The 72,089-nt window shown below is 37.8% G+C and overlaps 3 protein-coding genes across 3 annotated transcripts in view; 2 read left to right on the top strand and 1 right to left on the bottom strand.

Annotated features, from left to right (window-relative positions):
* Positions 1 to 8,817, top strand: part of LOC121976081 (protein VERNALIZATION INSENSITIVE 3-like) — a 9,223-nt gene extending 406 nt beyond the window's left edge. Inside the window, exons 1-4 of the mRNA XM_042528080.1 lie at positions 1 to 29; positions 800 to 1,478; positions 6,886 to 7,193; positions 7,275 to 8,817. The exon at positions 1 to 29 is cut by the window's left edge and continues 406 nt beyond it. Coding sequence (XP_042384014.1) covers positions 11 to 29; positions 800 to 1,478; positions 6,886 to 7,193; positions 7,275 to 8,494 — 2,226 coding nt within the window. The 5' untranslated portion in view covers positions 1 to 10 and the 3' untranslated portion in view covers positions 8,495 to 8,817. The remainder of the gene's footprint in view (positions 30 to 799; positions 1,479 to 6,885; positions 7,194 to 7,274) is intronic.
* Positions 8,818 to 28,405: 19,588 nt separating this feature from the next.
* Positions 28,406 to 44,559, top strand: LOC121976080 (putative glucose-6-phosphate 1-epimerase). Its single transcript, XM_042528079.1, has 9 exons — positions 28,406 to 28,627; positions 31,462 to 31,536; positions 36,622 to 36,678; positions 36,766 to 36,926; positions 37,064 to 37,198; positions 43,378 to 43,480; positions 43,555 to 43,654; positions 43,749 to 43,979; positions 44,255 to 44,559. Exons 1-8 carry the CDS (start codon positions 28,535 to 28,537, stop codon positions 43,958 to 43,960), a joined length of 936 nt encoding a protein of 311 aa, XP_042384013.1. The 5' UTR covers positions 28,406 to 28,534; the 3' UTR covers positions 43,961 to 43,979; positions 44,255 to 44,559.
* Positions 44,560 to 58,442: 13,883 nt separating this feature from the next.
* On the bottom strand, positions 58,443 to 59,732 carry LOC121976078 (probable xyloglucan endotransglucosylase/hydrolase protein 23). The gene is made up of 3 exons (XM_042528078.1): positions 59,365 to 59,732; positions 59,062 to 59,255; positions 58,443 to 58,983 (listed from the first exon to the last, which is right to left on the bottom strand). Exons 1-3 carry the CDS (start codon positions 59,650 to 59,652, stop codon positions 58,605 to 58,607), a joined length of 861 nt encoding a protein of 286 aa, XP_042384012.1. The 5' UTR covers positions 59,653 to 59,732; the 3' UTR covers positions 58,443 to 58,604.
* Between the last annotated feature and the right edge of the window lie 12,357 nt (positions 59,733 to 72,089).

The raw sequence follows: 72,089 nt of genomic DNA, 5'->3' as shown, positions 1-72,089 counted from the left end.
GCCGTTCGCCATGGATCCGCCTTTTTCTGGTAGATTTATCGCCTTTTTCTTCCATTTTTTTTTTTTCTTTCCCATTCTTTTCCTGTCTTTTATCTTGGCAATTGACATGTCGGGAGCACATGATCTGTTCGTTGCTGTGGATTTAGAACGGATCGCATTCGTGGTTTCTTTCTGCACAATTACTGGTTTCAGTGGCTTCCTCTTTTTAGTGTGGTTTTACTAGTTATTGGTTTAATAAAGTCGGGAAAGTCGAAGGGCTTAGTGGTTTTCTTCGAGTTCAGCATAAAAAATATCGGACTTTGATGGGATTTTAGGCGGTTTTCTCAGTGCGTGGATATCGTTGCTTCGTTGCATTTTGTGGGGCTTCTCCAGGTATCTCAGTTTGGGTAGCTGCAAATCATCTTCAAAATATCAATATTTCAAAAATATAAAAATATGAAAGCAGAAGTCCCATTCTTGGGTTGTTTTCATCTTTCTTTCATCATCAAAAAACCCTTGTAGTAATTGTATTTTCTTGATTTCTATGTACTCTGGTGATTAGCGGAGCGTTGTGTCCTCCACCCTTGCCCCAAGCCAAATAATGGTTTGCCATACGGAAATTTCAATTATCGTGAGATAAAAGCATTTACTAGCAGAAATGTATAATGTGGTTTTGTTCATGATTATTTTTTTTCTTTTCTGATTTATAGTTTCTTTATCATCTTAAATTTCTTCTCTTTAGGTGATCATATTACAGACATCATTTCTGATTTATCTAACCAAACTATGCCTAACCTTGTTTAGCGTCTCCACCCTGCAGGTTTTGTGCTTGACCCATCCAAATGCAGCAAATTGAGCATTGAGGAGAAGAGAGAGCTTGTTCGTGAATTATCAAAATGGCCAGAGAGTGCTCCTGAGAAGCTACAGACATGGACCCGTCATGACATTTCAGAAATCCTGTGTGCTGAGTTAGGAAAGGAGAGAAAGTATACTAGCTTAACTAAACAGAAGATGATAGACTACCTTCTTCGAGTAGTTTCTGAAACGAAATCTGGAGAAAATGCAAACAGAAGGGATTCATTGCAGGTGCCATCTACACCAAATCCTCAAACCACAGCTAAGAGACAAAGGAAGAGCGAAAATCCATCACGGTTACCAATTGTCACAAATTACCCCCAGATACATGATGTAGAAGAAGCTCTAGACAATCTAAGATGTTGTCAGAATTCTGCCTGCAGAGCTACTCTTAAAATGGAAGATTCATTCTGCAAGCGTTGCTCATGTTGTATATGTCACAAGTATGATGACAACAAGGACCCTAGTATTTGGCTGTTTTGTGGCTCTGAGACTCCTGCTCAGGGTGAATTTTGTGGCATGTCTTGTCATCTTGAGTGTGCCCTTAAGCATGAAAGAGCTGGTATGATGAATAGTGAGAAGTGCAAAAAGTTGGATGGGAGTTATTACTGTGTTCACTGCGGAAAATCTAATGACTTGCTTGGGTAATTCTTAATCACACTGTTTAATAGTTTCTTTAATTGTTCATCTTTACCAATACCTATTTAATTTCTGTGTAAACATTCTGAGTTATATCAGTGCTTAAACAAAATGTGACCGTATTATTAGCTGGTATTTTAGTGTTAGGGTGTGACCTAAAGGTCACGACTTCAAATCCTGTAAACATTCTCTTGCGAAAAGCAGGGTAAGATTGTGTACAATAGATCCTTTCCTGGGACCCTCATGGAGGGAGATTCGTGCACCGGCTGCCCTTTTATTTTAGTGTTAGAGCTCATGATTATATAATTTTCTTATAAGTTTGTTTGACATGAAATTTCTATTCACTCGGAGGTTGATTCATCTGATGTATTTGTTGCACTGTCTTTTCTTTTAGTATTAAACCAAATGTTTTGACAAATAACTAGTACTCATTTGCACAAAACAAAGAAAAAAAAAGAGAAATTAGTACTCAAGAAACAGTATCCTTTAATTATCTTCCAACTTGTATAGTTAATGATCCTCCAAACTTGTAATTTTTTATTTTTATTTTTATAGTTATACATTCATGAACTTGCAGATGGTAAATCCATCCAAGTATCTTGTGTGTAAATCCATATTCAGTGTGTTCTCTTTTGTTGTGTTGAAGGTTTTAAATTCTAGATCACACAGTTTCCTCTATGTGCATATGATAAATGATGAATCTCACCTACTGATAACCCTTCAACATGGATACACATGTTAACTTCCATATTCTACATGCATATTTTTATCCTCCTTATCAAGTTCTAAAAAAATGGTAACCAATATGATACCCTTTGATGCAATCCAGTTGCTCGTTTCTCTATCTGAGGTGGTCGAATAAGTTAAAAGTATATACCTATTTATTTCCCTATCTGTGGTTGTCGAATAAGTTAAAAGTATATACCTTTGTCAATCCTTTCTTCTAAAGAGGCTGGCTGACATTTATCTACTGGGCCTATTGGGTTATGATTTATGAAACATCTATTGAGTATTTATCTAGAGGATTTTGATAAATATATCATGGCTTGCTTATGGTGACTCTCCATCAAAGGATAGACTAGTTTTTGAGAATAACATAAACAATGTGGAACTAATAGATGCAGTTTAGTGATATGTTAGGATGCTGGTTGGAACTATTAGATATAGTTAAGTTAGGTTAGCATGATAAACTGCATCATCAATATATATATGCCTCAACTATTTTGAGGTTGGCTACATCAATCTTATCCTCCACTAAGCTCTATAAAAGGCTATATCACTAATAATATTCAAATTATATCAGTTTTTACTACATTGATTAATACATTTTTTTGGTCTCCCTCTATCTTTTAAATCTCTCACACTTAGATTTGACTCTTCTGCCACTCCCTTTGGCATTCTAATCTTTCTGAATATTTGTTACATGTATCAGAGGATTGAAAATGTAATGAAGAAAAAGGTTCTGGTTTTACCTAGTTCAAAAGGATATTCAGGGAGGTCGAAATGTGAAGAAAAAGATTTTTGTATATCTAATTCCAATTGATATTAAAAGAGGTCAAAATGTTATGAGGAAAGAGGTTTTTTTGTGTATCTAATTCAAAGGGATATCGCAGGAGGTCAAATTATAATTAGGAAAGAGATTTTTGTTTTTCTAACTCCAAATGATATTAAGAGAGGTCAAAATGTCATGAGGAAAGAGTTTTTTTTGTCTGTTTGGTTGTTTGTTTGTTTGTTTATCTAATTCAAAGGGACAGAGGTCAAATTGTAACGAGGAAAGAAATTTCTAGTTTATCTAATTCAAAGGGAGCCATTAGGTTTTGGATTCCAGACTATAGGCACCTAGTTGTAATCTATCCAGATAAAGAGCAGACCTCCAACAATTTAAAATGGTTATTTAAGATAAGTGACCAATATTGTTGGCATTTGGCAACAACTGTAAGAAAATGATAAAAGATATTGATTTGTAAAAGTAAAATTTATATATGAATTTATTTTGTCGGATGAGTTTATTTGGAGTAGGTACTAGATTCTAATGACAGGAGCAAGGAGTAGATGGAAGATTTATTATGACTGTGATGTAGGCATTCAGATGGTAACTTGAGATCTGACGTTTGCGTCTCACAAACCAGCTAGGAATCAACCCCAGACTTATCTGTGGCAACACCCCTTCATAAACCATCTACGCCAACCCGTGGGGACAAAATCTAACAATCTTGATTTGCTAGGTTAATTTTATATATGCTGATAAAGGTATTGTCTTGAAAAACCATATTTATGAGGATGAAAGGAATATGTAAATAGGCACAAGATGAGCTCAGAGTGCCATAGGAATTGAAGAGTGCAAGCTGTTGGGGTTGATGGAAAAGTTTTATGGTGAATGTATGCGGTCTTCTCAAGTTTGATTTGAAACATGCACATTCTAGACAGAAATTCGTAGAGTGGCTCATATCTGAATCTGCAAAATGATTGGTGGGAGAAGTCCTCTTATGCTTTGAGATGACTTTCAAATTGGCATTGACCTATAATAATCTTAAATGAATCAAATTTACCCTATCACCTCGAATGAAATAGATTATCATTGATACAATTTATCTTAATGTACTCAACTTTCGGAAAACTATGATATTAACCAACTAGTGAAAACTCAGTGAGATCAGCCATGACCTGGTAAGCATGCTATTATCATCTTCTTGCTAAGATGAATAAGCAAATTTTAAGTGGTTGCTGTTATAAACTTAAGTTGCTTATTCAAGAAAATACACAGTAAGGGACAAAGGGGATTCAACGTAGAATGGACTTCTATTGAATTCAAATGGAAAACAGTTTTTATTTTGTTACTTGGTAGAGCATAAATGAAGAGAAATGGACTCCAAATACTTTTTGATAGTATATCTAAGAGTAAAAACAATCTGATCTGTCATGGAAGAACCAATAAGATTATAGCTGTTGGATCAGAGACTTTTAACTAGGCTACCTAGTCAATGAGCTGTTAGATACAAGTGTTCTAGCTAAATGAACCTTTCAAGATTTGCAAGGGTAGTATACTGTAAATATTCTGAAGGTTGGCATCTATGTGTGCCTAAGCTGTGCTCCGAATTGATATGGTAGGTGAACCAAAGGCGAAGGCCATCTACCTCCAAAATTAGTTGGGCAAAGGGACACCTGGATTATAAAAAAAGGGTACCGTAGAAAGATGTGTGGTTGCAGTGCCATTTCCTAGATTATACAACAACAACCAAGTTGGGATATGTGGACAACACCCTGAGTCTGAAGCATTCCACCAGGTTCTATGTGCCAGGGTCAGTGAATTTTCTGAACTTCCTATCTAGTTTCTTAAATTTTCGGACCCTCCAACTCTCCCTCAGACTTGGGCTCTTTGGTGTAGCTAACTTCATAAAATGAACTTGTGCTTCTAAGCAAAGTCAATGATCTACTTGAGTTCCATATCAGTAAAGTGAGTAAATATTGTTTTGTATATTTTGGGTTTATCATTGAAAGAATCATAGAGGGACTCAATTTACCATGGACTAAGATGTTAGGGTTGAATTAATCTTTATTTGTAATGATTCAAATAAAGAGTTTTGTATACCATGTTCATTGGAGGTAAATCAAGTTTTTAGGAATTGGCTATTTTTATGTAATGCTTACAAAATGATAAAAAAACATGTTTTATCTCAATAGTATTTTTGTCCTCTCTTTTGTTCTCTTCTAAGAGCATCATTCTTCTCTTCTATGAAAGTATTCAATATCACCATTCTCTTATTCTCTAGAGAATACCTGAGATTATGCTCTCAACCCCAAAAATGTCTGTCATATTCAACTTTGGATTTGATTATGTTGATCTTGATTTGTAAAACAAACCATCTCATGTATATATTTCATTGGGCGTATTCAAGATCATTCTCACTAGAGAGTACCTGAGATTATGCTCAACCCCAAAAATGTCTCATCTTCAACTTTGGATTTGATTTTGTTGATCCGTAAAACAAACCATCTCATGTATATATTTCATTGGGCGAATATAGAAATCTTTTAGTGTAGTGGGGAGAAATCCTGCTGGATTGCATAACTTGTTCGAATTAATTTTCTCTCTATTTGTTCGATCTAGTGTAAAAATCTGTTTTGTGTGTTTCTTATTCCTCAAAGCACGTAGGAGGGTTATCAACTTTGCTTGATTGTTGACCAATAAGAGAAGTTTTGATCTCTAACAAGTAACAATAATTTCTCTTGAAACACTTAAAACGGGTATGCTTTTTCCTATAATACAAACAAATTGCATGACTACTTGGTGCAATTGGGGGCCTAAGGATGCTTGATCTTGAAATTCATGAAATATATTGGTTAAATGTTTGTGTACCATTCTGAATTCTTGTATGCCCGCCGTGCCGACCGAAACGAATAGTATTTACCGTTTCGGTATGAGACCGACACTAACATCGTGAGGTTGTTAAGGCTGTTGCAACCTCTCCGCAGCCCTCCTCGGAGGCGCAGAGGTTGTCACGGCCCTGGAGGGCCTTCCAGGGTCGTGGTTGTCACAATTTTTTTTTGGGGTCAAGGTTTTCTTAAAAATATGTATTTTTTAATTATAAATAAATGTTAATTATATATAATAGTTATAATTATTATTACTAATAGTTCTCAAATATTAAAAATCATTTAAATTTTTAAAATATTTTTAAAAATTAATAAAATATTTTATAAAATAATTAATTTTTTAATATATATTGAAAATTGAATGTAAATTTAAAATAATCTAAATATTTTTCAAAATATAATTCTTAAACATTTCAAATAAATTTTAAAAAATTAGAAGTTTATAAATACATTAAAAAATAATTTAAGACCTTCAATTAATTTTATAATTATCTTTGATATTTTCAAATTATTTTATAATTTTATATTTAGTTTTGAATTTTGAAATTTAATTATTTTTAAAAATAAATTTTATAAAAATTTAATAGGCATTATCTTATGAGAAAATATTGAAATATGAACTTAACACTTCAAAATATGACATCAATAGTGAGCATATTTAATAAAACTAATATACATTTATATTTAAAAATTAAAATAAGTACCAAAACTGTATCGGTGCGACATGATACAGTACCAAACCATATCATTTTGATCCGTGATCGAAACTCCAGTATGGCTTGGAATTTTAAACCATGATGCCCTACTCTTGTAAATTAGTGTGGACAACTTAAACATTTAGCATCTAATTTTTCTAGTGGAACCTCTCTTTATATCCATTGGTTTGACTCACACTATTGTTCTGCAGTCACAGTTTAGACACTATTATGGACAGAGGGGAACAACTTCAGATATGAAAATGTCTTGGGTTCACACTGAAACATATCACAATAGTGTGTTTATACTAGCTGTATAATTTTACTTTTTGCAATTGTGCAGATGCTTGAAGAAGCAGCTAGTGATTGCAAAATACGCACGTCGTGTTGACATACTGTGTTACAGGATTTCTCTTAGTCATAAACTTCTCAGCTCAACAGAAAAATATCTGAATTTGCATGAGATAGTTGACCAAGCACGGAAGAAATTGGAGTCTGAGATTGGACCAATTGATGATTTAGCAAATATGGCACGTGGAATTGTCAACCGACTTTCAGTAGGTGCTGAAGTTCAAAAACTATGTGCCAGTGCAGTAAACTTACTTGATTCCATGCACTTTGATACCCAATCAGCTCATTCTCAAGTTCATGGTAAGCTTCAAGTTTTTTGAGCATTATGCCTGCTATTTGGTTCTCCCACTAATTGTTTCCTTGAATGCTTGTTGTGTGCAGAAATGGTTTCGGTATCCCCTAGCATCATACGATTTGAACAAATATCACCCATATCCCTTACTGTGGTTTTTGATATAGAAAATGACTCACCTCTAACTCAAGAACTAGTTGGTTTTAATTTGTGGCTAAGACTAGCTGACACCCTAGAATACCCCGAGGAACCATCGTTTTCTCTGTGTAATCCAAAGAGGAGATTGTTGATAACAGAACTAGCTCCAAATACAGAATATATGTTTAAGGTAGTAGCTTTTAGCATTACGAATGACTTGGGCACATGGGAAGCTGGAGTAAAAACTGAAGGACATTCGCTGGACAACTCTGTCGTCTTAGCGCTGGAGACAGCTATTTCAAAACCAAATTGCCGGAGCCCAAAAGCAACAAGTAGTGGCTTGTCAAATCCATCTGAGGGAGATGAATCTAATACTAATGGTACAACATGTGCCGACTTGAATAAGTTGCCAGAAATGGATTATGAAGATTTTGAGAAGCCTGAGATTGTTGAGACAGAAAGATCATCGGACCATGATGGAAATGATAACCAACAGATGACTGAATGCAAAGGCATTATTTCTGCAGCAGAAGCCATTGAACCAGAGACAGCACCTGGGCACTCGGAGTCTGCCATAGATGAGGAACCAAACTCGACTATACGCACAGGCTCCACTAACTCCATGGAGAATAACCAGGCATCTGACGTCCCAAAATCAGAGAATGAATCCAACAATCCGGTTGCCAATGCCATCATGATCGTACCATTTGGAAAATTGGACTCCACTCTCCCTTCTACACTCTGCAGAGTGGAAACTGGACCAGATGGCTCTGGGAGGTGCAGTAAAGGGAAATCTAAGGTGGACATATTTGAGAATGGCTCGACGAAGCCGGACAAAGAGCCAGGGAGTTCATCAAAGAAAAGAAAATTTGATGCTGTAAATCTTAAAGATAGCTGTTCACTGGAAGGGACCTATGAGTACTGCGTGAAGGTGATTAGATGGCTGGAATGTGAAGGGCATATCGAAACAAACTTCCGTGTAAAATTCTTGACGTGGCTCAGCTTGCGGGCAACCCCCCAGGAGAGAAGAGTTGTTAGTGTATACGTTGATACTCTGATTGAAGATCTTCCAAGCCTTGCAGGTCAATTGGTGGACACCTTTTCGGAGGCAATCTACAGCAAGAGACCGCCGCCAATGCCAAATGGTTTCTGCATGAAGCTTTGGCATTGAGTAACAGAGTCCATTCTTCCTGATTCTGAGATAGTGATTTAGATGCAAATTGTTGCATTAATTCTTCAGCATATACTGATTCATGGATCAGCCAGTGGAGGCCAATCCACACTGTTGCTCATTGAAAAATACACCTTTTTTTTAATGTATTTACTAGTTACCGTTGACAGACTTTTCTTCTTTTTCGTCGTTATGACATTATGTGACACTGATCTTTATTTTAAGAAGCTCAAGGATCCATATTTATCTGTCGAAACAATCAGAAACAATGTCGTGTTTAATTAGACAGGCACATGGCCAAGCAATGGATTCATCTTTCAAAATGATTTTCTGGCATGCCTTATTATCATTTAAGTCGACTGCTTGATATCATTTAGACTTGCCTTGCTAATGTGATGTAGTAATAAAATACTTAATAAGATATAAAAGAATCAAATTTAAATTTCAAAGTGAGATAATATTTTGAAGGTTAACTTTTATGTTTGCATAAGTTGTGTTCAAATTTATCCGTTAAACAGACTAAAGGAAGATTGATTAACTCCAAAATTAATTAGGCAAAATCCATACATTTGAATTATTAATAATAAATAAATTATAGGTGATTTGTCCATGAGAGTACAAAACTAGTCCTAGAGACCTATAGTATCTAAATGTGGTCTTTGTTGTACGAGTAATTTGGATCAAAATATTTAATGGGTCTTCACTTCTTAAATTTGGTAATATGTAAGTATAAATAAGCTTCTAAAAGACTTAGATTGTAAATTTGATATTGATTTGTAATTCTAATAGTATATTGGCTATTGAGTAGTTTTGATCAAAAGTTGATCAAACACGAAATATACAAATAGCATAAATCCTAGAGAGCTCAACAGCTCATTTGGGACGTTATTGAAATTTGCAATCAGATACCGGTTGTCAAGTAATTTGTATCAAAGTACTTGATCACCTTACATTAGGCCTACCCCAGGCTGGGTCCGTACAGGCTCGGCTCGGGCATGTAACCGGGCCAACAGGCTAATTGTCCGTTGACTTGGATCGTCGAGTTGAATCGTAACCAGCCCGACATCTTGTCGGGTTGGGTATGGTTCAAGGTTCCCAAAAGTCGACGGACTGCCGGTTAAATGCTGGTTCAGCCCTTCGGTTAATTGTCGATTTAGTTCGCCGGTTCAATTTTTTGTGTATCCGTTGGAACCGGCGGTACCTAACCGTTAGAAACCGCCGGTTACTTAGCCGTTGGGGGTGTGAATATTTTTTAGGATATTTTTTTCAACAGTTAAGATTATTTGACCGTTTTTTTATCAATGACTATGTTTTAGTGTCTGTTACTATCCAAATTCTATAAATAGAGAGTTTATTTCATTATTTCTATATACATATTCTCTATTCTCATTCTCAATTTCACATTCCCTACACGTTTTCGACTCCAAGTTTTACATTTCCATGCACTTTTATTTCCAACTTTCAACTACAATAGAAGGAGGTCGTGGAGGTTCATCATCTCAGTCTTGGAAGGGAAAGGAAATAGTGAATCCGCACGAGGACCCCAACATTCAATCAATCGATGATAAGATCGAGCATCTTTCGACACTCAAACACAAGAAAATACCGATGCAATTACTTCTAAGGTTTAGGAAATTTCTACTCTAAAATCTTCTATTTTTACTAAATATTTTGAGAATGTCACTCTTTCGTCGAGAGAATTACAAGCACAATATAAGCATTGCAATGCTTTCTACAAATTTCAAGTCGACGGCAGCTATGAGTCATTGAGACAACACTTAGAAATGAAGCACCAACAGAATATGAACTCGACTATTTGTAAACATAATTATCTAGATTTTCTTCAACTAGCGTAGTACTAATTCCGATTTTTTTATATTCTAATAATAAATTAAGAGAATCATTAACTAAATTTATTTTCGTAGAATATCTTTCTTTTAGTTTTGGATCTAAATACACATATGACACTTTTTGTAAAAAATCTCTTATTCCATGTACTAAATGTGTTCTTAGGACTACACTTACTCGTATAATTAAAAAAATTAGTAAAACAATGGGAAAAAAAACTAATTGATTAATTTAGTAAATTAAATAATAAAGTTTATTTATATTTTGATTTTTGGAGTAATCATTGGTAAACACATTCTTATATGGGTGTGACTTGTCATTTGATCTATAATTCTTAGAACCTCCAAAAAGATTATTAGCCTATAGAGTTTTTGATGAATCACATACTACTCATAATATATAGTACGATTATTATGTTTAATTTTATAAAAATATGGATTAACTAACAAAATATTTTCAATATCATTAGATAATACTAATTTTAATATCACTTGTATAGAAAATCTAAAATTTATTTGTCAACCATTTATTGGTGGTTTATTTTTTTTCATATTTACTGTGTATGCTATGTTTTAAATTTATATGTAATGTTAGAATTTATTTATATGATATTTATAATCAATATTATATGAAATATGGAATACAAACTAATATTTCCTAAACACAATAAACTACTAGTTGTAATTTAAAATTTACAATACCACAACTTTTATTAAGAAAATGAATGAAACATCCACGAGAATTCTCAAGTTCCGCACTGGAACTTGAGAATTATTTTACGGCATCTTTTGATTTTATTGCAGTAGATAGTAAAAATTTTGATATCCTAAAGTGGTGGTCAAAGAAGGCTCAAAACTTTTTCATCCTCTCCATGATTGTCAAACAAATTTTAGCTTGTCCAATGTCAACTGTTGTTATGGAGCAGACATTCAATGTTGGCGGCAACATATTAGATGAATGATAATCAACTTTGTCTCCCGACTCATTGAAAGCTCAATCATTACTCAACGATTGGACCAGAGCCGAGAAAAGAATCTAAGGAATGCAAATTTCAGATGACAAAGTTGAAGATTTTATACCTAAGGAACAAATACAACGGAAATGAAAAATGGAAGTGAGTAACAATACCACTTACAAATATAAATGGGGTAAAAATATAAGAGAACTATGTGAGTTTAATTCCCCTATACTCTACGTGGTCACTATTGACTTGCTAGACCACCCATAAAACTTTGCTTCCTTTGATCTCTACGGGTCAATTAGGTCATATACATAAATGAGTCCTCTGAGAAGCCTATCTGCTAGCTAACAACCCAAGAAGCCTCCCGACTCAAAATCCCAATTGTTATCAATACAGCACGTGAATGTGTCAAAGGATCGTATATGTGTATATATATTTACATGATACATATTCTCCATATTGATGTGATTGATGGATGCGGTATAAGCATAATGATGTGATAGATTGATTAATTACAAGATAATATCTCATTAATGTGGAGATTGTAGGGACATTATAAAATAGGGTGCTTCTCAGTTGGCACAGGTATGCGCATGCACACCTACTCATCTTCTTCTACTTGTTGCTACTTGCTTTGCTCCACCATCATTTTCTAACTTGATCGTTGGAGTAGCTGCGTCAGGAACCCCCTAGCCCGCTTACTAACAATTTTCTTTTCTTCTTAGGAGTTCTTGGAGACAGTCAATATGCACGCCACATCACTGACAGTCCATCCCCATCGCTTCCCGACAGGATCACGTATAATTATGGTGTTTACATAAAAGGATCCACAAATAACAATAATACTCAATTTAATTATTATAGTAGACTTGAGAAAATCATTGAGATTGAGTATTCAGCTTTACCTTTAATAATGTGTGTATTTTTTAAATGTTCATAGTATGATCCAACTCCAAGAATATGTACCAAAATACATCATTTCTATAATTTAGTTGAGGTTAACACAAACAAAGATTTAACAGGTTTGAGTCTTTCATCTTTGTTGTATAAGCCGATCAAGTATTCTATCTTGAGTACTCAACGAAGAGAAGAAGACTTAGTGAATGATTAACAATGTGTCAAATAAAGCCTCAGTCAACCATAGAAATGTCAAACGCCATAACTATCCAAAACTATGATACATATCAAAATGAAGAAGTTGAGATACACTCAGTTGATTTAGAAATACAATCCACATCACAATTACTTATAGATATTAATGTCATTTACGAGGAAATGTATGATAGAGAGACGTCTAGAAGTGGGAAAGTTGATGTAGCAATGGAGTCTAGCGATGAAAACTTACAAAATGTTAATTTAGTTGACTCAGAATGACATTAGATGATTAAAAATTATTAACAATGTCATGGTATATTGTATGAATTTTCTTTTTTCTTTTTATTTTCCATCTCTCTAGTTAGAAGGAAATATTATTTCAAATGTGTATATCTTATATTTTGATTTTGCATATATAGTCATGCAGTTAGGACACAGAGCACATGGTGACTAGATTGTTTTGAGAGTTGTTGGTGACTGGTAAGTAATTATATATTTAGTAATTATTCTAGTACTTTATCTTCTTTTTTATTTATCACATATATTTCATACATCATATTTTTCCATGTAGATGTGTCTCAGATGGTCACCAGGTAGCATCCTACATATCAAAAAGGTTTAGAGAACGATTATTCCCAAGTGGTAATACATGACGGCTCATAGACCAGGACATGAAGAACTTTTATTATGGTAAATTTTTGGTAAATATTTTGAATAGAAATCATATTTGTAGTTAAAAATTAATATGATACTAATTCTCAAAATCTATTGTTATCAAAGAGGTATGTTTGGGAGGAGGCCCATGAGGCCGAGTTTAAAAAAATTTAGAATACTTAGTACTCTAAAATATACAGAGGCATGTTGTACAAGTGGAGGCAGAGGAGCACCAAACCATCCGAGGTCCATGATATAGTTTGGCAGTCTTGAAGAGTCATTTGGGCTACTTAGCATTAGGAGGGCAATTCAACGATTGTTCGAGGTAATCGCAATTTAGAGCCTGCTGGGCCGAACACTGAATCCACAAAGTATACTGTTGGATCTCATTCGATTGTGGAGCATGCCTCTGACTTGGTAAGCTTAAAATTAAGTTATATAAAAAATTTTTACATATGTTTTTATTAGTTTTAATGTACTTACATTCTCTGTACGTAGGCTGCTGAATTACATATACCTGCCACTTAGTGGAGGTATTTAGCAAAACTCATAAGAAGAAAGATGTGTTATTTGTCGATCAGTGTTTCTAAAAAATTAACATAAAATTATTAACTTTTGTGAATATATTTGTATACTTTATGTGGAGGTTAATAAAATTATTATTTTGACACATGAAGCAATATTCACTAGAGTTGCACATGCGTCTCAGCCTCGTGTAGAGGGAGAAGGCCACATCCTCTTTCCACCGAGATGCTAATAACATTTATTATGATGTCGTCGGTAGAAGGAAGATGACTTCCCTCTATGGGCTTAGCTCTCAGGCCAAAATTTCCTTTGACCGGATAAGGACTGTAGGGATCAAGGGTGTTCTAGTTCCTCCTCCATATCTAGTTAGGTAGAATCATTGTTGGAGCAAAATGAGGATTTGCTCACTTGATTATTGTCATTGACAATGGCTGAGAGGGACACATAAACATGGGAGATGTGCGAACGTCAGGCTCGAACTAAGTAGATAGTTTGCCATATGTAAGCATTTGTAGCAGCAATGTTCACTCCTGAGAAACAGATGTCACACCTGATAGATCGTTTGAAGCGATAGAGGGGGGGTGAATATCGCTCTTTTAAAACTATTCTTTTATTTCAAATCAAAGTCATGCACAGCGGAAAGTAAATAGAGACAATTTGTTTACTTCGTTCAGAGCCTAGCTCGACTCCTACTCGAAGGCTCGCGGTCCTTGACCGCACCGGTGAGCAAATCACTATAACTCTTCTTTCCGAAATTCTTCGGAAAGAAGCAGATCGTACAATGGAGCAAGATAGTAACACCCTACTATCTTACTTAAATGAATTACAAATGCAAGCTTAAAATAAATTTTTCCGACAACTAAAATGACGATATAGCTTAGGTCGGCACTTCCGGATGATGTAGCTTGCTGCACAGATGAGAACGAGTCACTTATAGAACAGGAATTTTTTATCAGAAAGTTGTTCCTGGCCTCTGTCTTCAAGCCTCAATTTATAGGTATGATGGATGTTCGGTCGACCGATCCCTCTGTTCGGTCAACCGAACCAGCTCCGATCCCTCCCAGTTGGAGTCTGACGTTGGCTCGATATTCTGCATTAACTGGACTTCAATGGTTCGGTCGACCGATCCCTCTATTCGGTCGACCGAACAGGCTCCTTCCCTGTTCATCGAGATTTGCCGTGATCTGCATTTACTGCGCCTTTAATATTGATGGTTCGGTCAACCGATCCTCGGGTTCGGTAGACCGATCAGTGTATTTTTCTTCTGCATCTAATCGTTGCTGATTAAACTGATCTATGCTGAGTCATCTTGGTTCGGTCGACCGATCTGACCAAACCTACAACACAGTATTAAGCAAAGTATCCCTGCAACACAAAGGTTAACACAATAATATATAATGCATGAGTATGACAGTTAGGACTGTCTTGATCTCAACTTGGAAACCTTCCCAGTTTCTTTAGTTGGATCAGCGACCTTTAGTTGGATCAGCGACCTTAGGTTGTTCCCTTTAGGAACTCGACCTCACTGTCACTCTTCCAGTTGCATACCTTAACTTACCTGTCAAACATGATCCTCCAGACATGTTTGGTCTTTTGTCTGCTCAGTGTCTGATCGCTTGATCCACTAAAACTTTTCCTGCAATACCATATTAGCCAATAGCAATAATAGTAATACAAAAACCAATGGTAAACCTAAACCTAGATTTATCGAGATCCGCTGGTCCGGTCGACTGCGCACGGTCGACCGGAAACCATCCGATCAACCTTGCTTGGAGTTTACTCCTCCAAGACTTCTCGTTACCTAAGGTTACCACCCCCTAGGGTTTTCTCAACCTGGCTTCACTCACCAAGACCTAAGGTTACCTCCACTAGGATTTTCTCCACTTGGCTTCACTCACCAAGACTCAGTATTCGACTACCCAGGGATCAAGTCCTCCAGACCTATCCACCTGGCTTCCACGACATACCGAGATTTCCCTTACCTAGCCTACAATTAGGACTCAGTATTCGGCTACCCAGGATCAAGTCCTCCAGACCTATCCACCTGGCTTCCACGATATACCGAGATTTCTCACATTGCCTAGCCTCCAACTAGGACTTCCCTTGCCTAGACTACAACTAGGACTTCCCTAGATCAAACTCCATACTAAAACATAATTAAGCATACTTAAACATATTTGTCTGACATTAAAACCTTGGAGGTCGATTGCACCAACAATCCACATCGTTTAGAGTCCCAGGAGACTGAAGATCCCGACAATGCCCCTACTGAGTAGATCATTTTGAGGTATGTTATCATTTATCTTATCTTTTACTTTTTCTCTACAAGTAAACAATATTGCTATTACTTTTCTTTTAAATTATATGTCTCTCTAATTGTATTATAATTTTCCATAATGATTTTCAGATATTGCATATTTCTATTGTTGTATCTAGACATCTACTAACTTGAAAGATATCAATTTTTAAAGAATGCCCTCTGGTTTTTTGTATATTAGTTTACAATAAGTAATTATGTCTTTTATAGTTTAACATCACATTTTTATTACTGTATTAATAACTTATCAAATGATATTTCATGCAGGATTGAAGATGATTTTATTCTTTATTTTGATTAGAATGTATTATATTAGATGATATAAATTTTATCTTGTATTTGATGACATAAACTTTGTCTTATATTGAATGATTTACTATATATTTTTTTATTAGATTTGGACATGTATTTGAATTTAATATTATGTATTTATCGTGTATTTTAGTTCATATGAATTGTTGTGTTATAATATTGTTGTGATGTGTTGTGAGTTTGTTGTGTTGTAATATTATTTTTGATATATTGTGAGTTTTGTTATAATGTATTATGAGTTTATTGTGAAAATCATCGTTTATAATGGTTGTAGTAGATTAGATTTGAATGTAAACAGGGGAAATGAGAAAAATTGGGAGGTGAGTTTACTCTGTAGGGAAGATTAGCGACAGAATATTAAATTTTTCGTCGCTAATTGTGACGGATAATTCACTATTCCATCATTAATTGTGATGGATAATTCAATATTTTGTTGCAATTAGCGATGGAAAATTTCGTATCCCGTCGCTAAATGCGACGAATAATTCAATATTTCATCATTATAATTAGCAACATATAATAAGTATCTATGGCTAGAATGTCAACGACAGGTAACTAAGCGACGATATGCATTCCGTTGTTAATCCATGACTACATACAAATAGCAACTGATTAACGATGGAATGATTCCGTCGCTAAATGATATATTTTTTAAGTGCTTCAAGCTCCATGTTTTATTGCAAAATTCTTCTCTACACTTATTTCTTACCTATCTATAAAAGTGTTTAGAGATTTTCATGCCTAAAAGATTAGTGAGCGAGAAATTTAGTGGATTGAGTCACTTTATGAGTTCATAAATCACGAGGTAGAAATCTCAAAGTTTGGAAGTATATTAAAAGAATCGAGTCCCTTATTGATTTACTTATTATTGCATTTGTTGCACTCGAGTTTTATTTTAAAATCGGATCTTTCTTATTGCATTATCCCTTTAATGTTCTGTATAATGGGCATCAGACTTAAGACTAGACAACACAGAGCCAGAAATTATTGTAATCTGTCCGATTAAAAATGGCCTCTGGATGAATCTTGGGCTAAAGGCCTATCTTTTAATTTGAAAATTCAAAATCATAAAATTAACCTAATATGCAGCTGGCCCCTCACACTATAGTCCGAGTAAACTGATAATGGTATTCACGTTAATTTCATCTCTTCAAAAAATATAAGACCTATATGACAGATACTCATTATATTAACATATTATTTTTATTAATATATACCATATTTATTTTAACATTATTTATGAGTCATACTTTACTCATTATTTATGAGTCATACTTTACTCATTATTTATGGATTTTATTGGCCTAAACCAATGCACACACATGCCTGAATGAAAATTTTCGCTTTAATTGAACATCGATGTTTTTTCAGTACTCAATCTAGTCCGGAACTATAGTGCTAGTAGTAAAACATTTAAATTATCATTCAAATATTCATAGTATATCCCCAACTATAACATATTTATATAAATTTTTTTCTTCAAATGCGATACGCAACCAAAGGATGCTGAGCTCTTGGATGGCTCATCGTGCGTGCTTCCCGATTTATTCTGATGACCGATGAAAAATTTTGTAGGATCGGACCGGTCACCACCAAGGCTAGTCAATGAGGTTAATTGTATTTATTATTTTTTTTATAATACTCAATCTAGTCATGATTTACCTTCTCTGTGTTAACCTAGGGACAGGTTGGTGGGGGCGCTGGGGGCGAGCGAATTACCTTTTACCACATATAATACTCAATCTATGGTCACTGGGGCAATAGTGTTGCAGTAGGACATCTAAGTTGTCACCTATGCACCAACGGTTCGATTCCTAGCTATGATGTATTTACAGATTTTTTTTTCCTCCAATTGAGGTGCGCAATCAAAGGATGTTGAGCTTCTAGACTATCCGTCGTGCATGCTTCCCGATTTACCCTGGTGGCCGGTGGAAAATTTTTGTGGGGTCGGGCCGATCACCCCCAGGCCTAGTCAATTAGGTTAACTGGGTTTATCATTTTTTTTAATAATACTTAATTTAGTGTCCCCTCGAGGGGTACGATGGTTGAGGCATGTGGTGTTACCATATGAGGTCTTGGGGTTGAAACCTGACGCGTCTAGACATGTCGTTCCCATGGCTTAGCCACTTGCACTAATGGCTAGTAGCTATCCTTGATTTACTTCCTCTGTGTTGGCCTAGAGATGGGTTGGCAAAGGCGTTGGGACAAGCGAATTGCCTCTTTTACCACATATAATACTCAATCTAGTGATTGGTGGGAAACTTCCCGAGCTATGACGTATTTGTAGAAATTTTTCTTCCAAATGGGGTGCATAACCAAAGGATATTGGGTTTCTGGGTTGCTCGCCATGCGCGCTTTCTGATTTACCCTAGTGGCCAGTGGGAAACTTCCGTGGGGCCGGGCTGGTTACTCCCAGGACTAGGGGTCGAAACTCGGTGTGTCTCGAGTATGTCTTCCCCCATGCCTTAGCTGTTGGAGTGTATACTAAAAGCCTAGCTTTTGTAAACATTTATTTGTTAAAATAAAAGAATCACATTGGTCAATATCTGCATTTATTTATTAAATATAATTGTTCAATTAATTTATATAGTAGACAACATGGAGTGTGGTGTCACACTCAGAAGATCATGTTGTCGGTTCTCTATAAATTATAAACAGTTGCTCGCGACTAAGATAGAAAGGAACAAACTATCAGTATAGTCGTAGTGTAATTAAGTATTAGTTTATCTTGACTAATAAATTACACTAATACACTTTAAGTGTATTGAGTAGGATCATTTAGGTATGTTCTTTTTGTACTGACTTAGTAAAAGAACTAAACCTTAGTTATTATGGAAGTGTATGCTCTTAATCCTAATATAATAACAAGCACATATATTTAATATTTATTTCTTTGATTTATCAAAGGGTGAGGTTTAGCTCGATAAATCAATATGCTCGATAAGTTGAGAAATGATATTACTTATAGTGTGTGTTGTTGATTATAGAAGGAATCTGTGTCCTAGTTATCTAGGTTGAGAATGTCCCCAAGAGGAGCTTATAAGGATTGTCATGTTAAATCCTGCAGGTGGACCTAGTCCGACATGACAATAAAATTGAGTGGTACTACTCTTGGAGCTAGATATTAATTAAGTGCGTTGTCAGTAACTTACTTAATTAGTGGACATTCATAATCTTAAACACAGGGAGACTAACACACTCATGATAAGAAGGAGCCCATAATGTAATTTGGGATTGGTGCGGTAGTGCGATAATAACTCTCTAGTGGAATGAGTTATTATCGATGAACTTGAGTTGTGTGTTCGGGGCGAACACGGGATACTCAAGCTCATCGGAAGGCCAAAACCAATTTCTCCTCTAGGTCCATGTCGTAGCCTCATTATAGCCTCAAGTCCATCCAAATATAAGGCTCTTCTTGGTGTCCAAGAAGGGGGTCAGACCATTGCTTGGTGACCAAGCAATGGCCGGCCACATCCTCTTGAAAGGGGCCGACCCTATAGCTTGGTGACCAAGTTTGTAGGGCCATTGCCACATCCTCTTGAAAGGGGCCGACCCTATAGCTTGGTGACCAAGTTTGTAGGGGCCGGCCATAATAATTCAAAAGGGAGGGTTGTTTTGAATTTTTTTTAAAATCTTCTCTTTGTAGAAAACTATAAGTTTTAAAAGAGAGATTTTAATTTTTAAAACTTTCCTTATTTGAATTAGGCCACATGTTTAAATAGAGAGTTTAAAAGATTTTAAAACTTTCCTTTTTTAACCATCCTTATGGTTTAAGAAAAAAAAAAAGAAAAGAAGTTTTAAAATTTAAATTTTCTATCACCATGTTAAAAAAGGAAATTTTATAAGAGAGTTTTTAAATTTTAAAACATGATTTTAATTTTTAGAAACTTTCCTTTTTTAACTCATACTTTAGGAAAGAGAGCTTGTAAATTTTATAAGAGGATTTCTTCTTGTAAAATTTTTAAAAATTATTTTTCCTTTCCTTTTAATTGTGGTCGGCCACCTTACTTGGTGCCCAAGCAAGGGCCGGCCAATAGGATTAAACCAAATTCAATCCTAAACCAAATAGGATTGATCATAACCATTGATTGGTAATTGATTCAATCAAGAGGAAAGAAAAGGAAAAATAAAAAGGAAAAAGGAAAAACTCTGGGATGATTTTATTTTTTGTAAAAGGTTTTTTCTTATTTGCCTTGGGCAAGTAATATAAAAGAAGGGGTGAGGGGGCTTCATGAGACACAACTCTTATTCTTTTGCTTGGGTGATCTCTTGGTGGCCGGCCCTCTCCCTTCTTCCTCTCCCTTTGCTCTCTTCTCCTTGGTGGTGGTGGTGGCCGGATTTTAGAAGAAGAAGGAGGAAGCTTTTGGGTGGTGTTCATCTTAGAGGATCGTCGCCCACACAACGTCCAAGGCGAGGCGAGGAATACGGCAGAAGATCTTGAGGTCATTAGCTTACAAAGAGAAGGTATAACTAGTATTTTTCTTCCGCATCATACTAGTTATTTTTCTTTGCATGAATTCTAAATACAAGAGGCAATTAGATCTATTTTATCGAATTTATTTTTCGATTTTATGTTTTCTTCTTTTTCAAATTTGTGATTCGATTGTTCTTTTTGGTTAACCTAAAGTTATTTAAGGAAATAAATATTAGTTTTCCTTAAAAGGCTTTGCCTAGGCGGTGGTGGTTGCTCCCATATCCAAGAAGGCCATGTGCCTCGCCATGCAGTCCTGGAAGCCAATTTTAGAAATTAATATTTATGGAATTAATAATTTAGGTAGATTTGAATCAATAGTGTTAAGTTCCGCTTGCGATTCAAATCTAAACCATTAAGAACAGATAAGTTAAATTTGGAATCAATGATGTTAAGTTCCGTCTACGATTCCTGATTTAATTTCTAAAGAACACAATAGGTTATTTAAGGAAAGGTTCGACACTTGTACAAAAAATTTTGTACAGTGGAACCAGGACGTTTTCCTAGGATTAACCAACATTAGCTACCTACATTAATGACTAATAGTCACCCATGTTTTATCTCATTCATGTTGGCTTAGGGGTGAGTTGGCGGAGATGTTGGGGGCGAGCAAATTGCCTTTTTTTTGCCACGTACAATACTCAATCTAGTTCTTCAAATCTCGATAAAGCCAAGAAAAAAAGTCCTCCCTGATCAACTATAATTTTCTAATTTACCTCTTCATATATTATCGTGGGGCCGATCATATAAGACCGCTAGATAAAATATTCCACTTATTACTACCATATAATACTCAATCTACTTTGATTATAATATAACTTAGATATTATAATTGTTAGGCAATCTATTGCCGGAGATATTTGGGAAATTACATAATTGAAATTACACAAAATCAATTTTAACTTATCTATTGAGATGACTTGAGTGGATAATCTCAGACTGCCAGCGGGGTTGGTTCTGCCAAGCTTATGGTGGTCTGAATTGCAGAGTTGATATGGTGTGTAGCATAATCGAGAGTTGATTGCCGAATCAGGAAGAAAATTCGCTGACTAAGATACCAAGGATTGCGTTAACGTGATTTCCTTAAAATAGATTTGTCCCACCTCTGGCTGTGCTTCGAGATTCTCTCGGGTCGTCTGTTTCCCAGGATACAATGGCAAAACCACATAGGCAACCAAGTACTGGTTGTTCATGGTGAACTGAGAATGCACCCAAGTGTTATAACGAGTAGTTCAGTCGAACGGATGCACGACTGAGAGAAAAGAATCGGGGAACGAAGGTGGAGGAACTCTTTTGTTTTTGCTTTCACTTTTGCTTTTGCTCTCTCTCTTGCTCTATATCCTTTACTGAAGATCCAACCTCCTTATATAGGAGCTCTCACCTTACCTACAATGAATAACCAAATTATGGTCATTTAATGCTAGGTTTAATGTCGTTATTAATGGGTTTAATGTCTTCATTAACGTCGAGACGTTACGAAATCATTATTAATGGGTTTAATGACACCATTAATACTAAGGCATTACGAAGTCACTATTAATGAGTTTAATATCATCATTAATGTCGAGATATTACGGAATTGTCATTAATTTTATATTAATGCTTCCATTACACTCTTGAGTAGGTAGAAAAAAGAGATTCAGGTGGCAAAATGTTGATTTATTTACTTGGGCAAATCTTGCCTTGACTGGTCCGGCATTCAACGTGCACAGGTCATGCTCGTACATGAGTCAACCTTGGTTTAGTACAATTCGGGTCATGAATTTGCACCCACCCTTACGCATCCACGCATGAGTGAGTCTCTCCCTATGCATATGTTTACAACATCAATGCATGTGCCATAATTTAAACCAACAATAAAGTCAAAAGACTTCTAATGTGAGATTAGCAACTCATGCACAATAGAGTCTCTTCGTCTCCACCTCTTTATTCTATTCACATTTCCAACAATCCCCCACATGAATGGAGTACATAGTATCTGATAACATTCAATAGTTGAGTTAAGTATAGGATAGGTAGGTTTTACCTTTTGAACTTTCCTTTATGAAGATATGTTTGTTTACTGGCTGATAGTAGATATGATGTCCTTAAACTATTGTGTCGTCTATGTAAGCATTGACAAATCTCACCCAAGAATCTCCTTGATACAATTCAGTTCTCATGAGTGTATTCGTTCTTGATCATGAACACGCCTGGTTCTATGAGAAGCTCTAAGAATTATGCCTCCAATTCTCTTCAAAGTGGTCCCACTTCTTTCTCACATAGGTGATCCCTCGAGAGTAACCATCTACTCTACTTGATCATTAAAAGCCCATCAGCTTACCTTGATTCGGTCACTATTTTATTGGGATATCCCCCATAGTGTATCTAATCAGTGCAAATTAGTTGTCCCTTTGAACCTAGTTCTTAGGATCTCCAGTCAATATAGGTTGAGTGTCCTCTGCACTGATCACTGGCAACGACATCAAACTCATTCCTCGTGATGAGCTTGCAACTAACTCTTGATTTAACCCTTTGGTTAACGAATCTGCTAGGTTATTCTTTGACTTCACATAGTCAACAGTGATAACTCCCATTGAGAGCAGTTATCTAATGGTATTATGTCTACGACGTATATGTCTAGACTTACCATTATACAGATGGCTATGTGCCCGACCAATTGCTAATTGACTATCGTAATATATGCAAATTACCGACATAGGTCTCGACCATCTTGGAATATCTTCTAAGAATTACCGTAGTCATTCAGGCTCTTCACCACATTTGTTAAGAGCTACAAACTCAGATTCCATCGTGGATTTGGTTATTACCATTTGCTTAAGAGATTTTCAGGAAATGACTGTACCTTCTAGAGTGGATACATATCCACTCGTAAACTTAGAGTCTTTTATATCATATATCCAACTTGTATTACTGTATCCTTTGATCATAGCATTATATTTTGTATAGTGCAATCTATATTCACGAGTATACCTCTAATACCTTAGTACTCTTGTTATCTCTTTCCAGTGCTCAATACCAGAACTACTCATGTATCTACTCAGTTTACTTACTGCGTAGGCCAAGTCTGGTCATGTACAACTCATCAGGTACATCATACTTCCAATCATTCGAGAGTACTCTATCTGAGAGATACTTTCACCTCGATTTTTCGATAGATGTTGACTTATATCTATCGACGCTCATGCCAACACAGTATCACCCTTAGTGAATTTTCTTAAAAATTTTATCCACATAATGAGACTGACTAAGAACAAGTCCTTCTGTCATTTTAAGAATTTTGATTCCTAAAATCACATCAGCTAAGCTCATGTCTTTCATGGCAAATCTTGAGTTCAACATATCTTTAGTAGATTGGATTATCTTATTATTACTCCTAATGATAAGTATGTCATCTACATATGAGCACAAGATGAGGTAATCATTCTCTGTGGCTTTTATATAGACATATTTATCACACTCATTGATCTTGAATCCATATTCCTTCATGGCATTATCAAATTTCTTATGCCACTGCTTTGGTACTTGTTTCAAGCCATATAATGACTTCACCAATCTACAAATCATGTTTTCCTGTCCTGGCACAGAAAATCCTTCAGGTTGCTCCATGTAGATTTCCTCTTCTAAATCCTCGTTTAGAAAAGCTATTTTTATATCCATATGATGTATTTCGTGATTCCATAGAGTGGTTGTAGCCAACAATACTCTAATGAAAGTTATTCTCGACATTGGAGAATACGTATCAAAGTAATCAAGGTCTTCTTGTTGTCAGTATCCTTTGATTACCAATCTGACCTTATACTTATCAATTGTGTTATCTGACTTCATTTTCTTCTTGAAGATCCACTTGCAACCTAGTGGTTTACTTCACAGAGGAAGATCCATAAGTTCACAAGTGTGATTTCGCAAGATAGATTCTATTTTAGATGTAATTATTTCTCTCTAGTGAAGTCCTTCAGAAGAGCTTACAACTTTAGAGTAACTTTGGGGCTCACTTTCCAACATGAAAGTGACAAAATCTGATCCATAGGATTTTTCCTCCGGGGCTCTTTTGCTCTATCTAAGCTTAATCTTGTCTGGTTCATCATCATCTTCTTCACATTGTGTTTCATATATCCATTTTGAGGAGCTAACATTCTCTCAGGTCTTATACGAAAACACATGCTTGAAGAACAAAGCATTTCTTAATTCTATTATCGAGTTCTTGTGTATATCTGTTATTTGTGACTCATACACAAAAAATCGATATGCACTGTTATTATGTGCATATCCAATAAATATACAATCAAGCGTCTTTAGTCCTATCTTAATCCTTTTCAGATTAGACACTAATACTTTGGCAAGACACCCTCATATTTGTAAATATTTATAGGACGATTGTGTTACATTCCACAACTCATAAGGGCTCTTATCTATCTTTTTCTAGGACACCTTATTTAAAAGGTAATTAGTTGTTAACACAGCTTCCCCCCACATGAACTCTGGTAGTACGGAGCTCAATAGAAGAGCATTCATCATCTCCTTTAGAGTTTAATTCTTCCGCTCAACAACTCCATTTTGCTGAGAAGTATAAGGAGCTATTATTTCGTGTCTGATCTCATGTTCAACACACAACTTAGCAAACAACGATATATATTCACCGCCTCGGTCATTCGAACCACCTAAATCTTCTTATTAAGTTGGTTTTCAGCTCCATTCTTATATAGAGCAAATTTCTCTATAGCTTCATCCTTACTTTTGAGAAGAAACACATAACAATATTTTATGTTATCATCTATAAAAGTGATGAAGTATTTTTCCCACCACGTGTTGGTGTACCTTCGAGGTCACACACGTTAGTGTGAATTAGCCTAAGTTGTTCGTTGCTTCTCTCAATATATTGAAAAGATGTCCTTGTCATTTTTGCTTCAACACAAATCTCACAATTGTATTTTGGGTCAAGGTGGAATGTAGGTATGCTTCACATATTTATTAATCTATGTAATACATCGTAGTTAACATGTCCTAGTCTACTATGTCACAAACATGAAAACTCAAGCATATAAGTGGAAGAGCTTTCATCTTTATTTATCTTAGGCCTAATGGTCATTACATTGAACTTAAACAACCCATCAGATACATAACCTCTTCCTACAAACATTCCATTTTTTAACAGTACAATTATGTCTAACTCAAAAATAATACGAAAGTCATACTTGCTTAACAGTGATCTGGACACTAGATTCTTCCAAATCTCTAAAACGTATAACACATTGTTCAGAGTAAGGTCCTTGCCAGAAGTCATTTTCAACACAACTTTATCTTGGCCTATGATGTCCGAGGTTGCTGAGTTCCTCATGAACAACTTGTCTCCATTGACTTCTTCAAAGTTGTGGAGCATCTCCTTATTGCAGCATACATGTTTGGTGGCTCCAGTATCGATCCACTATTGTCGTTGGTTTAAACCGACAGGTTTAGTTCAGAGACTACTGCATAGAGGTCGTCCATTTCTGGTCCGTCGTTTTAGGTTGGCCTCCTGTTTCTTCTTCAGCTTTCTATATTCTGAAGATTTATGACCATCTCGACCACAGTTGAAGCGCTTCTCAAAGAATTTCTTAATGCCTCCTCTGTGTCCTATCTTGGAAGTCTTTGAGTTTTTCCTCTTCGAGTGTTGACCATGCTCGACCACGTTGTCTTTCACAGTAGCCTGAGAGAATAGGTTTCTCTTTGAACTCTTGTTATCTTCTTCGATACGAAGTTTAACAATGAGTTCTTCCACATTCATCTCCTTCCGCTGGTGCTTCAGATACTTTTTGAAGTCCTTCCAGCCTGGAGGCAACTTCTCAATAATAGCAGCCACCTGGAAGGTCACTCAGAACCATCTATTCTGAATGGATCTCGTGTAATATCACCTGAAGCTCTTGGACTTGGCTGATCACCATCTCAGAGTCAATCATCCTATAGTTCAGGAATCGACCTACGATGAACTTCTTGGCCCCTGCATCCTCTGTCTTATACTTCTTGTCTAGGGATTCCCACAACTCCTTAACCGTTCTCTTCATACTATACGCAGCATATAACGAGTCGGCAAGGCAATTAAGGATATAGTTTCAGTAAAGGAACTCAGAATGAGTCCATGCCTCCACTGTATTGATAGTCTGCGCATCAGTATCCTCAACATGTTTGGGAGGATCCTCGGTCAAGAATTGAGCCCGATTGAGCATGGTCAAGTAGAAGAGCCTTTCTGCTGCCACCTCTTGAAGTTTACTCCAGTGAACTTCTCTAGCCTTTCCCTAAGGTTGATTGACATAGTTCCAATCAGGGCGGAGGGGGCCTTAAGGTGTTGAGTATGTTGCATCTCAACACTTTGTTCTGTGGCCATCTCAACAGAACTCGAATTTATTTCAAGATTGTTAGACAATCTATTGCCGAAGATATTGGGGAAATTACATAATTGAAATTACACAAAATTAATTTTAACTTATCTGTTGAGATGACCTGAGCGGATAATCTTATGCTACCAATGGGGCTAGTTTTTCCAAACTTCCGGTGGTCCGAGTTGCAGAGTTGATGCGGTGCATAGTAGAATCAGGAGTTGATCGCCGAATCGAGAAGAAAATTCGTTGACTAAGATACCGAGGCCTACGTTTAATGTGATTTCCTTAAAACAGATCCGTCCTACCTTCGGCTGTGCTTCGGGATTCTCTCGGGTCGTTTGTTTCCCAGGATACAATGGCAAAACCACACACGCATCCAAACACTGATTGTTCATGGTGAACTGAAAATGCATCCGAGTGCTATAATGAGTAGTTTAGCCGAACAGATGCACGACTGAGAGAAAAGAATAGGGGAACGAAAGTGGAGGAACTTTTTGCTTTTACTTTCGCTTTTGCTCTCACTCTTGCTTTATATCCTTTGCTCAAGATCCAGCCTCCTTGTATAGGAGCTATCACCTTGCCTACAATGAATGACCAAATTATGGTCATTTAATGTTGAGTTTAATGTTGTCATTAATGAATTTAATGTCTTCATTAATGTCGAGACGTTATGGAATTATTATTAATGGATTTAATGACGCCATTAATGTTGAGATATAATGTCGAGATGTTACGAAATTATCATTAATTTTATATTAATACTTCCGTTACACTATTGACCAGGCAGTAAAAAGAGATTCAGGAGACAAAATGTTGATTTATTTACTTGGGCAAATCTTGCCTTGATCGATCCAACATTCAACGTGTGCAAGTTGTGCTCGCACATGAATCAACTTTGGTTCAGTAAATCTGAGCCCCTTGATTTGCATCTATCCCTACGCACCCACGCGTGAGAATATCTCCCCATACATATATTTACGACATCAATACATTTACCATAATTTAAACCAATAATAAAATTAAAAAACTTCTAACATATACATAATAAAATCTTTTCATTTTAACATCTTTATTCCATTCATATGTCTAAGAACAATATCCATGTATTAACACCACTATGATTATATTGCTCTTGAGCGAACGTATGACCTTATCTCAGTTTTTTTTTGTATTATTTAACTACTAAAGTCAATGGAAGTTAAACTATAATATACAACAGTCAAGAAGCACGTTGCCGCGGCACCATTTTGAAGGCAATTGGACCAGCGAGAAGAGCACCGCTGAGGCAAGCGAACGGTCGAAATCCATCCGCACAGATCACGCATCCCACCTGACCCGACCCGACCCGACCCCTTTTTCTCCTCGTTAGAAACCCACCTACCCCCGCCTTCCTCCCAGCTTTCCAAGTTCCGATATCTGCTTCTGGAAGGGAGGCGAGAAATTCGCGACGAGGTGCAAGCTCCGCCAAGTCTTTAGGGTTCTAGGTTATGGGAGTTGGGCGATGTCAGTCGAGAAACCGCCGGTAGAGATCTGCAAGGGCGTCAATGGCCTCGACAAGGTCGTGCTCAGGGAGGTCCGCGGAAGCTCCGCCGAGGTTCGTTCCACATGTCTTCCTCTCCTTCCCGCGACCTGGATCCGTTTGTTTCGCCGTTTTGTTTTCTTCTTCTTTTTATGACGCTCTTGTTAACTTTGCCTCGTGATCGTCGTATTCGTGGGCATGCTGGATCTGATTAAATAATATGAGATCTGATGCTCTGTACATCTTTCGACATTCGTATTTCACCGGTTGTGTTGATCTACGACAGTTTTGAAGTTTTCGGCGGGTTAATTATCTGCTGCTTACTCCTGGTAATTATTGTGGAAATTGATCTGGATAACACGACAGCTTGTGTCAAAGGTAAATTTGATGCAATACTTATGTTCTACGTGTACATTTGAAGATTGACACCTGACTGAAGGAAGATATGCTAATGATGAGGGGTCGAATAAATTCTTCTTGGTCTTTTAGTTCTATTGCTACGATGTTTAGCAAAACTTTGTAGAATGTTGTACCTAATCATTTCATGATTCATGGCCTATAGTGCAACAACATCGAAGAAAATTTTCGTTTTGATTGATTGATTTTTTTTTTTCCAAGAGCTTAACCTGTTTGAAAATGGGCAAATTCGTATACTTATTTGTAGGTAAATGAAAAATTAAGCTTGACACAATTGCAAAATGGTGCAATTCAGCCTATAAGCTTTTCACAAAATTAGGTCGGCTACTAGTAATTCCATAAAGCATAAGATATTTAATCATATGATGAAGAGCGTGTTTATAAAACATTTATTTTAACACCCTTTGATGGTGAAGAAAGTTTAGGCTTGAACCTGAAGCAAAGACTTAACTGTAAGATAGATCAAAAGTTTCATATGCTCGTAATAGGTGGTTAACAATAAGGAAAGGGAGGCTAATTATTATAAGAGTTGAGATTCAATTCATGACTTGCTTGGCAGTAGGGAAAGAACTGATTGGGCATCCTTAGTTCTAACATGTTTTGGCTACTAGGAATTCTCATAATTAATGTTCAAGGTTTGACAAGCCGATATTACCGAATGGCACCGTCTTAATAGGATTAGGTTTTCACGTGTCTTTATTGTAAACTGAAATTCAAGCGTGGACAACCTCAGTAGTTTTGTCAACTATAAGTTCCCATGATAAGGATATAGCAAAGGGAAATAACTTTCTATAATTGCAACTTCTTAAATCATGGCTTCTGTTCTTTAACTGTGATAAGCATTTGATTTTGATGTCAATCACTTCCAAAAGAGCATAGACAGCCAGTTTGAGCACTCAAATTGTTTTTTATAGTTAGATATAAAAAAGAGGTGAAGATAATGTGTTTATTATCAAACTAATTGTAAAAAGTAAAAAATGTGCTTTTAGAGAATCATATGCAACTCTTCTTTTTAGAAGTTCTTAAAAACCCTAACCTCTATTTTTATAGAACTTCGAAAGGCATTGACAATGCAGTTAGTTATTATTTTTTAATTTTTTTTATATTGACGATTTTTCCTTTCTTTGCTATCTGTTATTGGGCATAATAATCTTTAATAGATTGGCTAAGAGACTTAGCGACACTTTTGCATGTATAAAAGAAGAGGTATACTAATTATTCAAATTTTTTTTATGAATATAACTCTTGCATTGCAATTTGTAAATTTTGTATAGATTTTAGTTATTTGATAAAATCTTCCAAAATTAAGGAAAAAAATAATGTTTAGTCATCTGAGAGGAAAATTAACCATACCATAAAAATTTTGGAATACCTGATATATTTTTATAATTTTCAAACTTTAAAGCTGAAATCCATTTTTATTTCTCAAATCCTTCTTTCAATGGAACACATTTGTTTTTAAAAAAGATTCTTCCGCCTGCCAGGCAGCGCCTAAGAGTTTTAAATGCCATTCCCGTTCGGTTGGCATGGGTAAACCATATTGTTTTGTTTGCCAATTGAAACAGAAATGAGAACCACACCGATGATACATACTTCAAACCACTTCCTTTGCTACCTGTTGATGTGGCTCTGCTTCTTCGTTATAGGATGAGTAAATAAGTGAAGATTTGGATTTGGGACCAAAGTCCAATCTAAACCATTGTTCTCCCCCTCCTTGATTCCACTCTTTTCGTCCACATTGGTGTCATTAGCACCACTTGTTGACTTGCCAACACTATGTTGATATGGTTTCATTTTGGCTGGAGATTGAAACTTTGGTTCAGAATGGAACTTTAAACTTTGATTCCAACAAAGTATGATTTCTGGATTTGTGGTTTTTAAAAGATTAGATGCAAAAAAATTCTTTTTTGAACTAATTCTTTAGTTTCAAAATTTTCTTGCCATATTAAGTTTAGATGGTTCGTTTTCCTATAGTTTGGTGGTTAGGAATTGTGAGGTTTTCTCTTGCTTGAACTTGTAGGAAATACTTGTCAAATTTAAAATAATTGAATTAGATTTTAGGATTGTGGAGTGAATATGAAACCACAAACTATTGGATCTTTCTGTTGAGGATAAAATGTAGACAAAGGGCAAAAAGAGAACATCTGACCCATGATTATATGTTGGCTTCACCATATACTTACAAGTAACTGTCTCCTAAAATTTTGTCAATATCACGCTGCTATGCAATATCCTATTGTAGGCCATGGCCAAAGTATACAAGCTGTATTTTAAAAGAGCTTGTGACTATTCCTCATGCAGTAACGGTAATCAAATATGGAATGTTATTGTACCTTCCATCACTAACTTTTTGTTGACTAATTATGCCAATGTTTGGCTACCTGGTTGGTCCATGTCTCTATTAAAGGAGCAGCAAATCACTACTTTTCTTTTTTTTAACATTAGCTATGATATCAGTTTAAGGTGAGTATCTATTTCTTATTCATTTGCAGGTGTATTTGTACGGAGGTCATGTGACATCTTGGAGAAATGACCATGGTGAGGAGTTGCTTTTTCTCAGCACTAAGGTATCAAAACTATGTCCAATAGTTGAGATTTAATTGTGGAATTGGTCAGTTTATGTTGCAGATCAACTTAATTCAATCTTATCTATGACCTTCTGGTTGAGATTCAGTACTGTTATATAAAGATATTATATGAAATATTTGTTTTGGAAGTAGTCGTCAACTTGTAGACAAGGGATAGGTTCAACAACCTGTTCTGGAAACTTGAGTTGCTTGCATATCACATCTACAGTTTGAGAACTGGTGCCAGTTATTAGTATTATTATTATTTCTAATTCATCTGAAATCTAATCAGTCACTACATGATAGTTTTTTGTTGCTTGAGGAATTAAGAACATAAAACTAAAAAAAAAAAGAAGTGCATTCTGAGACCTTAGAGCAAATGATGATGGCAGGAATAGAGTATATAAGGTTGGATCTGTCAAACTCGTTTGGCTTCACTATTCCCCAAAACTCGAGCTCTTATGAAATTAACCAATTTCTATATTTGTATCGTTAATTTGATTCACTCCAATTTCCTAGCACATGAATTGATTAGATATTTTTTGTTGCAAGCAGATTCAAACTAAGGACCCCTCCCCTCAACCATGTAATGTTGATTGGCTAATCATTATTCCCAAAGGCTCAAGCTATTAGGAAATGTACCAATGTATATATTGCTATTGTTAGTTTTTGATACATCAAGTTCAAACCTCTTTTTGTAATAAACATGCCTTGCATAAATGCATTTATTATCATCTAAGTTGGATCTATAGTAGGTTGACAATTCACTATCTTGTATAAACTCCCAAAACCAAAATTCAACCTAATTTAGTTGAATGAACCATTCCAATCTTCATTATGCTGAAATTGCAAGAAAAGTGATACTAGACTTTAAAATCACTTTGTCAACCTGGATTTTAACATGCTTTTGAAGTAAAAGACATTTGAAGTCAACTTAGGATCCACACACAATGCTTAGCTTCATTTTGGAAGCATTTATTTGAAGATTTATTTTTTTGTTACTTTGGATGATAGGACACTGAGAACAAGAAATAAAAAAAAAAATATACATTGGATTTCATGATAGCATATGAATTTATAATAACTAATATGTGTTTCAAGAAGACAAAAGAATACTTGGTTATGCTCAAAAGTGGGAACAATAAGTTGCAAATTAACTTTTTTACGATTATGAAGAGAGAAAAATTTGTAAAGATTGAAGGTTATCTCTGGAGAAAATTTAACTCCAACATAGGATAGTGGTGTTAGATACGCACCTCAAACATAGTATCAGTAGAAGAAAAATGTTCATGATTTTTAGGATCAAGAGGTGGAAGTTAAAGAAGTGAAGCAAAGCATCTTTAAGGAGAGGGTAGACGATTAGAATATGACATGTGATAAGATGATATCAAATTCGAAATCAGCTAAGAGCGTACTCAACAAGTCAAGAGGATGAACATTGTCAAATAAAAAATCTTGGTAGTGGAATGAGGGAGTACACGAGAAAGTTAAAACAATATGTAGTAGCTAAGAAAGAGTAGTGACGGAAGCCAAGAATGAAGTTTTCGAACATGTATATCAACAACTTGATACAAAAGAAGAAGAAAGAAATATTTAATATAGCTAAAGCAAGAGAGAGAAAAGCAAAGGGCATTACCTAAATAAAATGTATTAAAGATTAATTCAGTAAGGTACTAATAAAAGATGAAGAAATGGAGTGATAAAAGAGAGATTTTTATCAACTTTTTAATAAAAGTGTAGGTGGCCTATCTAGCATAGAAAATTTAGAGGAGTATAAAAATTTAAATTTTGATGGGAGAATTTAAATTTTAGGCGTAAATGGTTGCAAAATGAAAAAACTATTGAAATGGATGATATTTCAATAGAGGTATGAAAAAAAACGATGAACTAGGTAACATCGAACTTGGGACGACTAGCTCGGTCCCACGGAAGTTTTCCATCGGTTGCGGCGGACGACCCAGATGCCCAACATCTCGTGGTTGCGCGTCTTATTTGGAAGAAAAATCCCTGCAAATGCACTATAGTTGGGGATCGAACTGCGGATGGCTGGTAACAATTTAACACTCTTCCGCTGCACCGTAGTCCTGGGGGCTCCAATAGATGCATGGAAGTGCCTAGAGAAGTAGGGTAACTTATGACATTTAATCTAATATTGAAAATGAAGAAATATCTTATTAATGGAGGTTAAGTACTTTAATCCCCTATATAAAAATAAAGAAAACATATAAAATTGTGCGAATTATAGGGGTATTAAGCTAATGAACTCATGAAACTTTAGGAACGAGTTATAGAAAAAAAATTAAGGAATGCGACCATATAATTGAAAATCATGATATTCATTTGGAAAAGAAATGTGTTAGTATAGCGTGTATTTAGGGTTGTAAACGAGTCAAGCCGAGTCGAGCTTTAAGGTGTTCAAGCTTGTTTGATAAAGTAACCGAATCGAGCCGAGCTTAAAATGAACCAAACTTTTGAAATGATTGCTCAAGCTTGGCTTGATTTATTTATCATGAGCTTGAGCTTGTTTGAAGCTTGACTTGAGCTTGGTTCGTTTAGATGTTATCGAGCTCTTAATTTAAGTTTGACTTGAGCTTGGTTCGTTTAGATACTATCGAGCTCTCAATTCAAACTTGTTTGATTGTTTGAAACTTTTAGTTGTTTGATTGGTTATTGTGCTTGATAATTTAAACTTATTTGTTTATTTTATTTTATTATTTATTTAGCATATTGAAAATAGTTTTATTAATGAATATGGTTCATGAACATTGTTCACGAATGTTGTTCAACATTGTTCACGAACGTTGTTCACGAACGTTAACGAGCTGAGCACATATGTGTTCAAGCTTGTTTGTTTAGTTTGACGGATTGTTCAAGCTTGTTTGTTTAATCAATCTTGTGTATATTGAACGAACATAAACAAGTTATTACCAAGCCGAACACCAAACTTGTTCACGAATGCTTGATTCATTTACAACCCTACGTGTATTGAAACAATTAAAGATATATATGAGAATGTAATGAGAAGAATAGAGATTCTAGGCGGATAAACCAATGTGTTTTCTATAAAGATAGGGTTGCATCAAGGATTAACTTAAGTCTATATCGTTTTGCATTATTTATGGATGAACAAACGGGGTCCAAGATATATTACCATGGTGCATGTTGTTTGTAGATGACATTGTTTTGGTTGAAGAGATACGTGAAGGAGTAAATGCTAAGTTTGAATCATGGTGGGAAATAATGAAAGTAAAAGAAGTAAAATGATTTTAAACTTAGTAAAGACATAATATGTATGAAATTTAAGTTTAGTAGTAATGAACATAATAAGACAACCATTAAGATAGGAGATGATGGGTTACTAGTAATCGAGAGTTTGAAGTATATAGGATCAATTTTATAAAAGGATGGAGGTTGATAGAAGTAACCGAGAGCTCAAAGTATAGAGGATCGATTTTACAAAAGGATAGAGAGTTTTACATAGAATGCAAATAGAATGATTGAAATGGAAGAGGGCATCAGCTGTTCTTTGTGATTGTAAGATACCTCCAATGGTTAAAGAAAAGTTTTACAAAATGATAGTTAGATCTGCTGATTTATATGGAATTGAATGTTGGGTTATAAAATCAAGCATACAAGTAGAAGATGAGATGAATGTGCATATGATGATGGATATGATAAGAAATGAGAATATATGAGGGAAAGTTGGAGTTGCTCCTATCAAGAAAAAAATCCCGTGAGATGGGTTTAAGATGATGTTGACATTTATTTAGGTGACTAATAAATTCCCCAATTAGGCGATATAAGATTATGACAAACACACATATTAATTGAGGAAGTGGGAGAGCAAAGAAGACTTTGTTAGTAACGATAAAAGAAGATAAAATTCATTTAAATATAAATGAGAATATGGTAGGGGATCGAGCCTAATGACATAGGAGGGACCATATAGCTGACCTCACTTAGTGAGATAAAGACATTGTTATTATTGTTGTTGATGCTAAGTAGTAGACTAATGCTCCCTCTACTTGAGGGGAGGAGGGGGAAGGAAGGTAGCCTGTTGGGAGAGGGGAGAAGGGAAGGAAGAGATGGGATAGGTTTCCTTTGTTTTGTCTACTTGAAAAGATAGGAGAGGACACATGGTATACAACTTTTACTTATCCAAAAAAAAAGGAGAAAAGATTGGAGAGAATAGGAAATGATAACTTTAACAATTCGATTTTGTCATCCCAAGACATTCAGGGTTGAACCAGTCTTTTCAACACTTGTCCTCTCTTCCGTCAGGAAAAGAGATCCAAATTCTTCCTCTGTCTACCCTTTTATTCCCCCACCGAAGTGGACAAGAGAAATGATTGTGTTTTCTCCCTTCCCTCTATCTGGGCTCCCTCTCAAGTAGACAACATTTATTCTGATGCTTGGTACTTTCTTGTGTTTTAATTAAGTTGTTCCATAGTTATTTTCTTTCAAAATTTGTTGTATGATTGATATTGCTTTAAGTTTGTATAAAGTAGTGTCGAATCCACAATGATCAATAATTAACTAAAAAGCTGGTTGAAGAACGACTTCTTTTGTGTACTTCTATCACTTCATAAGAGTTGAATAGATGATCTGATCTTGATTTCTTCTTAAAGTGAACTTACAATTTGAATTACAAACTCCACCATGTTGGGGAAGCCCTTATGCTCATCAAATTGTGAAACTGTTAATTCACAATCGTAAAGCTGTTCACACATTTTCACTTTGAGGTTGATTCTGCATTTGCATCCACGGCTCTATCCCAAGGTATGCCTTTGTAAAGTGAACTTACAATTTGAATTAGAAACAAAACAAGACTGGGAATAATTTCTTTTGCTTCAACAAACTCTGTCCAAGACGTGATTTCTCAAGTCTTAGAGTAAACTGCTAGGTTTGTGGGAGCATGACATTCATATCTATTACTATTCTTACATTTGTGATTGTTTTACTTGATTAATTTAACATGATAAAAGAATCTGCATGCTGTAATTAATGATCTGAGAGTTGCCTCTCAACCCTCTCTTTCTCTTCATCACACAACTGTTATATAATTTTTCCTTGGTTTCCTTTTAGGCAATTTTCAAGCCTCCAAAAGCTATACGTGGTGGTATCCCAATATGCTTTCCTCAAGTATGACATTGTTCTTCTTATCGTGCCCTTTATTTTTTTTTCTTCTGGATTTATTTATATTATTCAGCTAATTTAAGAGAGATACAGTTTGGGAGTCATGGAAATCTTGATCAGCATGGTTTTGCAAGGAATAGATTTTGGAGTATTGATACCAACCCCCCACCTTTTCCTACTGTTAGCACCAACAAAGCTTTAATTGATTTGATCTTTAAACCGAGTGAAGAAGATCTCAAAACATGGCCTCATAGGTACTAGTAAAAAAGATGCATTCATTTCTTACCTATAGTTTATCATTCTACTCTCTTTTGGTAAAAAAAAAGGGAGTTTGGACTACTTAAAATTTCCAAACTTGATGGCTGCTGCTGCTGCTGCCTTCTTTTGGTAGTTATGAATTTCGTCTAAGGATTACTTTGGGACCTGGAGGAGATCTAATGCTGACATCACGGATAAGGAATATTGATGCAAAGCCATTGTCCTTCACGTTTGCCTACCACACCTACTTATCTGTTTCTGATATCAGGTAGCATAGATGAATTTGTATATATTTTTTCTGTTTATACTATTGTCATTTTTAAGAAGATATATTTGGTATTGACATGCTTCACTTACATCTTCTGGCTTTTGTTCCTGTGTGTAAATGCTTCTTTTCATGTAATAACAAAAAAATTTAAACAATATTTTATTCTGCTTAATTTATACTTGGTAACGAAACACATGATTATTTCTTGCTGGTTCTAACTCCTAAAATGCCAATCGGGACTATTACAGATACTTGAGCTATGAATTGGCTTATTTCCCATACCAAAATCCTTATTCCTCAGTAGGTATTTTGAATGTTTAAGATATTAAGAATTTTAGCCCGGGGTGAACTGCATAGTCAGGATTTTACATGCATTTATGTTTACCTGCGTATCCTTGTTATAACAAGTTTTTTTTTTAATCCATCCTGTGCCCTCTTTAAATGATTGCAATTATATGCTCTATCAAGATGATGCTAACAGCCCAGCATAAAATAAGAACTTATGATCAATGATTGAAATGTTATGTTGTTTCAGTTGGTATGAGCTGCCCTATATCATTTGCTAACCAAGATACTTTTTCCTATAGATGTAATGTTTCTGTTGATCTATATCACATAGTAGCAGACTAGATTCTCCATCTCTTGGTTGTTGTTTGCTGACTTTCATACTTTAATTGTTCATCTTCTATGTGTCGGATACTAACACTTGGACACTAATATTTCTGGTGCACACTCAATATCCTTATTAACAACTTGTAAATTTTTCTTTAGATACTCTTCTTGTACTGTTGGATCTTCATTTGTGTTGAATACAAGTATTTGAGTCCTAGTAACATAGTACTAAAATATCCTTGCAAGAAATGTTGCCTTGATTGCTTGAATCCACCCTGCTAATTTTGCTCTGTCCACTTGGCTCGCATCCTTGTTTGATTAGCTCATTGAGTCCACTTGGTCTCTGTCTGGTCCAACTGATTAGCTTACTAAGCTCACCTTCTCTTGCTCGGGTTCATCTAGCTGTTTGATCTGCACCGTCGGTCCTGGTGTTGCAGATCTTCAGCAGAAGAGAGATTTGGTATTATGTGGAGTTAATAGGTTCAAGAGTGAGACAACGTGATATGCCAGTGGCACATATAAATGCTGGTAACCAAAATATAACGCAGTGTCAAATACACAAAGTAATTATGACAGAAGGAAACTAACAATATTAATCATCATAAGTATCGCAAACACATCAAATCTAATCACAACATATAAATCCAAAACAAGCAGACAGCAAGAAGTCACAAGCACTAGTTAACCATTCACCCATCCAAAGTTCACCTTTGACATTGAAATAACACAAGCTAGTTATTAACTACCAGTTAGCATTAGAATGTCACAACTACAATTCATCAACGTCACCGGCAAAACATATTCAATTATACCAAATTATAATCCACCTATTAAAGAAAGCTATATTTGTTAATATTGATATTGGTTATTCAAAAACTTGGTGGTATCAGATCAGCATGATCAGTTGGCTAGTAGTCAGTAAGATTTTTTTTCTAAAAAATACAAAAATATAAAGTTATTTGATGTATGAGACAACAAATATTTTAAAATTTAAAGAATGACATGTTTTATATCTCACTAAATATAATATATATAAATAACATTAAATTAATAAAATCAGACTATTATTTAATTAATTAAGCTAGTAATATAATAATTTGACTATTCATAACATAGTAATTAAATAAAAATAACTGAGTAGTAAAAGTCATTTATAATTGTTTCGAAATTAGTGATGATATAGTGCTTATTTTATCTTTGACCATAAAATGTTTCCACATCACAGCAAGCCCTGTTTGGGGCGCGAGCAACAGGGTGATGATATAGTTATTCCAAAATTAGTGATGATATAGATTTTTAAATGTTTACGCTATAGATATTGATAATTAATTATGTAACTTATATCAACTGAAATTAAATAATTTTAGTAATGAGTGAGGTAAACAATCTAATGTGGATTATATTTATACCAAGTAGAATTAGAAATCTGATATGGTATAATCAATAAATCATAATAATTTAGTATTAATATATAAGTATTATTTCAATATTGATCTAGTAGTGACTAAAGGACAATTTTTTTTTAATAATTCCAATATTAATGATGATACTTTTTTCAATATTAATAAACTATTAATAATATGAATATTAAGCTGACATCTTTTTCCCAACATTAATAAACTATATATTAATAGCATGGATCATGTAAGTAGTCTAATTAGTTTTCAATTAATGAATTATATCAAATACTACAACAATCAAGCCTTATCCCACTAGGTGGGGTTAACTATATGAATCCTTTTACACCATTGAGCTTTATCTCCTACTATATCATCTATACTTAAATAAATTATATCTTGTTTCATTGTTGCTAACCAAGTCTTTTTTTAGTCTTCCTCTTCCTCGTTTGATATGTATGTTTGTCATAATTTCACATTACCTAACTGGAGCATTTATTGGTCGTCTAAATATATGCCCGTACCATCTTAAACGTGTCTTTCGAAGTTTTTCCTTAATAGATGCAACTCTGACTTTCTCTCTAATGCTTTCATTTCTTATTCTGTGCATCCTCGTATGTTCACACATCCATCTTAATATCCTCATCTTTGCAACTCTCATCTTTTGCTTATGTGCTCGAGGCATAGCCTAATATTCAACTTCATATAACATAACAGGTCTAAATGTGGTTTTGTAGAACTTTCCTTTAAATTTTAGAGATATTTTACGGTCACATAAAACACTCGACGCTCTCCTCTATTTTAATCATCATGCTTATATTCTATGTAAGACATCTCTCTCAATCCTTCTATCTTTTTGTAAAAAATATCCTAAATATTTAAAGCTCTTGGTTTTGGGTAATTCGTCATCTCCTATCTTAACAATTGTCTCATTATATCTAATATTGCTAAACTTAAATTTCATAAATTCTGTCTTTATTCTACTAAGCCTAAACATTTTTCCTTCTAGTGTTTCTCGCCAAGATTCTAGTTTATCATTTACTTCTTTATGTGTTTCATATACCAAAACAATATCATTTGCAAACAATATGCATCACGATACTGTATCTTGAATGTGTATAATGAGTTTGTTCATAATTAGGTTAAAAAGATAGGGACTTAGAGCTTATCCTTGATGTAACCCAATCTTTATTAGAAATTCTTCAGTCTGAAGTCTTTATTCTGGTCGTTACATACTCGTACATATCCTTAATTAGTATAATATATGTTACGCTAATATCTCTCTTTCCTAGAATTCTCTATATAATTTCTCTTAAGACTCTGTCATTAGATTTTTCTAATTCAATGAATATCATGTGTAGATCTTATTTTTACTCCTGATATTTTTTAATTAATTGTATAAGATGTATAACTTCTATTGTCGACCTTTCAAGCATGAAGCCAAATTGATTTTCAGTCACATGTGGTCTCCTTAATCTTTTTTTCTATTACTCTTGACCAAAGTTTTATGGTATGATTCATTAGTATAATACTCGTATACTTTGCACAATTTTGTACGTCTCCCTTATTCTTATATAAGGGAATTAGAATACTTACCCTATAAATAATTTTATATATCATTTAATATCTTGTTTCTCTAGGCACTTCCATACGTCTATCAGAATCCAATGGTTTTTTCATTGTGCATACTTGTTCTACTTATGAAGTTTGAATTCTATGATAAAAATTTAAATTTCTATACTCATTTGATCTACTTAAATTATCTAAGTTAAGTCGGTCACTTAAACATTCATTAAAAAATTTATAAAAATATCTCTTCCACTACTTTTTTATTTTTTTTATCGTTTACTAGTACCCTATTGCATTTATCTTTAATATATTTTATTTGGATAAGATTTTTTACCTTCATTTCTCTTATTTTAGCTATTCTAGAAATGTCACTCTTTTTTTTTATCCAATTTTTGATATAATCGTTTAAAAATTTCATTCTTTGCTTCATTCACTACTTTCTTAGTCTCTTTCTTGGTTATTGTATATTTTCTTAAGTTTTCTTTGTTCTTATAAATATATAATTCGTCATAAGTTGTTTATTTTTCGTTCACTTTCTTTTATACTTTTTCATTCCACTACCAAGATTCCTTACTTAGTGATGCATGTTCTTTTGACTCACCGAGTATACTCTTAGCTACTATTTTTAACTTTGATAGCATCTTATCTCATGTAGTATAAGTGTCACCGTATTTATTTCACCTAATACTCTCCTACCTTCTTCTTAAATATATTTTGCTTCTCATCCTTTAACTTCCACCACTTAATTCTAAGAATCGTATATATTTTCTTTCTATTAATACTATGCTTGAGGCGTATATCCAATACTACTAATGTATGTTGGGTAGTTAAGCTTTTTCCAGGGATGAGTTTGCAATTTTTATAAATTTTTGTATCATTCTTCCTAACCATAAGAAAGTTAATTTGCGATTTATTATTCTCACTTTTGAATGTGACTAAGTGTTCTTTACTTTTCTTATAAAATATATTACCTAATATAAGGTCATATGCTATCGCAAAATCTAATATAGTTTTCCCTTTTTCATTTAGTTCCCAAAATCTAATATAGTTTTAAACCCATAACCTCCATGTACCCTCTTATATTGCTCATTTTTCACTCCGACATACTCATTTAGATCACCTCCTATTAAAATTATTTAATTTGGTAGAATGTTTTGTAATACTTTATCTAAGTCATCCCTAAATCTTGATTTGGTAGCTTTGTCTAATTCTATTTGCGATGCATATATGCTAATTATGTTCTTAATTTCTGGCGCCACTATTATCTTAAGGGCTATAATTCTATCTCCTCTTCTAACTACTTCTACAACTTCATCTTTTAACGAACTATCTACAACAATATCCACTCCATTTCTTGCTTTACTCTTTCCTGTGTATCATAACTTAAAACCCGAGTTCTCTATCATCTTTGTCTCTTGTACGCATAAAATATTAATTCTTCTCCTAATCATCGTATTTACTACTTTCATTCATTTATCAGTGAGGGTTCTTATGTTCCATGTTCCAAATCTTAGACTATTAGTTTTCCTATCATATTTGTTTTTATCCAATCTATGGCATGAGAACTATTGCCTATTTAACACTACACCCAAGTTCTCATAGAGATGTAACAGTCCTTGCTAATACAGTCGGATACTGTAACGGGAACTCTTGCATATTTAGCACTACACCCGAGTTCTGGAAATATAGCAGTCGTTGCGAAGACGTTACAATCGAACCTTACAACGCGCAACCCTCCTCTTTTGTCCGTGTTTGGGACCGACCATGACTGGTTTGTCATGGACGGAGTTATTATATCAACTAAAATCATTAAATTAATGATGTAAATAATCTTAATCAATTTAATTGTTTCTTCTAAGTAATACTATTAATCTAACATTGTCTAATTAATCAAGTAAAATCATATTAACATGGAACTTCCTAGACCTGTAAGTTTATTTTCAAAATTCTCTTCCAAATGAATTTTTTTAATCATGCAAGCATGGTTTCCATTTTTTCCTTTTTGCACCTCAACTTCATTGAAAAATACTATACCAAAAATTGTTTTATATAAAAAAAATATTATTTGTTAATTTTTTTTATTATTCAATATTTACTGAGAAATGATTATATAGTTGATGATGAAATTATCGACTCTAATATGATCAAAAATAGTTAATAAATGTTCTTTTTAAAAAATAAGTTTTATCAAATATCTATGGTTATATCGTTAATTAACTATAACCAATTTTTATTAATTAAATTCAGTTGTCAATCAAATGATAAGTTACCTATTACATATGCTCAATTTTTACCTTTTCATAACTTACACTTCATACTGTATTAAGTATAATCCTAATTGTTGACCCGAAAAACGTTAACCTTAATCTTATGTTGTTACTAATTTCCAATTATACTATTACATATTGTATCTGTTATTACTTATTACAAACACTATATCTTTGTTAGTTACAATAACCAAATTTATAATCGCTATTAGTTAAGTTGGTTAATTGATGACTGTTTTTTTCTTCAAAATATTTATGGATTATGGAATAGTATGTGATCCTTTTATTCTTGTGATACATATTTGTTTGCCCTCAAGATCAATTAATGTTTCAGTGAAGTAAGGGTTGAAGGGCTCGAGACTCTTGATTTCCTTGATAACTTAAAAGCCAAGGAGCGATTCACAGAACAAGGAGATGCAATCACTTTTGAATCTGAAGTATGCACTTGAGCATGGGCATGATTATGTTTTGATCTATAATCAATCTTTTTTCTGACTTCTCTTTATGATAGGTGGACAAGATATATCTGGCGACACCAACCAAGATTGCGGTTATAGATCATGAAAAAAAACGAACATTTGTTTTGAGGAAAGATGGGCTTCCAGATGCAGGTAAACTTTGGGGCCTTTAGTGGTTTTGCCCCTAGGCAGGTTTACAAAAGAAGCTAAACCTTTTGGTTTCATTTTTTTTTGAATTTGTTCTCAGTGGTATGGAATCCTTGGGAAAAGAAGGCCAAATCCATGGCTGATTTTGGGGATGATGATTACAAGCATATGCTCTGTGTGGAGGCAGCAGCTGTTGAAAAGGTTATCACTCTCAAGCCTGGTGAGGAATGGAAGGGCAGGCTGGAGCTTTCTGCTGTTCCTTCCAGTTATCGTAGCGGACAGTTGGATCCTCAAAGGGTGCTTCAAGGATGAATTATAGATGTCCTTTATGGTGAGCTAACTATCCATTTTGCAGCTAATTAAATGACAGTGGTATTTATGTAACTTGACCAGCAACTTTCCTAAATTGAGAACCTCGTGGATTGTTTTTTGTTAGGGTTCTGCAAGTCGTGTTCTCTGAAAGTAATTAGTATCGCATTAGATACTTGTTTTCTAACCACTCTGCAACAGTTTGGAGATTCCTGGCCTAATTATTTAGACAGTTATCAATGTGTATCATCTAGTATCATGTCATTTATTGATATGGCTGTTTTTTTGGATATGCAGGCACTTAAAATGGCACAATGCTTGGCAACAAGATAATTTTTTGTTTGTTGGAGCAAGTCCATCACTATCTTCAATTGCTTGCTTTTCTGTTTTCCCGCTCACTTTGTAGGTTTGTGAAGAGAAACTACTTGATGTGATCAATGGGAAATGTCAAATGCTCAGTAAGTCTGACTTGTGTTTCTTTTCTGGACTGTTGTCATAAAGCTTGAAATTTTGTATCGTTGGAGAATGGCTGGCTGATGCAGTTCACGTCTCATACTATGTTCTCTCGTCAAAAGGTGCTATTCTACAATCTCTTTAACAAATACTTGAGTAAATATTCTAATTTGTTGTATTTGTTCCATTAGTTACCATTAGTTACACTTCATGCTAACAAGATTCTTGTTAATATCTGTTAACTGATTCTGTCTCAGTTTGATCTCTCTTGTTATGAGTATTAAAAAAAAGTCCTATTTGCTGGGCCCACTAACCACGGCCCTGCATTATAACACGAGGATCGGGTATTAAAGAAGTCATAAAGGAGTCGTGCTACTTCCAGCAGTGCACGAATAAGTCATCATAAATGGTTGCAGGGGGAAAGCTACATTTTCATCGTACTGCAGTTGCCTTCTGCTATTTTTTTTAAAAAAAATAAAATTAGTGTACGAGAGCTGATTCGAGATTAACTGTTTTTAAGTTTATTTATTTTATTAAAAATTTAATCGAGTCTTTTTTTTTAAGTTTTATTAATAGTGTGATTATCTTTATAAATAGTTAAATATTTATTTAATATATGGAATTTATATTATCGTTTTTTATTTTAATATTTTTAAATAATTAAACATTATACAAATATATAAAATCTTATATTTTTATGTCCATTTATAAATTATTCATGAATTTTATTTATGAATATTAGTAAATTAAATTTATTAATATTTAAATTGACTTATTTTATATACTTTATTATATTGAATGAATATGAATAATTTTTTTAATCAAGAATTAAATTCATTTATAAAAATTTAATTTATTTATAGTCCTAAAATTAAGTTCTCATTCATGTAAAAATATGATAATGTTCCTGTCTAACGTCTTTCATTATTAGTCTTTCATTATTGGTCTCATAGTTAGATGAAGGTAAGTTATATACTGATCCGGAGATAAGAATAGGGGATCTCTTTTTTGGGGAGTCAACGTCACGTGGAAGTCTGAGGACCAGGTGGTCGATCGGATAAGAATGGACCGACCTGACGGCCGAGAAAAGGTGGGATGGATCGGCCGATCGGAGAAGGGGGCTGACCACTCGGCCGGTCGACTGATGTCTAACTGATGGCAAAAGGCGCCCCGGCGGGAGTCGGGGTTCTGACGCTCGTTGAACAGGATCGAAGGGCCGAGCGGATGGCACGCTCGGCCGAAGACATAAGGTAGCATACTGCTAACAGTCTCCACAGAGCACCTTACCGAGAATCTCCCAAGTAGACCACTATATATGACCGGCCGGACGTAAGGCGCGTGCTGGCCGACCGGACGCCCGGCAAGGAATAAGGAGAAAAGGACAAGGGACATCTTCTGATAGTAGACATGCTCTATAATCCGGCCATACTCCAAATCTTATGACAAGGGGTTCCGCTGTCCCATCGAAGACGTGCTTAGACTGTAGCAGTATGGTGTCAGGTAAGCTTGCTGACAAGCCCTTACTAAGGTATGGGCTGGGGACACGTATCCGTCTCGATATGCGTGCATGGGCTCCTTCCCAGCTTTATATAAGGACTCTCACACTTCACCGGAGGTACGCCTTCTTGGATATTCGGAGCTATTTCTCTGCTGTCTACTTGCCTGACTTGAGCGTCGGAGGGTCGTCGTCGGGAACCACTTCCCGGCCCGACTTCCCTGCAGGTTCGCCGGAGGTTCGTACGACCGGTCGGGGATCAACGCCAGCAGTTGGGAGAGCGTCACGTGCCCAGCGTCCGTTAATTCAGCGTTCGGATATGATCAATTTGGCGCCGTCTGTGGGAACGCTCCTGCATCCGATCGGAAGCAATGGACGAAGCTGGACGACCGTATACAGTGACGCTCTCCACGGAGGAACTCGACGCTCTGATTGAGTTGAGGGCCGCTAAGCTCGTGGAACAAAAACAGAAGACGCAAGCCGAGCGGCTTGAGCAGCAAGCGACATCAGTATCAGGGGGCCGAGCGGAAGCACCTCAGGCCACGGTTCCGTTTCACCGAGCCCTATTCCGCACACCTCCATAAGCAGCAGCAGTTAATCGTGATCGAGGATCTTCATTGGACGAAGTGCCAATACGAGACAATAGAAAAGGCAAAGCCCCCCGAGCGGACGCTTCTCCCGAGCGAATCAACCGTCAGTTTTCGGAGGCCATCTTGCGGGACCCTCTGCCGAAGCACTATGTGCCCCCGGCAATCGGTGAATACAATGGAACCACCGACTCGGACGATCATTTGGGTAAGTTCGATAACACGGCTACCCTTCATCAATACACAGATGGAGTGAAGTGTCGAGTTTTTCTTACCACCCTCTCGGGATCGGCTCAACGGTGGTTTCGGAGGCTTCCGGACGGATCCATCACAAGTTTTAAAGACTTCCGAACGACCTTCCTCCACCATTTTGCCAGTAGTCGGCGCTACCAGAAGACTAACGTGAGCTTATTCGCCATCAAGCAAGAGCCCAGAGAGTCGCTCAGAGCTTATATCCAGCGATTCAACCAGGTGGCCATGGATATCCCAACGGCCACCTCCGAGACGATGATGAACGCATTTACGCAAGGCCTCGTGGACGAGGATTTCTTCCGCTCGCTCATTCGGAAGCCGCCCCGAGACTATGATCATATGCTACACCGGGCTAATGAATATATCAATGTGGAGGAAGCCCAGGCAGCCCGGAGGAAGGAAGCGCTGACTGAGTGTCCACCACCTTCCGAGCGGAAGCCGCACACTGCTCATCACCCGCCCAGAGGACCTAGGGCTGAAGCAATCCGCTCCCCCCATGCTAGGTCCCAGGTGCAAGAGGTAGTTGCCGAACGACACAAGCAAAAGAAGAGATGGACCCCAATGTTCTGCTCATTCCACCGGACGGACACCCCGTTCCCCGGAGTGGTGGCCGTCGATCGCCATCATCCGACAGGCAACAAAGACCTCGTGAAGCCGAGCGGACGAAACTCGACAAGCGACAAAGACAGACTCCCGAGCGGCGTCATACTCCAAGGCGTGAAGACAATCCCCGGAGGTCTAGGGAGCTGCCAAGGTCATCCGCTCGGGAAGAAGAAAATAGAAGCAACACTTCCCGAGGCGAAATGAACATTATTGCTGGGGGGCCGACCGGGGGCGATTCCAACCGAGCAAGGAAAGCGAGCGTAAGACAGCTCCATATCCATGCGGTCGACTGCAGTCAGGAACGGGCGAGCGGACCCGAAATCAGCTTCGGGCCCAAGGACTTGGAGGGAGTCGAAGTGTCGCATGACGATGCTCTCCTCATCAAAGCGGTAATAGCCAACTACACTATTCACCACGTTTTCATTGATACAGGAAGTTCGGTCAATATCATATTCAAAAAGGCCTTCGACCAACTACAAATTGATCGAGCCGAGCTGCTGCCCATGACAACCCCCCTCTATGGGTTTACGGGCAACGAAGTTCTACCGGTCGGACAGATCCGGCTGGCGATTTCGCTTGGAGAGGAGCCGCTCAGAAGGACGCGGACAGCAAATTTCGTCATGGTCGACTCTCCTTCAGCATACAACGTCATTTTGGGGCGACGGGCGCTCAGCGAGTTCCGAGCGGCCGTCTCCACCTTCCACCAGAAAATCAAGTTCCCGGTCGAAGACAAAGTGGGAGAAGTGCGAGGAGATCAACTGGCGGCTTGGCGATGCTACGTCGAGATGGTACGAGCTGAAGCTAATGCCACCCGGAAGGTGCCACGGATCGAGGTGAACGCTATAACAGAAAAACCTCCCTCATTTGTTTATGAAGAAAAAGAGGAAGTGCAGATTCACCCGACCCGATCGGAAGCCACCACGTTCATTGCGGCCGATCTGGAGGCAAGCCAGAAAGAGGAAGTGATCAAATGCCTCCAGAGAAACTGTGATGTCTTCGTCTGGTCGACGCATGAGCTGTCTGGAATTTCACCGAGCATAGCGCAGCACGAGCTACATGTCCGACCGGACGCTCGGCCGGTGAAGCAGAGAAAAAGGGATTTCAGCGCTGAACAGAATGCCATCATCCGAGCGGAGGTTGAGAAGCTCCTGGAGGCCGACCATATACGCGAGGTTCAGTTCCCGAGCTGGTTGGCGAACGTAGTATTAGTCTCCAAGCCGGGCAACAAGTGGAGAGTGTGCATAGATTTTCGGGATCTCAACAAAGCTTGCCCGAAGGATTTTTATCCCCTACCCCGGATCGATCAACTGGTGGACTCCACGGCCGACTGCGAGTTGATATGCATGCTCGACGCTTATCAAGGCTATCATCAAGTGCCACTCGCCCTAGAAGATCAAGAGAAAGTTAGCTTCGTTACAGCCGACGGTACTTACTACTACAATGTGATGTCGTTCGAACTAAAGAACACTGGAGCAACTTACCAGCGCCTGATGAACAAAGTGTTCAAGAAGCAGATCGGACGCAATTTGGAAGTATACGTGGACGATATTCTCATCAAATCCGTCCGATCGGCAGATCTCTTCGAAGACATGGAGGAAACTTTCCGAACGCTACGGAAATATGGAGTTAAGCTAAACCCTCAGAAGTGCCTGTTCGGAGCCAAAGGCGGGCGTTTCTTGGGATACATAGTGACCGAGCGGGGCATCGAGGCAAATCCCAGCAAAGTGAAAGCGTTACAAGATATGCCGCCCCCAAGAAATCTGAGGGAAGTGCAGCGCTTGACCGGTCGGATAACTGCTTTGTCCAGATTCATCTCCAAGACCGCGGACCGGAGCCTACCTTTTTTCAAAATATTACGCAAAGCCATTAAGTTTCACTGGGACGCAGAATGCGATCGGGCGTTCGAAGAACTGAAGGCATATCTGAATTCTCTGCCTGTGCTAGCCAAGCCACCCGTAGGTGAGCCGCTTTGTATCTATTTATCTTCAAATGAGCAAGTAGTCGGCTCGGCACTAGTGAGGGCGAGCGGAGAAGAGCCTGTATATTTTCTGGGCCATGTTTTAAAAAATGCTGAATCTTGCTACACCGGGCTCGTGAAGCTGGCTTTTGCTTTGGTCCTCGCCGCTCGGCGCCTCCGTCCCTATTTCTTGGCTCATACTATCATCGTCCGGACGAATAACCCATTGGAAAGAGTGCTGTTGAATCCAGAAGCGTCCGGGCGGCTGATCAAATGGACAACGGAGTTGAGCGAATTCGACATTCAATACCAGCCCCGATCGGCGATAAAAGCTCAGTCCTTGGCAGATTTTATCACCGAAGTGCAATGGCCAGAGCCCGAAGCCATGTGGAAGATATTTGTGGACGGATCATCCACCCGGCTCAGTAGCGGGATTGGCGTGCTATTGCTCTCCCCACAAGAAGAAAAGATGCATTTATCCGTCCGGCTGGATTATAGAGCTACAAACATTGAAGCGGAGTATGAAGCCCTCATAGCCGGCTTGCAGGCAGCTCGGCATGTTGGGGTCGGTCGGGTAACGCTCCATTCAGATTCGCAGTTGGCCGCTCAGCAGCTCTCTGGTACTTTTGAGATTAACAACGCTCGGCTCAAACTCTACGCGGAAGCCTTCGAAAAGCTCAAGGCCAATTTCAGAGAGGTCGTTATCCAGAAGATACCCCGAGCGGAAAACCAGGCTGCGGATGAGTTAGCCAAACTCGCAAGTTCAATAACGTCGGTCGTCATCCAGCAGCCAATTGAGCAAGTATCTTTGGTGGCGCACGTTGACCGGATGGAGGGCCTCGAGTTTCCGAGCAACTGGAGAGCGGCCATCATGGAGTTTCTTCGATCGGGGACAACACCATCCGATCGGGATGAAGCCCAGCTGCTGAGGAGGAGAGCCGGTCGGTTCACACTCATTGGAGACCAACTCTACAAGAAGGCTTTCTCCCGCCCGCTTTTGAAATGTGTGAGCTCGGAAGACGCAGCGTACATCCTCCAAGAAGTGCATCAAGGATCGTGCGGAGGACATCCGGGCGGACGATCACTGGCTAAGAAGATCCTGCTGGCCGGATACTTTTGGCCCACCCTGCAAGCAGACGCCGCTCGGACCGTCGCGACGTGCCTTTCTTGCCAAAAGTACCATAACTTCTCCCACCGACCGGCGGAGGAAATGAAAGCAGCCACCGTGCCCTGTCCGTTCGACCAATGGGGAATGGATATTGTGGGTCCGTTTCCTATGACGACCGGACAGCGGAAATTTCTACTAGTGGCGGTCGATTACTTTTCCAAATGGGTGGAGGCCGAGCCACTAGCCAGAATCACCGAGCAGATGGTCAAGAAGTTTATCTGGCAACACATCATCTGCCGATTTGGCATCCCTCGTCGACTTGTTTCCGATAACGGGCGGCAGTTCGCGGGAAAGTTGCTCGAAGATTGGTGCAAAAGCTATGGCATCGAGCAACACTTCACGTCCGTGGCGTACCCCCAAAGCAATGGTCAAGCCGAAGTAGCCAATCGGGAAATTCTTCACATTCTGCGCGCTCGACTCGACCATTTAGGAGGAAGTTGGGTGGATGAAGTGTCAGGCGTCCTATGGGCCATCCGAACGACCCCGAAGGAGGGAACGGGCGTCACACCATTTCACTTGGTGTATGGTGGCGAAGCAGTGATCCCGGTTGAAGTTGGGATCGAGTCCGTCCGGGTTCAGAATTATGACGATGATAACGTCGAGCGTAGGAACATGGAGCTTGATTTGGTCGACGAGGAGCGCGCCAAGGCGTACCGGCAAAGAATGAAGCAGAATTATAATCGCCGCGTAATCCCTAGAGCATTCCAAGTTCGCGATCTTGTCTGGAAGAAAGTAAAGCCGGTCGGCGACGTCGGCAAACTAGAGGCTCCTTGGGAGGGCCCCTTCAAAGTCATTGAAAAACTCCGCTCGGGTGCTTACTACTTGGAGGATGAAGACGGACGGCGGCTAGATCGACCATGGAGCGCGAATCATCTCCAGCCGTACCAGGCTGGGTGAGAGGTGCGCTGATGTAATTTTATATATGTTTTGGTCGCCTATGTCCTTGTAATGCAGGAAGCAGAAATGATAAAAAGGATGGAAAATAGACTCGCCGAACGGCTGTGTTAAAATTAGCCTTGAAAACCGTCGAGCTCCGACGTTAAATATCGAGAGACGAGCCGGCGTCTATAAACCCTCCGAGGGGAAGACCGTCGAGCTCCGACGTTAAATATCAAGAGACGAGCCGGCGTCTATAAACCCTCCGAACAGAAGACCGTCGAGCTCCGACGTTAAAAATCGAGAGACGAGCCGGCGTCTATAAACCCTCCGAGCTGAAGACCGTCGAGCTCCGACGTTAAATATCGAGAGACGAGCCGGCGTCTATAAACCCTCCGAGCAGAAGACCGTCGAGCTCCGACGTTAAATATCGAGAGACGAGCCGGCGTCTATAAACTCTCCTAGCGGAAGACCGTCGAGCTCCGACGTTAAATATCGAGAGACGAGCCGACGTCTATAAACCCTCCGAGCGGAAGACCGTCGAGCTCCGACGTTAAATATCGAGAGACGAGCCGGCGTCTATAAACCCTCCGAGCGGAATAACTCTATATAAGAAGACTCGTAGTCGCTGTCAACATCGCTTGACCACCTATGCGTTCCGCTCGGCCCAGTACCCAAAGGTACTTCATCAATATTCAGTGAATAACCTCTTCTGTTGAAGCAGGACATATTCGTCCGAGCGGAAATGTATCGCAAAATACTTCGTAAAAATACTTGTCAAGCATGGGAGGTGTGATAGGAGGCGAGCGGACAACACACACATTGACCAGCAAAATGACAAAGCAAACGAAAGGAAAGCGTTGCATTAAAAATAAAACTTTAGGCCGTGCGGCCTAATTACAAAAAGGATCATTTTCTGGCCGAGCGGCCGAATTACATATAAAATGTCTACTCAATATAATCGTAAAGATCCTTGGGGATGTTGTCCAGGAGCGCCACTTGATCTCCGGCCGGGATAGTAGTGGAATCCGGAAGAAGACCCTTAGACTTCAAATACGCGGTGGTGGCGGGCATAGCAAGGTCGAAGGCCGTGTACATACGTTCGCAAACTTTTTCCGAAAATTCGGGCGAGCGGATGTAATTCTGTCTCAGGGCGACGACCCGGCTTGGCTCGGCCTCTTGGTATTCTTTGAAGGCCAATTGGGACGCGGCGAGGGACTCCTGCAGAGCTTTCAGCTCGTCTACATGCTTGAGCGCGTCAGCCGAGCGGCCTGTTTTCTCGCCATCGAGCTGGTCCATTAGCTCCTTTACTTTCTGCTCTAGGCCCCGAGCCTCCACATTCTTTTTCTCCAGGTCGGAGATAGTCGTGTTCTTCCGCTCGGTCGCCAAGCTTATCTTGTGATCCAGAGATTTTTTTCACTCGATCGAGCTCGGCCAGATGGTGAGCCTAGTCGGCTGTCTTCTTCTGATCGGCCGCTAGCAAATCCTGAGCCTTCTTAAGCTCCTTTTGCAGCTCAGAGTATGATGGGCCTCGAGAGCCGGACGGTCCGACTGCCGCCTTCAGTTTGGCTAGTTCTTCATCCACCATGGCCAGGCGGTTGGAGACAGCAATCTCCTCCACCCATCTCTGACAAAAGAAATTAAAAGTTGTAAGTGGTCGATCGGAAGGAAGGCATACAAAACTTCGGAGAAAATAAACTTAACCCCGTGGCCTCCTGCATATGGCTATTGGCCAAATTTCGGAGGGGGATCAGCGCGACGCGCGCCCGAGCGTCGGCCCACATCTCAGCTAGGGGCCCATTTAAGGTGATGGTATGCTCGGGCGCGGTTGGTCGGTCGGCCTCTGGCAGCAGCTCTTCAGTCGGGAGATGCAGAGTGACCCGTACAGTGCGGTCATGACCGGGGGTCGTCTGACCGGTGGTCGGGAGAGGATCAGAGGCAGGCGCCGAAAACTGAGATCGAATGGTTGAACGCTGGACTGGTTGAGTAGCAGGCGGAAGGGTGCTGACCGGAATAGCCTCAATAGGGGCTACCGGCTCGTCCCATTCAGAGGGAGTCCGGTCGGACGAAATAGCTTCGACCTCTGGAGCCTTGCTGCGAGCACTTGTAGTGGCTCGAGCGGAAGGTTAAACCGCAGACGTAGCTGATCGGAGGGGAGTCTCCACTCGGCGCCTTTTTTGTTGGAGAGGTCGCTCTTCTTCCGGAGCGGAGCCCTCATCCCGAGCGGAAGGCTCTTGGCTGATAGTTGCTCCAGCCGTTGGCTCTTGGAGAGAGGCCGGAGCGGCCGACTCCCCAGCATGTGTCCCGCTCTCTTCTTCGTTTGAGTCGACTGGCTGGATGCCGAGCGTCTCCATTTCTTTGGCTGCCGCGGCTTCGAGCGCCGCCGCCTTTCTCTTCAGAATACCAGTCATCACCGACTCCATGATAATATTCGCTGCAAAGGAAAAAAGGACAAAAATCAATTAGCAAGCAAGGTAAAGGTACAAAGTGAAAATCTTACCGAAGCCGCTCAGGAGAGGTGTTCTGATCGGACTCAGCCCGAATATATACATAACACCTTCTAGAAGAAATTTGTTGATATCGAACCGTAGCCCTGCGAGCATGCTGGCGGCGTGGAGATAATCCGGCCGGATCTTGAACCTTTTGAGCTCTGGAGAGAGAGGAAGGCCGACCTGCCATTGGGTTCGGAAGGTAGGCCGTTTGGGAAGGCGAATGTAGAAGTAGAATTCCTTCCAATGCTTATTGGAGGAAGACAGTTTATTGAAGAAGACCAAGCCGGACCGAGCTTGGAACATATAGGTGCCCGACTCAGATTGTTTAGGGTAATAGAAGTAGTAGAAGACCTCCGGCCGGAGGGGAATGTTATGGATTTTGAAGAGAACGACTACACCGCATAAAAGGCGGAAAGTATTGGGGACTAGGCTTCCGAGCGGAATACCGAAAAAGTCACAAACTTCTACAAAGAAGGGATGAATGGGGAGTCGCAGACCGGCTGTGAACTGGTCACGGAAAACACAAAACGCTCCGCGCGGCGGTTTGTGTGGCCGAGCGTAGTCTGTTGGTATGATGATTTCAAGGTTGGAAGGGATTCCAAAAGTATTAATTAGAATGTCGGCGTCACGCCGATCGAATCGCGACTCCATGGTAGTGTACCATGGGCCGAGGGTTTCGTCTTGGGATTGAGAAGATTGGGCCATTGTCCGAGCGGATGAAAACAAAAGAGACGATAAAAAAGGACGGCAACGAAACAGTACCCCGAGGACTAGAACTTGGGAAAGAAATGCAAAGAAAACACCGGAAACAAATAAGGAGAGAAATAGAACCTTACAACGACGAGGAGGATCGAAAAAGGAGCACCGGGGATCGCCGAAACCAGAGGAGCAAGATCGCCGGAAAGCTGGAACGCGAGAAGCTGGAGGGCACGCAAGAGCAAGGGTGCGGCGAAGGAAGAAAACGGAGATTTTATAGGGGGGAGGCCGAGCGGCCTCCATCGTTGGATCCAGGTCACGGGAATCAAAGCGCGCGCGCCGTCCATTTCGAACCGCCTCGATCCCATCAGAGTACCACGTCATCGCCGTACGATTAAGACAGCTCTGCCACGTGGCAGCCAGCCGCTAGAACGCATTTAATGGGCGCGTGCTCGACCTTAATGACCGAGATTGGCGAAAACTTCGAAGAGGCACCGAGTAAGACGACCGTTGACTGGCGTTTTAGCTGCCCCCTGTGTTTCCGATCGGACTGTGGTTGCAGTAGGCCACTCGGTTAAACTAATGGTCAAGTCAGTCGGACTAATCGCCTTCTTCGACTAGACTTGAAGGGGAGGCAAGTGATCTGGCGATAAGAATAGTGGACCCCCTTTTCGGGGAGTCAACGCCACGTGGAAGTCTGAGGACCAGGTGGTCGATCGGATAAGAATGGACCGACCTGACGACCGAGAAAAGGTGGGATGGATCGGCCGACCGGAGAAGGGGGCTGACCACCCGGCCGGCCGACCGGTGTCTAACTGATGGCAAAAGGCGCCCCGGCGGGAGTCGGGGTTTCGGCGCTCGTTGAACAGGATCGAAGGGTCGAGCAGATGGCACACTCGGTCGAAGACATAAGGTAGCATACTGCTAACAGTCTCCACAGAGCACCTTACCGAGAATCTCCCAAGTAGACCACTATATATGACCGGCCGGACGTAAGGCGCGTGCTGGCCGGCCGGACGTAAGGCGCGTGCTGGCCGACCGGACGCCCGACAGGGAATAAGGAGAAAAGGACAAGGGACATCTTCTGACAGTAGGCATGCTCTATAATCCGGCCATACTCCAAATCTTACGACAAGGGGTTCCGCTGTCCCATTAGACTGTAGCAGTATGGTGTCAGGTAAGCTTGCTGACAAGCCCTTACTAAGGTATGGGCTGGGGACACGTATCCGTCTCGGTATGCGTGTATGGGCTCCTTCCCAGCTCTATATAAGGAGCCTCGCACTTCACCGGAGGTACGCCTTCTTGGATATTCGGAGCTATTTCTCTGCTGTCTACTTGCCTGACTTGAGCATCGGAGGGTCGTCGTCGGAAACCACTTCCCGGCCCGACTTCCCTGCAGGTTCGCCGGAGGTTCGTACGACCGGTCGGGGATCTACGCCAGCAGTTGGGAGAGCGCCACGTGCCCAGCGTCCGTTGATTCAGCGTTCGGACAATATCATATACTAAACGGTCTTCCATATAGGGAGAGTTATCTGTTACCATCGTGACTTAAATCCTTGCTCATTAATACAAGTCTATCTCTTGGATATTAATTTAGTTACGCCATGAGGTAATCACGGGGTTTTAACTTATAATCGAACATCAAGTTGGATAGGAGGTGAGAGGAATTTTTCTTCAAGGGTATGCATCCATCGAGAATTGTTTCCTTATTTTATTATAATAAATTTATCATCCTCTAATTAACTGGGCATTAGACGAATACCGCTCATGGAACACATGCAAATGAGAATGGAGGTAAAGAAGCACTTAATTTTTTGGAGTTAATTACCTTCAAATCAATTGATCTGAATTAATTTGGTCTCACAAATTTTTTTATCGATTATCAAAATAAATATAGAAATATGAATAGGTCGTCATCCTGTAACTAATGCTTTTGAATTGTCATTCTATAAAAGAAAATTAATCTCACGGTAGAACATAGTTAAGAATTGATTCTACATATATGATGAACAGTGAAAGCGCTTTAAAAAAATATGACCTTGGCTTAAATATGGACACATGGTTGATGCTAGCAGGCACAGTAGACTGCCAAACAACATGACCTCCACCCCTCAACAATGTTTTAAAATGCTTTTCTAAAAAAATAATGAGTATGCGAGTGTTTTTTAAGAATATCTTAACAAAAATAATGTTACGTAAAAGGAAAAAAAATGTGCATTTGAAAGGGAAGAATATTTATCATCTAACTAGCATTAAACAATTGTCAAGCAACATAACCTCAACACCTCAACGATGTTAAAATGCTTCTGTAAAAAAAAACTAATGAATATGCATTATTCTTTTTTTAACTAAGAATATTTCACCAAAATGATATTATGGAAAAGAAGAAATGTACACTTTAAAAGGTGACTCGTTTTATGTTAAATGAAATTTTATCATCTAATTATTTACTAGCTGAGGCTATTGGTATGTTATGTTCAAAAATATGATATTTACATTCATTTTTAGTAAAAATCCTAATAAATTTTGGTATAGATAAAACACTTTCAATCAAGCGCTTTAAAAGTATTTTTTTATTAATTTTTAATTGTGAGATATATATTTTAATATCAAAGATTATCTTGAATTTTTTGTTTTTCCTAAAGTCCATAAAGATATTTTGGTTAGATACTCCGATGAGTAGAGATGAAGTGGAAAAAAAGAATAATTAGCTTCTATAATCGTCTTAAATCCTAAATGAACCAAGGCCATACCTTGCAAGTCCAATTTTCAAATCACAAAGCATTATTTCATATGTAGATTTCAAAAATCATATGAATTACACATCTACAACGTTTTCTAAAAGGGAAAATTTACCTGCACTCCCCAATTATAATTTCAATTTTACATATACTTCTCATATCCTAAAAATTTTATTTTCACTCAATCAAATATAATCAACACCAATTTAACTAATTACCCCTTATATTTTTTAGATAAAAAAAATTCAAAATGAGTATAATTCATCTTAAATTCAGCGCATTAAACTAAAATCTAGTATATTTTCTATCAAATTGAGCTTGATTTTTTTCCCACCTCAATTGAATAGAAAATATACTAAATTCTATTTAAATGATACTAAATTTGATGAAAAATATGTTAGGTTCTCTTTAACTGATGTTCAATTGGATGAAAAATATATTATATTTTCTTTATATGGTGTTGAATTTATGAAAAATTATATTAAGTGGAAAAAAAAATCATGCTCAATTTGATAGAAAATATACTCGATTCTAATTTAAAGTGTTGAATTTAACAAGAATTATAATCAATTTTAGACTTTTTTTTTTATCTAAACAATATGAAGGACAATTTTGATAGAAAATATATTCGAGTTTAGTTTAAAGTGCTAAATTTAAGAGAAATTATACTCACATTTTTTACTTTTTGTATTTTTACATATTTTAACTTTTTGTATTTATTTTTAAACTTTTTGTATTTTAAAAATATGAGGAGCAATTTGATAACGATGTTTACATGAGGGAGCAAAATTTTATATGCAGAGAGTGGAAATAAAATTTTTTAGACACAGATACTACATGGAAAATTAAAGTCGTGATTGAGAAATTTTCAACAATTAACCGTTTCTATCTAAAACTCTCTTTTTTCTTTTAAGAATTTGAGATGTTAAATGGCTAGATAGTAGAAACCATACTCCTAGGCGAAGATATCAATTATTACTATGAAAGCTCATCAGATTAGGCTAGCTCACACAATTAGATAGTTTTTCTTTTCTTCTTCTCTCTCTTTCGGTGCGATTGGTCCACCAAAAGCTGTTAACACTTAGCTTTTGTTTAGACGTAAGTCAGATGTCTTAAAGAAGAGTGACAATGGAGAAAGCAACTTGAGATCCAACTCGAAGGGGAATTGGTAAAGCAACCAAACTACTCTATTCAGATAGAACACATGCATGCAGCAGTTCCCTTACATACTTTGACTCGGGACTATGACAAGCACAAGGCTGGCTAGCTATTTATGATGCAGAAACGAATAAAGAATACATACAAACATACTCATGTTTCCTCGAGTTCAGGGGATGGAGCATTCCGGCAGCAGGCCCTGAGGGAAGCGCTTGGCGTCGTGGCAGTAGTGGTAGATCATGAAATTCCTCTGTACCCACTGCATCCGCCCCTGGCTCGTCAGGTCCAGCTCCTGGTTCCACCACCCGCCCTTGCTCTTGCTCGCCTCGCACGGCCGGCCGCCGCCGCACGCCTCGGCTCTGAAACCCCTGTACGCCGCCACGAACGGCGCCTTGCTCCAGTCCGTCTTCACCAGCCCGCCGCGGGTGGCCCAGTCGTCGGCGTTCCACAGGCTCGAGTAGACCCGCATCGGCTGACTGCGCGGGAACGCGACGCCACGCGACTCCAGGTTCTTGAAGTCCCTGATCGGCGTCCCGTCCACCGTAAAACTGACCGCATCGAAAGCTAGCGTTTTAGTTTCTAGGAATGAATGAATGAATGAATTGCGAAAGGGGGGAATTGACTACATGACGTGTTTCGGGTTCCAGATGATGGAGTAGGTGTGGAAATCCTTGGTGGGATCGAACCAGAGGCGGAACTGCATCTCCCTGTCGCCCTTCCCCTGCGTGTACACGTTCGTGTGCAGAGTGTAGGGCTCGCCGCTGAGGTTTCCGAGGAACTCGAAGTCGATCTCGTCGTGAGTCGCTCCCATCGACGACAACTGAAAAATCAAATCAAATCAAACCAAACCAAACCAAAACAACAAGATGATCTACAACTAAATTAATTTAACAAGCGGAATGGAGGTTAATTATATATAAATATATTACGTAGTAGGCAGTGACAGTGCCGGCGGAGTTGCCGGGAACGAGCTTGATCTGCATGTCGATCTTGCCGAAGAGGTACTCGTGCTTGGACTGGAAGCCGGAACCGGAGGTGCGGTCGAGGGCGAGGGTAAGGAGCTGGCCGTTTTCCAGAATCTTAGCGCGGCTGTCGCCCCAGGTGACATCGAAGTCCTCCAAGAAGCTACCGCCGGCGGCCATCGTCGCCATTAGAAACACCGCCACCATTGCCACTCTCACTGCAGCAGCAGCAGCAGCAGCAGAAGAGGAAGACATGGCTCAATAATCAACTGAGGATTGATTAAGAAGCAGAGGAAGAATGTGAGTGGTGAGGATTGAGGAGGCGAGAGTAGGTACTTATAGCAGATGAGAGATTGCAGGCGATGAGAAGGAGGAGGAGGAGGAATTAAAAATAAAATAATTTCCCTTTTTATATTATAGCTTCTGATATCCATTACAGCAACTATTTCGTTGCTAATTTATTTTGACGATCAATTATAAAAAAAATAACAACTTATATTAAGTATAAAATATCTCATGAGATATTTTTTTTTATTTTAAGTTTTTCTAGAAATGTTTTTTTTTTAAAAAAAAAGTTGGATAGGAGTGATGATGTGAGCTGGCAGTGGACTGGAGACAGAGGGAAATAATAATGGAGGAAGGAAGGAAGGAGAAGGGCAAGGTTCCTCCCGTGTCTTTTCTAGGCTTTATTGGTCTGCACCTGCAACTCTGTTCCTCTTGTACAATGATGTAACGTTGGATGTCCAACACATCTTTTTTTTTGAAACACCAAGGTACTGATTATGATGATATCAAGCCACTGTTAGCACTAAAAATCTGTCAAGTTTAATCACATCGGAGACAATGATAAAGCGTATGGACCAGTCACTTCATTATACATAGATACACGTGGACCATCTCTATGATTAGAAATCATTGCTTATGCAACTTCCACCAGTAAAATTTTTTTAACCACAGTGATGCAACAATCACACAGCATCATGAATCTTCCGGCCAAGAGCAGGGTCATGATTTTAAAAATTTGGCAAAAAATCAAAAGACAAACTAAATGTTATAAATCATAAAGGTAACCTTTTTTATTTAAAAAAAAATATCAAAAGACACCCATTCAATCATTTTTATTTTAAAAATATCTTTTGATTTAATATTTGTAGTAGTCATCGATAGATAATATAGTATGTATAAGTTATCCAGTAGTTAGTATACGTATTTAAAATGGATTTAAAATTTATAAATTTATATTGTATAAAAATTATCTAGTAATTATTACAATACGTATAACCTTTTGTGGGTGTTGGAGTGCTTGTATATGTCATCGAAGCCCCTCCTCAATGGTTATTCACTATTCTATTAATCTCGTGAATAACACCTATAGAATTTACAAATCTATCATAAAGTTACAAATAAATAGTATTAAATAATTAAGATAGTTGAAAAAATAAAATATTTTATAGTACTTACGAATCTTCGTAAGAGACTATAAACTCTCAACTGTGTTGCATCTCAGCAACTGAATGTCTGAATGAAGGAGCTTACATGAGTACTGGCGAAGGTACTGGGAAAGGTGAATGAGAAGGTGCATGGAAAGGTCCTACAATTGAAGGGGTCAGGGGTGTAGGTACAGTGATAGGTACTGCTGAAGTACACTGGCCAAGAGTACTCCATCTATGACCACCGCATCAGACTGTCAATTAAAATTGTTAGGATAAAGTAAATACAAATTAAATGCATAATGAAGAACATGAAAAAACTTACCATATTTAATAACATATTAGAGAGTGTGCGAATTAAATAAAACATCAAGATGTCACCTCTAATGACATATAGGAAAAAATACAGTGCATTTAACAGATAAAACATATAAATTTACTCAAAATATTACCATATATGAAAATCAAAAAAATATTTTTGTTATATTAAGATAACAAAACTTATCTATCATAAAAAATTAAAGTCTTCATTGTCACTCTCATCCTCCTCCTCTTTATTATCATTCTTATGAATTTCACTTGAATCCACGTTTAGCATTACTCTGCTCGGATTTTGTAACGTTAGAATATTATATATTCATTGGTCTGAAATGTGTTCACAACTTCCTCTTGTTGATATACAATGTCTTCTCAACATTCCTTAATTTTTTTTCTGTGCTTTCATTTTAAAAACAACTCATATAATCAATTTTGTCACGTTTTAAACTAGGATTTAAAGCATAGAATACTTGAATCATTTGTTGTGCCCATACAAATGGTTCATATATCTTATATAATCTCTTATGATTTATTTCAAACAAATTATACCATGGATGCAGCTTTATCCCTTTGACAAGGTCAAACTAGCAACACAAAAAAAATTACTCACATTTCTGGGTTAGGGTATTTTACCTCTATAATTTCATTAAGTAAATCATAAAAATGATTGCTTGTACTTCCACATTGGATGAATACACACAAATCTCACTATTCATTGTAGTTTTTATCATTCCATATTCTTGAGTATGAAAATTATATTCGTTTATGAAATATGCTAACCAAGTACGTATCATCGATTTTCGTCCCCATGACAAATAGATTAGCAATTTTTGCTTAACGTGAACTAGATTATCATAAACCTAAAGTCAAATAAATATTTTTAAACGTCAAGATATGTGTAAACCAAATTTAGATTGTCTACTTACAAATAATTTAAACCACTGTACAAATTCTTCATGACAGAAGCAATCAAACTCTTGTGTTGATATTTCAGAATTTAAGTTTTGGAAAATCTTATCATAAAAAAAATAAGTTATAACACAAACAATTTACAACATAAGAAATATAAAAAATAGAAAATATATACTAACTCAAAATATGACGTTACTTCTAGATAATTTAGTAAAATATATGTGAGGGTTGTGCACCATTCTTGACCAGTTAATTATCTCTGCTTATATGGTCCACTTAGTCGACTAGGGTAGTTAAAATTTGAGAATGAATTTAAATTGGGATCAATAGGACCCTTGTCATTTCTTCCCACTCTCCACCTTTTGCTCTGAATGTGAGACTCAAAATAATATGATGCAAAAGTTATTACTTCCTCCATAATATACATTAATAATAGAGACTTCAACACGTACCTTATTTTTCACCTTTTTGTTCAAATAATATAGGAACCTGATTGTAATAAAAAAATTGTATTAGATATTAATATATAATAAAATTAGTCAATTTTTATGCATTAATAATAAAATTTAAAAGATGAAATTTTACCTTTCAAATGGATAAATTTATCAGAAATGGACAAGACCTCCAACTTTGACCTCATATGGCAAGTGAACCAAAAGATATTCCATGGAATCAAAAAATAAAAGTGGAAATATCCTTTCTAAATTACACAAAATGATTAGAATGTCTCTCTCTAATGTCTCCATATGTGAATGTCTCAAAACTGTTGAGCAAATATCATGAAGAAAAATGCTAACTCTGTAATGACACCCCATACAAAATTTTGGTAAGAGTTCCTTAAAAACATTAGGAATTAGCCTTTCCATGAATATATGACATGTTGGTGCAATCATTCTCCAGTCGAGGTTGACCAATTTGGCTAAACTCGAGTTGACTCAAGCTTGAGTTTCGATGTTTGACAATATGTGAGAGAGAAATCAAGTAAAGGGAGGACCAAATACTTATCTAAGAAAGTCCTAATTGGAATGACTAGAGGTTAGACAATGGAAAATCCTAACTAGAGGTTAGACAACAGGAAATCCTAATTGGATGAACGTTAAGAATAATGAAGGGTATGGGACCTTCGTTATTGTGTTGTGAACAACGAGTGAAGTTATAAACAACAATTGGGTAACTCTTCAGGGGGAGAGTTTTTGATGTGTGCCAATAGGGGGAGAATGTGTGGTTAAGTTAGACCTTCATTACCTGAAGAGGGAGTTTGCCCTCTAGAAAAGGAGGAGAATGAAGGAAACTATCATTTTTACATTGGCATGAAGGAGAGTTGAGGCTATGAGATTAGCCTAACTTAAAAGTATTGTCAAAAATCAAAAAGAGGCAGATTGTTGGTGCAATATTCCATAGGTCAAGGTTGACTAAGCCTGAATTGGTTCAAGCTCGAGTCTTGATGTTTGGATTTCGATGTTTGACAATACATGTAGACAACACATGGAGATTGCAGGTGCGATTGTTTATGTGGGGAGATTGTGCAGGAGAGTCAAGTAGGTCAAGGTTGACTAGATACTTGACTGGGAAATCCTGGTGAGTGAAGTCAGGTGAAAGACCTAGTGAGTGAAGCTAGGCAGATGGAAAATCCTAGGTGAAAATCCCAGTGAGTGAAGCCGGGGCAGCTGAAAAATCCTGGTGAGTGAAGCCAGGTGAAAGACCTAGTGAGTGAAGTTAGCCAGATGGAAAATCCTAGGCGAAAGTCCCCGTGAGTGAAGCCGGACAGCTGAAAAATTCTGGTGAGTGAAACCAGGTGAAAGACCTAGTGAGTGAAGCTAGGCAGTATGGCAAGTCCTGGTGAGTGAAGCCAGGCAGATGGAAAGTCCTAGTGAGTGAAGCTAGGCAGAAGGGAAGTCCTGGTGAGTGAAGCCAGGCACAGGAAATCCAGATGGATCAAGTTTGATCAGACATCTGGTGTTGGGAAGTCCAAGTAGGTTAAAGGGATTGATCGGATACTAGGCACGGGAAATCCAGGTGGATCAAGGTTGATCGGACATCTGGTGTTGGGAAGTCCAAGTAGGTCAAAAGGATTGACCGGATACTTAGCATGGGAAATCCAGGTGGATCAAGGTTGATCGGACACCTGGTGGAGATAAGTCCAAGTGGGTCAAGTATAACCGGACACTTGGCACGAGGAGAAAAGTCCAAGTGGGTCAAAGGGATTGACCAGACACTTGGTAAGGGAGCCCTAGCAGGTCAAGGGCGACCGGATGCTAGGCATGATGTACCAACAGGTCATGGTTGACAGAATGTTGGTGTAGGGGACTTTGGACTTATTTTTGGGCAAAAACAGGAGCTGGATCGATCAGCCGATCGATTGGCTCATGCCCAATCGATTAGCTGATCGATTGGGTGAGTCCTCGTGACAAACCTCCTCCCAATCGATCAGTGGATTGATTGGGAAGAAGTGTCGCGCGAACAGAAAGCCTCCCAATCGATCAGTCGATCGATTGGGAGCCTCCAATCGATCGGGTGATCGATTGGGAGGTGCGTTTTCACGCGATAAGCCCTGGATCGATCGACCGATCGATCCAGGAAATTCCCGAGAGCACAGAGGTGCTCTGGATCGATCGACCGATCGATCCAAAGCCTCCCCAATCGATTGGGAGCAATCCAATCGATTGGGATTCGACCGTTGGCGTCGTATTTAGCTGTTAGCGAGCATTTCTCTCGGCAGAACTTCCACGGCTTCAATCTTTCTCTTCAGCGATCTTCACAGCGACTCCACAAAGTTCTCACTGCCAATTCTTGAAGGTTCTTGGAGGCTTGTGCTGGTGCACGCCCAAGTCAAAAGGCGAGGAAGAAGTTAGGGTTAGGGTTTTCTTGTGCAAACTTGTAAGATCTTATTGTATTTTGTTTCTCTTTCCTTTCTTCTTGTACTGAGAGCTTGTAAGGCTTCTCCGCCTTCGGTAGTTACCGAGAAGGAGTGTTTTTATAGTGGAGGTGCGTGAGTGTGTGGATCCTTGGACTAGTCACCTCTTCTTGAGGTGGATACCAAGTAAATCCTTAGAGTTAGCGTTGTTGTTTGTGTTTCTTGTATTTCCACTACACATCATCTCAAGAGGCAAGCAACGACGAGCGCGAGATCACACCGAGTTATTCACCCCCCCCCACCCCCCCCTCTAGCTACATTTCGGTCCCAACAAAATCAAGTAAAGGGAGGACCAAATACTTATCTAAGAAAATCCTAATTGGAATAACTAGAGGTTAGACAATGGAAAATCCTAACTAGAGGTTTGACAACAGGAAATCCTAATTGGAGGTTAGACAACAAGAAGTCCTAGCGGAGCTAGACTGTGAAGACCCTAGTTGGAAACTAGGCAATGGAAGTCCTAGCATGGGTAGGTAGTGAAGACCTAGCAGGGCAAGGCAGTGGAAAACCTAGTTAGAAACTAGACAATGGAAGTCCTAGAGGCTAGGCAATGGAAAGTCTTAGTGGGGCTAGGCAAGGGAAAAATCTAAGTGGATCAAAGGTTGACCGGACACTTGGTGATCGAAAGTCCAATAGGAAGTTGGCAAGCAAAAAGTTCAAGTGGGTCAAAGGTTGACCAAACACTTGGTGAAGAAGCCTTGAGGGTGACCGAATACTAGGTAACAAAAAGTCTCAATGAGTCAAGGATGACTTTAGGGTTGGACAAAGAAACTCTAAACTCAGGTTCAGAGTTTGGGGTTAAGTAATCTATTAGCCCAAGACAATCGATTAGCCCAAGGTAATCGATTCAAAGGGGTTTTCATGAGAGCAGAAGAGCTTGAAATCTATTGGGTCAATCAATTCAAGCTTTCACCAATCGATTAGAGTAATCAATTGGCCGTGTTTTCACGACAACACAGAAAGCTACCTGGTCAATTATCTCAATCAATTAAGGCAGTGTTAATCGATTAGGCCAATCGATTGAGACTTGCTCTAATCAATTGGGTGCTATTTTTCATGAAGAACAATAGGGGTTGGAATCAATTGGTAAATCGATTATGCTAAGGCCAATTGAATGAAGCAATCGATTGAGACCTTTTTCGTGAGAGCACAGAATGCTATGGAATCGATTGAGAAATCGATCAGAGGCTAGCTAATCAATTGGTATGACTCACCAATTGATTAAGTGTTCAAAAATAGTCATTCTGTAGGTTAGAACACTCAAATTATGATGTGACAATCAATTGGTAAGTAAGGGAAATCAATTACGAGGAGGAAATTGCTTCGAACATCAACCATATAAAAGGTAGTTCGTGAAGATTTCTACATGCAGTTCTTGGGAAGTTGAAGAAGAAGTGTTGTTGCATTTCCAACCAAACAAGAGGCAATTCCAAGCAATAAGAAAGTGTTCAAAACAAGATCCATGTAAAGTTATGTATTCATTATATTTGCTTTCATTTCTTGTTATATTTATTTTGCCCAAGATTGTACGAGGTTTCTTCACCTTTAGAAAGTTTCCAAAAAGGTGGGATTTCATAGTGAATAAGATCATGAGAGTCAGACCTTTGGATTAGTTACCTCAAGGAGGTGAAGACCAAATAAATCGAGGTGTTAGCATTTCTTCAAGTTTTTCAATGCAAGATCAAGTTCAAATAAGCGATCGAAGCTATTCATCCTCCTCTAGCTCTCTACATGTCCTAATATAACAGTCACAACTTTTCAAACTAATCAATTTGCATTCCTTAATATTGACACATCTCCCAAGATTAGAGACATAACCATCAAAAAAATCTCAATGATTTCAATCATTCACAAACAACATGTCTTTGATCCTTATTCAATGTATAAACTGCCTTTGACATTAGTCCCCTACTACTTTCATCGGTATTAAGAGTGGGTCATTTACAAAGGAGTCACATACCTTTTCTTGCATTTAAATTGTCTTTCATTTTTTCGGCGATATCCATAACTGTATTTATTGGATTATCAAAAATATTATTTTTAATATGCATTACATTAAGATTATAATGAATCAAATGAGTCTTCCAATACAGTAAATTCCAAAATATACCTCGTTTAGTTTATTTATGTGTACTTTGTTATATTTGAGATGTGTATAAGATAATCACTTTAGATATTATATTATTTATTGGATAAATAAATTGACTGTTTGAGTGTACATTCTCTATGTATATGATATTAATCTTAAACTCAATTAATGAAGTCCATAATATAATGCATAATATGATAAAAATTATGATTGAATCGCAATTAGTGGGTATCTTAAGATTATTACTCGTAAGTTTTTGGCCAAAATATTACACGTCAAGAGGATAGTCTTCTTGGACATGTGTTTGATTAATTTGAATTTCCAGGACAAGAACTACTACTTGTGCTAGGTGCAACATAGTCATCCTAGTGGGAATTGACACATAGACTATGTCCTGAGCCAAGTGAGTATAAGATGCGTGAAAAGAACAGAGACACTAATAAGTACTGTAGCTTCTAAAAGGTTTCAGATTTAGTTCTGGGATCAACTATAATTCTTTAGTTAATTGGGGATCATAATATATTACTAGGTGTCACTCATAACCGATCTAAATTAATGGTTAAATATAAACGACCAACATAAATTGGGAACCTTTTGGGTCGCATGTACTATGAGTATATCTGAAAGACTTAAAATAAGTTTGAGAATTGGATTCTCAAATTGAGAAAGATTAAGTTTGGTAGAACCAGACAAGGAGCAAATATAGAAGATATTTGTTGGACGGAAGTAAAAGTGGGGCATGCCTCTTATAGGCAAGGTTAGATTCATTATGGTTTAATAATAAACCAAATTGGTCTGGTTTAATTATGAATCAAAATTGGTTTGGTTATAAACCAAGATGGTTTAATTTTGAATCAAACTTAATGCTAATGGATTGGGTTGCTATTGGGTTTTAGATTCAGGAGATGACTTACTCCCCGAGTCATCATGAAGAGGTATATATACCCCTCCATGAGGAGAAGAGATTAATTTATTCATTCGAATTTAACCTAATAGTGATTATGTTTCTCTCCTCTTCTCCTATGCCATCGATTTTACCGTTGAAGCCCCTTGCTATCGATTTTGGCGTTGATGCCACTTGCTATCAATTTTGGCACAGACACCCCTTGTTACCAATTTCAGTTCCGATGCCCCTTGCTGCCAATTTGGGCACCAACGACACAGCCGTTAGCGACCATATGTACTCGGACAACAACTCCTAAGGGCGACGAGCAACAGTAAAAGGTTGTTGCCCCCTTCTTGCTTTGTGCCATCGGGTTTCCCTCGTCGTTAGGCACAAAGTCTAGCTGGGCTTCCTCTCTTGGATCACGTCGTTTCCTTCCTTTAGCTAGTACTGAAGTAGAGATGTGGCTTGTGACTTAGAGAAATCATCTTGAAAGTATCTCGACGTGGACATCAATAGAGATAATCCTTGTGAGGATTACTAGTTGATGTCGTTTCCTCTACACATCATCCGACAGGTATAATTTCATTATAAAGTTTTGTTCTATGGCTATGTTTGTGCATGTGTGTATTCATGTGTGTGATGCTTGTGTTATAATAATTTAAGAAATTATTACACTTCTGTTGTTTGTTTTTGAAACAAAATTTTTAAACAAATATAGAAACACCTAAAAACTTCTATATTCATATGTTGTACCATGTGACTATTTAATAGTAGATGAAAAGTTAAGTACTTTGTACCAAATCTGTTCACTGGTTAATCACAATGGTGGAAGTATTATTTCAATTATATTCTTAATGAATTTTTCTTTATTTCTTCTGAGATTATGATTTGGTGGTAAAAATTATTTATGACAATTAAAATAAATCAACTTCTTCTCATGTTTTAATTTGATTGACTTTGATCTCTTTATACATATTGGACATCATAAGATCCCAGCGGTATTCCATCTCGATAGCATACCATAAGCCGGAAAGTCATTTATAGTCCAAAGAAGAGCATTCTTCATTACAAATATCTGATTAGTATAAACATCATATGTAGGAAAACCTTCATCCCATAGTTATTTCAGCTATGTAATCAGTGGTTCAATATAAACATTTATTAACTTCTTCAAATTTTATAGGTCAGACACAACCAATGTTAAAAATATATAGGGTGTTTTCATGCACATCCTATGTGGAACATTATATGGAGTTAAGATAACTGACCAACAAGAATAATTTTTTCTTGATTTGCTAAATGGAGCAAATCCATCAGTATAGAGACCTAACCTAATATTTCGAGTCTCTTTAGCAAATTCAGGATTTGTTCTATCAAGATTTTTCCACACCTCTATATCCAATGGATGACACATTAGCTCCTTTTCGCATGCCAAATCTTGTGTTCAATTACCATCCTTTGATATAAATTTAATTGATCATAATAACTTTGATCCACACTAATTGAGACTTGTATGTTTTGTCCATAGTCCTCATCAGATGTGAACGGTTCATCATGACATGTCCATTTATAGTAATTCGGGGTAAAACCAAATCTATAAAAATGTTCTCGAACTTTATCACACTGTAAAAATTTACCATATATTGTAATACTTTCTGCATAGACACCTTATTTTATCCCCATCCATATAGTCAATATTACTACAAGCAAAATCTAAAAATTGTTCCAGCCCAAGTTTAAACTCTTAGTTAAACCCCGATATTCAAGTAAATTCTTTTTATACATCTAACTTATTTCTTTATGCATTTTTCCTATTTTTAATTTACTAACATATTGATCAAAACATCTCCAAATAAAAACTAGTACCTCATCAACAACATAATAAATTGTTGTGAATAAGTAATATTGTAACATTAGTATATATGTGTCCGATGAACATCCACTATCAATAAATAATAATTGTGTACAAACAACATTATGAATATGTGTGTGTGTGTTGTGTCAAAATTAACACATCCTAATTTAAACAAGTGGTTCCTTAAAAAAGAACAAAACACTAGGGCAATAATTTTTTTCTTGAATTTGTCTAATAACATTGCAATTCTTGATATATTGAAGCATGTCTCACAATTTAACACAAATATGACATACTTGATTAATTTTATCTCTAAATTCATAGTTGGCGTGATCCAGCCTCAATGGCTAGTGACCCTCAATGACCGGCTAACCTTAGCCCTACGACCAGCTAGCCTCAGCCCAGCGATCGACTAGCCTCAAGCCAGCAATCGGCCAACCTCAGCCTAACGACCGACTACAAAATTCGCCCAATGGTAGCTGCCTCATTGCTGACCGACCTCCTCATGGTCGGCTATCTTCCTTGTGGCCAACCACCTCGCGACTAGCCAACCACCTCAGGGCTAGCTTGCCTCCTCACGGCTAGCCTCAAGGGTGTAGCGACCAGCCTCCTCACGGCCAGTATGAGACATCCCCTAAGGTCATGGTTGGCAGTCGCCACACTCGCAGCCATGACTGGTGGATGTCGTACCTTACGACAATGATTGGCGGTTGACACTCCTCATCATGGCTAGATCGGGTTAGTGAGGGAAGGGGAATGAGAGGGAAGGAAGCTTACTGTTACACCTCTCCAAGTTCTCATTCATTGCCGCCACCATCACCAAGTTAGGGGGCTCAGGGGTTTGGGAGGATCGGGGGCCAAAGGGTTAAGTTAGAATATTTGGTGATGAATTAAAAATCATCGCCAAGTTCGTCGATAATTTAGCGATCAATCCAGAATTTGTCACCAATTGGCAACAAATTATGATTTCATCGCCAAATTGGTGATGAAATCCGTATTAATCACCAAATTTGAAATCTCACATGATTAACAAATTTAGCGAATATCTTTAAATTTGGTGATGAATTTTGGATTCGTAGGCAATTTGGCAATGAAATTTTGTATTCATAGCCAAATTGGCAACAAAATTCATATTTGTCGTCAAATTTGAAATCGGCCCGAAATTTAAATTTGGCCAAGATCTTTAAATTTAGCTACGAAGATTCAATTCATCACCAAATTATTGATGAATTTTGGATTCATCACTAAATTGGCAACAAACTCTAGATTCATCATCAAATTGGTGACGAACTCTTGATTCGTCGCCAATTTGGTGATTAATTGAATCTTCATCACAAATTTATGATGAATTTAATAACAAAATAGTTTTTTTTTTGCTAATTTAAGGATAAAAATGGTTTTGTCACAAATTTCATTACTAATTTGCGATGATTACTTTGTTTGTTACAAATTTTGTTGTTAATTTGTGACGAATTTGTTTCGTTGGTAAAATTTGTCAACAAATTGGTCAACATTGATCGGATCCTTGATAGTCGATCAATACCATTAGTTGGTTGAGCAAGAGTTAAGTAGGTCAAAGTTGACCAAATACTTGATAAGATATGAAAAATACAAGTGGGTCACATTTGATCGAACACTTAGCGATAAAAAATCTAACAGAGAGTTAGCAAGAGGAAAATCCAAGTAGATCATGGTTGATAAGATGCTTGGTAATTGAAAGTACAACAAGGAGTTGACAAGAGGAAAATCTAAGTGGGTCATGGTTGACTTGACATTTGGCAGTTAGAAGTCCAACAGAGAGTTGGTAAGAAGAAAGTCCAAGTAGGTCAGGGTTGATTGAACACATGGTGATCAGAAGTCTAACAAAGAGTTAAAAAAGAAAAATCCAAGTGGATCATAGTTGACCAGACATTTGACAGTCGGAAGTCCAACAGGGAAGTTGGCATGTGAAAAGTCTAAGTGAGTCAACGGTTGGCCGGACAGTACTTGGTAATCAGGAAAGTCCAAATAGGTTAAGGAAGACCGAATGTTTGGCAAATGACAAAGTCTTTACAAGTCAAGGTTTATCGGATGTTGGATAATGAAAAGTCTTAGCAAGTCAAGGTTGACCGGATGCTGAGCAAATGAAGTTCTGATAGGTTGAAATTGTTATATCTACGTTTTATGATATATACTATTTTATTGGATAAATAAAGAGTCACTATTTGAGTGTACATATTTTATGTATATGATTAGATCTTAAACTCACTTATTGAATGTCCGCAATACAATTCATAAAATAAGAGAAC

Source organism: Zingiber officinale, chromosome 4B (assembly GCF_018446385.1).
Source record: "Zingiber officinale cultivar Zhangliang chromosome 4B, Zo_v1.1, whole genome shotgun sequence".
NCBI lineage: Eukaryota > Viridiplantae > Streptophyta > Magnoliopsida > Zingiberales > Zingiberaceae > Zingiber > Zingiber officinale.
The sequence above is the reverse complement of the archived record's forward strand: the minus strand, read 5'-3'. Positions and strand labels throughout refer to the sequence as shown.

What these genes read in the sequence shown, in the direction of transcription:
- LOC121976080 (XM_042528079.1), top strand. Translation starts at nt 28,535, where the DNA reads ATGTCAGTCGAGAAACCGCCGGTAGAGATCTGCAAGGGCGTCAATGGC. An exon ending in TCCGCGGAAGCTCCGCCGAG is followed by an intron (nt 28,628 to 31,461) that starts GTTCGTTCCACA and finishes ATTCATTTGCAG; the next exon opens with GTGTATTTGTACGGAGGTCA. An exon ending in AGATGGGCTTCCAGATGCAG is followed by an intron (nt 43,655 to 43,748) that starts GTAAACTTTGGG and finishes ATTTGTTCTCAG; the next exon opens with TGGTATGGAATCCTTGGGAA.
- LOC121976078 (XM_042528078.1), bottom strand. Translation starts at nt 59,652, where the DNA reads ATGTCTTCCTCTTCTGCTGCTGCTGCTGCTGCTGCAGTGAGAGTGGCA. An exon ending in GCACTGTCACTGCCTACTAC is followed by an intron (nt 59,256 to 59,364) that starts GTAATATATTTA and finishes TTGATTTTTCAG; the next exon opens with TTGTCGTCGATGGGAGCGAC. An exon ending in TGGAACCCGAAACACGTCAT is followed by an intron (nt 58,984 to 59,061) that starts GTAGTCAATTCC and finishes CGATGCGGTCAG; the next exon opens with TTTTACGGTGGACGGGACGC.